The 60,948-nt window shown below is 45.5% G+C and overlaps 1 protein-coding gene across 1 annotated transcript; it reads left to right on the plus strand.

The window, feature by feature from the left end:
• The first annotated feature begins 15,247 nt into the window (after positions 1 to 15,247).
• On the plus strand, positions 15,248 to 60,493 carry MARCHF10 (membrane associated ring-CH-type finger 10). Its single transcript, XM_083147498.1, has 11 exons — positions 15,248 to 15,399; positions 17,776 to 17,881; positions 33,209 to 33,364; positions 38,131 to 38,284; positions 40,407 to 40,553; positions 41,461 to 42,350; positions 45,246 to 45,402; positions 47,768 to 47,877; positions 50,543 to 50,647; positions 58,003 to 58,045; positions 60,361 to 60,493. The coding sequence occupies exons 2-11, from the start codon at positions 17,792 to 17,794 to the stop codon at positions 60,387 to 60,389; spliced, it is 1,881 nt and encodes a 626-aa protein (XP_083003624.1). The 5' UTR covers positions 15,248 to 15,399; positions 17,776 to 17,791; the 3' UTR covers positions 60,390 to 60,493.
• Positions 60,494 to 60,948: the final 455 nt, after the last annotated feature.

Below are 60,948 nucleotides of genomic sequence, written 5' to 3' on the forward strand. Positions count from 1 at the left end.
GTGTTGTGCCATGTACCAAGACCTAGCTGACGAGCTGAATAACTTCTATTGCAGGTTTGAAAAAGGAGTCCACTGTGAACCAAACCATACCCTCTGTGCTGCCCCAAATGTCGACAGCCAACTCCAGTCACTCCAGGTCACCCAAGTAGAGGTGCAGGAGATGTTCAAGAGGGCCAAACCAAGGAAAGCACCAGGTCCTGATGGGGTGTCACCATCTGCCCTGAGAGTATGCACAGGTCAACTTGCCCCCATATTCACCAGGATCTTCAACAAATCACTGTAGCTACGCAAGGTTCCCTCCTGCCTCAAAAGCGCCACTATTGTTCCGATCCCCAAGAAATCAACTATTACAAATCTAAATGACTACCGGCCAATAGCTCTGACCTCTGTGATCATGAAAACATTTGAGCGCCTGGTACGGAACCAACTGAAAGCTGTGACTGGCCACCAGCTAGACCCCCTCCAGTTCGTCTACCGATCTAATTGTTGCGTTGAGGACGCAGTCGACCTGGACCTGCACTACATTCTGCAGCTCCTGGATATGCCTGGTATCTATGCAAGGGTCCTGCTTGTCGACTTCAACTCGACTTTCAACACAATCATCCTCCACCCCAAACTACTCCGCCTAGGAGTCCCTGAAGCTATGTGATCTTGGATTGTGGACTTTCTGACTGATAGAAAATAAGTTGTGAAAAGCGGGGGAATTCACCTCCCAAGTGCAGTTCATCAGCACAGGAGCCCCCCAGGGCTGTGCACGCTCACCCCTGCTCACCAACGACTGCACCTCAGAGGCGCAATCAGTAAAGATAATCAAATTTGCAGAGGACACTACCGTTATTATCCTTATCAAGGACGGGGATGAATCGGCCTAAAGACAAGAAGTGGACCGATTGGCCCGGTGTTGCAACCATCTAGAGCTCAACCCACTCAAAACCGTTGAGATGGTAGTGGATTTTAAGAAGGAGGCTGTTGGTGTTCCTCCACTAACAATTGCTGACAGTGTGGTGTCGCTAGTGGACTCCTTCAAGTTCCTAGGAACCACAATCTCTCAGGACCTTAAATGGGGGCACAACACTGATACTATTGTTGGAAAAGAGCAGCAGAGGCTATTCTTCCTTAGGCAACTGAGGAAGTTCAACATCCCACAGAAGCTTCTGCTCCTCTTCTACTCCGCAATTGTAGAGTCTGTACTGTGCTCCTCAATATTGGTCTGGTATGGCTCCGCCAGCGAGAGACAAATGAAGACTCCAAAAGGTAGTCAGAACTGCGGAGAAGATAAAATCGGGACAGACCTTACTGTACCTCTGTCCTGGACCTGTACCTGTCCAGATCGAAAAAGCGGGCAACGAAGATTGTCAAGGACCAACTACATCCTGGCCATGGCTTGTTTAACCTGCTGCCATCATGCAGACGCTACAGGGCTATTCCCACCAGGTCCACCAGAAGCCTAAAAAGTTTCTTTCCTCAAGCGGTTCACCTGCTGACACGTAAACTCATGAACACCTCACTGTCTATAGTGTTCATTCTAGCACCCGCCATATTTGAAAACCCATGCAGTTCCTGTTCCCTGCCTGGGGTGTCGCGGTCTGCTGTGGTGCTTCTAGCACAGGTATGGTTTGCATATCAGTGCTGATATACAGACCACACTGTGCTAGAAGCACTACAGCAGACTGTGACACCCCAGGCAGGGAAGACCAACTGCATGGGTTTTCAAATATGGCGGGTGCTAGAATGAACACTAGTCTAGTCGCCATAACCCTTTGCACAAAATCTAACATGGTGTCCCCTCTGAAGAACTTTCTATAGGACTGTAAATGTTCCCCCACCTGTTTATGTTATTTATACTGTATGCTGTTTACTTGTTACCCACCTGGCACAGCAAACCAAAAACAAATTCCAGTATACCTGGCCAATAAAGTAGATTCTGATAAAAGCTAAACAATACAAGTCATTATGATGAATAAATATGTTTGCTTGCCAAGTTTCTGACCAATTTTGTCAAATTCACTTGGCACTGAAACGGGGGTATTCAGTGTCAGGGGTACGGCTGTTGAGCAAGCTCGACAGCCGTGCCCCTGTCCCGTTCTCGCTTTGCTCGACGTGAGCTCAGCGGCGAGAAGGGGGCGTGGCCGCGAGCTGAGGACGGAAATAGACGAGCTCCAGCCGAGGGTTCCGGCTTTTCTCGGCAGAACGAGCCCGACAGCTTGTGATGTCGGGCTCGTTCTGCGGAGAACCCCTGTTCAATGCTGTCGGGGAAGACAGCATTGAATAGGGCCCCGCAGCCATCTCCCCCATCGGGAGATGGCTGCGGGAGGTCGACCATAATTGAATACCCCCAAAGAGTTAAGTATGCAGTGGCTCTCTCACGAGGGATAGAAGTAATATGTAAATGCTAATGTAAGGTTTCTATTTGTGTGATGGAGAGTATGAGCCCAGAGACTCCGTGGTCTGTGCAATTGTGAGGGAGATTGGAAACACTCCAACAATGATAATGCAATGGTCACATCAATATTTGCAGTAGACCAAGGTCTACTTTAGCCACTCTACACAAATCAAACTAAATATGGCCTCTGAAGCATTGTTATTAGCGACTGGGAACGCAGCAGTATTAACAGAAAAACCCATGACACTTTTAGAACACGCCCATGAAATGGACCCTGCTTAAACACTAACTTTAGGCCACCTCCCATTCACCACCATGAAACACTCAGGGACTGCAAAACCCTTCCCAAGTGTTAGCGATGCTGTAAGCAATGGTGAATGGCATCAGGCACTTCAGTTTGCACATGAAATAATGGTTTCCAGACTTTTTGCACAAGCGCAGTAACTAGGAAATTACTGAACTGCAGGAACATTGGCACTGAGTCGGTCTCTGAATCAGGCCTATAATCATGATGACTTTTCCTCTTTTTTCACTGTGGATTTATCAGCTATCATAGTCTATTTTTCTCTGTAATTTTGGCCTCTGAGCACAGGCAGCATTACACAGCCTAAACTTGCAACCACATGAGTGGCAGTTGCTAAGTAACTGGATAAGAGATGCTGTTTTGGAAAGGATTCACAAGTGATACAGGTATCCCATCTCTTCGGTGGTTACTATGGTGATCAGGGCAATAGAGACCATGGATGCACAACCTTTTTTTTTTTTTTACTATTTTTACGGCATGTGGAGGATGGATATTACTGCAACAAATATGGGAGTATATGTAGTACAGCAGACAGACAGGAGATCGTTGTTCAGAAGATGGGGGAAATCAAAAGGGTGGGTGTGGATTAACAGATCGACAGTAGAATAGTCTGCTAGGTTGTTGACAGTCAAAAGGTCGACGGTGTCAAAAGGTCGCCATGCAAATTGACACTTTTTTTGTGTTGTTTAGGCCAGTATTCAATGGGCGGTATTCAATGAGCCGGATTCGCCATGTTTTTATGGCGAATTTGTGCTGTTTGGCAAATTTTTGACAAAAACGGTGAATCACCCTATTCAATGACCACATGGCGAATACATTTGAAGGTTTTTTTCGCCATGATTCACCGAGTAGGAATCGCTATCTTTTTATGGAGAAGTGGAATGTGAACTTTTAAAATAAAGTGTTTTGTTTTTTACATTTGGTGTCAAAAAATCAGGAATTTTATTCTGAGGAGGGGCATGCTACTTTTATTCATGTGCTGTAAGCACATGAATATATATTTAATTTAAAAAAAAATATTAATTTTTTTTTTTTTTACACAGCAGCCAGCAGGGGGCGCCGGAGCCGAGCCGCTCATTACATATTCATATATTCACTGCACCCGATCGTTACGATCGTGTGTAGTGAATATACGCTCCCCTGCTGGCACCCCCGGGGGGCAGCCTGTGCTGCCTGGCACCCGGGGAGCCCACCTGCCCCCCACAAACGTTCAGGGGCAGGCAGAGAGTCTTCCATCTCTCTGCCTGGCACCCTCCTCAGGCTCCCTGCGGCATTCGCCGCAGGAGCTCATATTCGCCTGTCAGGGGCAGCGAGCCCCTGACACGTTGAATACCGGAGCCCGCTGGCTCCGGAACGTGGCGAATGTGCAGCGAATCCTAAAAAGGATTCGCTGCACCTCGCAGGTATTCACATTGAATACCGCCCAATGCCTCAGATTCGCTGTTTTTTTTCAGTGAATCTGGCAATTCGCTGGGTTAACGGCGAATTTTCTGTTAGAAAAAACAATTCGCCATATTCAATGGAGGCAATTCGCCACAAATGAACAGCGAATGTCTGCCGATTCGCCGAAAATGATTCTCCACAATTCGCCTGTGATTTTCAATGGGGTTTTTAGTGGAATTCGCCGACAGTGTATTCAATGCTCAAATGGAGAACTGCTTTCTCCATTGATTTTCGCCATGATTCTCCGTTTAGCATTCGTCATCTTTTTTAGGTGAACTGTAATGTGATCTTTTAAAATAAAGGCTTTTTTAATTTTTTTTTTATGTAAAAAAATCAGTCATTTAATTATTTGAAGAGTCTTGCTATTTCTTTTACTGGACAAGTATCACATAAATATATTTTGAATTTTTTTTTTATTTTTTTTTAACGTACCATACGGCGGGGGGGGGGGGGGGGGGGGGCTGCGTCAGGGAGGCTGCAATTCCTCAGACACACTGCGTGGAGACCCCAATTCCTATGTTACTATGTTCATTCATCCAACAATGATTATTACATTCTAGAATAGGGTGACTGTGGTAGGAGCTGGCGGTGGTGACCGTGTGTGACCTGGGGCGTTCCTCCGCCATCTCCCCTGTAGGAATGCCAGGCAGTTAGACGTCGCACATACCCCCTCCTCCTCCTCCGCGACCCTGCACCCAGAGCTGGTGCTAGTGTGCCCCGTCCCGCTGGCACACACACTAGGGTAGTTAGAGAGCTGTCCCCCCCCCCCCCCTCCTCCTCCGGGCAGGGACAGGGCGGTGCTCAGGTGGTAGGAGTGCTGCTGCCGCTGTTGCTGCCTGGGCGCACCCCGTGCTGTAATTATACCTCTTTCCTTCTTTTCATAAACTCCCTCATGCTCATATGTGAAGGTGACGGCTGCTGGGGCAATGAAGGGGGAGCGGGCGATAGAGAGCTGCGTGTCCCTGCAGGCTGAGTAGATGCCAGTAGTCCCGGCAGGGGGATGTGACGACTGGTGTCCTGGCGGGGGAGCGCTCTGATGTCGCAGGGAGCGCTGCCAGGCTGAGGACGGGGACGGCTCCAGCAGCAGCAGACCTTTGGCTCCGACAGCCACAGCGCGGTGACAGCAGATGTCAGTGCTGGGACTGCTGGAGCCGGAGGTCTGCTGCTGCTGGACCCGTCCCTGTCCTCAGGCTGTGCGGGGCTCCTGGCAGCATCAGCGCGCTCCCCCGCTCAATCCCCTGGCCGCAGTAGCAGGGGAGAAAGCCAGGGAGAGAGCCGACTGCCATTCGCCGCAGGGGGTAATTATCGCCGTCAGGGGCTGAGAGCCCCTGACGCGTTGAATACAGGGGACGGGCGGCTGCCGGCGAATCTCCCAGCAGGGAGAATCCAACGCGAAAGGGCAGCGAATCCTACACAGGATTCGCTGCCGCCCACGACCCCCGGCCATTGAATACTGGCCTAAACCTAACTCTGCCCCTAGTGCCTAACCATTTTCTTTTGCAGCCTAACCCTCACCCAAGTGCCTAACCTAGCCTTACCCTATAAAAAATTTGTATATAGATGTCATTTGCCCACCAACCTAGTAAAACTTGTTGACCTTTTGACCCTGCTCAACGCAAGTTCATGTCGCTCATTTAATGGTTATCCTTTTGACCCTCGTTATCCTATTGACTGTTTACTGTGTATCATCCACCTAGACACCTAAAAGGATGAGGACATAGAGAGGCAGAAAAAACTGGAGCTGTATTAGAGCCCTGGCACCGATATGACTGATCTCCTATTGCTCACAACCAGCATACATGCTTGTGTCTCTACATACTGAGCAGCTGAATAGATTGCCAGGAGTCTGTGCTGATTTTACCAGATCCTCTCTCCATGTGGCTGGACCTGCCCCTTAGACCATAGGCCCTTCTACAATTTGGCAGAAGTGCCAAAATGGCCAGCCTGGCCCTGTAGAACCACTAGTGCAGAGATGGTACGTTTGCAGATGGATCCATAGACATATTTATTATATGGGTGCTGGTTATGTTGTGCTCCCATACATTATCATACCTCCAACCATCTCGATTGGCATGGCCCCACCAGTGGTCTGCAGGTTGAGGGACTGTGTCACCGATTTTCTAGCAAGGAATATTAATTTAAATGTGTGGAAGTAAAACAAAATTATGTTTATTCTTAGGGATACATTTACTAACATGAGAGTTCTATTGAAGATTGGTCAATGCCCATAGAAACAAATCATATTCTATCGATTATCTTTTAAAAGGGGCTAAATCAATAGGTAGAATCTGATTGGTGGCTATGGGAAACATCCCACTGACCATCAATTAATATTACATAAACATAGTTACTGTTTAGTGTAGGCATTGTTAAATAATTGCTTACAGGCTACACGCTGGAGTCGTTGTCCCTGGAAATTTTTTTATTTTTGCTAAAATGGGCAAAAATGTATCAGTGTGTATGCAGTGAGCGATTTTCAGCCCAGTGATTTCGCCCAATATTGCTGTGCATACACGCTTTAGTTTAAAAGAGCATAATATCAGGTAGAGCTAATTGGTTGCTCTCCACCCAATTTCACACACACACACACACACACACACACACACACACACACACACACACACACACACACACACACACACACACTGAATTATTAATGTGCCAGGGTGCCTTTCTTGTTTGCAAAATAATGTAGCTTGCATTTTTTGTCGAATGGGGACTGTGGTATACAGTACTCCAGTTTATTAATCTATGAAATGCTTGATTGGTAACCCAAAAGCTAATGCCATCACGGCCACTGATAGGGGGTTGCTGTGGGTACAGCTGTCCCGGGCCCCGGCCTCTGGAAGGGCCCAGCCAGCTCATTTTGCTCACTGCAACCCCAGACTGCCTCCTCTGTGCTGCCTGCGCTGCGCTCGGTGCATTGAACGAAGCAGAGGCTTCTTCAATGCAGGAAGCCGGTGGCCAATTAAAATGCTGCACAGGCTTTTGAGCCTATCAGACCTCGTGTACCATTAGCCAATCAGAGCGACTGCTGGTACACAAGCTCTGATTGACTTACCAGCCGGTGCAGGATTTTAATTGGCCGCCGGCATCCTGCATTGAAAAAGCCTGTGCTTTGGGACTTGCTGCGTTCAGCAGTAGGGGATGAGGGAGCAGGAGTTGGGCGGTAAGTGAAGGGAGAGGGGTGGGGATCAGACTGGAAATCAGTCCCAGTGGCAGCCCAGAATGCCATTGTAACCTATCAGCAATAAACAATTTCTATAGAGGAATCTTCAGATCCCGCTCTGCTACAGTATGCCTGATGATGCATGTGCATACAACTGGAACTTGTGCCTGCAGTGTTAGATTGGCGGTAAGGTACATTTTTCCGCAGTCTTGAATTCATAAATAGGTGAGTGAGTAAAGCATTCCAAATCGCTGCAATTTGTTCTCTGCGGTGCAACACAAAAGGTCTATAACAGACCCCTACTGTCATTTGGAAGGTCTTTCCTTTCATGGAGTTGTGTCAAGCTTGTCTTGTGGTCCGCAGGTCATATCCTCTGTGCAAAGGGCTGAATGAGTGAAATGGTCTACTGGCAGCTCTGCCAATCTCCAAGTAAGAACATCTATTGCTTTATTTATAATGTCATAATTGATTAACTGTAAATATACATCACAAAAGGTATCAACAAGAAGGACTGAGTGAACCCTGAGTGTGCAGAGCATGACAGCCAATGATTTCACACTAATTTCATGCTCATCATCTCCTATTGTCAGAATAAATGAGATTGGGAGTTTAACAGCTCTGTGAACCCTGAATCCCTTCACTCAAAGGCAGTGGCGGCTCCAGGAGAGGGGCTGCAGCACAGTTCATACTGTAATTCAAATAGTGGAGCCTCACAAACTGCCAGTGAGTGAGTTTGGAGTAGCAGTTGGTGTGGCTCCCCTATTTGAATTTTGAACTGTGCTGCATCCTCGCCTCTGGAGCTTCCCCTGCTTAAAAGTCATATTTGTGAAGCATGTTTTGCAAACATACTAAAAAAAAACTGCACTACGGACCTGTTCATGTTTGTATGCAAATGGTATTGGAATTTTCTCAGCTATGGAACTGCTAGAGTCATCGGAGCCATCTCAAACTCATTTGCTATTGCATAAACATTTGCAGCCTAGGTGCAAAAACAAGGAACAAGGAGCTAAGGTTTGATCTATAGCTATGCATTGCAGACTGGACATGGCAATAGCGGGATAGGTACCATGTTTTAGCACATATGATCTCACAATTCATTGCAGATTCATGCTCCTAGAACAACAAAGACATGTCTGAGTTTTGCCAACCACCCCCTGTAAACTCCCAGTTGACACCTCTAAATTGTCACTTCCTATCTAGATCACTTTGCAATGTACACCTCATTGTGAGTGAGATTGCAGCAACAAGGGGGTGACCAAGTGGAGAGGCGGCATTACTAAGGGGAAAGGACCATGACCAAGTACAAAGGCTCGGAGAGCCGGAGGAATCACTGAGCAGGGGGAGGCGGGCCCGCTGAGTCCCCCTGGGAGATATAGCCTTGGCCAGACACTCCCCCTCATGCTCCCCAAAGAGCAGCCGGTGGTGTAACAGTAATAGGAAACTACAACTCCCAGTTTCGGAGGAGCTGCCTATGAAAAACCGGTACAATCGGTACAATCGGTACAGTAAGATTTAGCCGGTACAGACCATTAAAAAAAACGGTACTGCATCGGCTAAATCGGTGCAGTTGAAGGGTATGCAAACATTAATGAGGCTCTAATTATGTGTCCCAAGCCGGGTCGGATCCAGGATTTACACTGCGGTGCCCATCCGCAGTGTAGACGGAGGCGGCGCTTGCAGATGACATCTCCAAACACCGGGACCGCTGATCGCCATGCTGGGGGCAGCCCCCAACCCCCGTGAACCCCCCATCCGTCGTCTGGGAGGTGAGTGGATGCCGCACACAGGCATCCATTCACCTCCTCCACTGGCGCCACTGCTGTTTGCAGAGGATAGCAGACAGCAGCGCAGGCTGTTTGTGCCCCCCCCCTGTCCAACCTGCGGATGCTGCGGTCCGCAGGTTGCACGTTCCCCATTGCTGTAAATGGGAGCCGGGTCGGATGACCCAGCGTACCCATTTACACCGCCCTCTACCCAGGTCCCAGCCGTGTTCTACCCAGGTCAGGACATGGGTAGAAGTCCCGTGTAAAGGGAGACGGCATGTCCCATTTACACCGCCGCTGACCCGGGTCTGACCCACTGAAGAGCCTGGGGTTTTGCAGCGGCGTAATAGGGGTATTAGTTTGCAAAGGCAATCCCCATAGGTCTCGGATGGCTGGCTGTGTGGAAGCAGTGTAGATGCCACCCCATAAGAGATGCATTGTGATATTCCCAGGATCGATAACTGGTGGCAACTGCCAAATACTGGCAGTACGACATGCCGAAGTGGTACATATATTAGAGACACACTCCCTTGGTTTACCACAGTGGCCAGCTGGCTCTAGGACTTGGCATATCTCTCCATGCAGGAGCAACCTCTGTCATGCCCAGTGTCTTTTCCTCTGGCGTCCAGCACTTATGAACTTGCCCCCAGGGCTGGCAATAGGTATGCCGGGCCCCAGTAAAATTTTTGGGGCATGGCCTAATCCCGGGAGGCTGTCAGGGAGATGCTCATGCTGAGCCTGCTATCAGCACAGCATATGCTGTAGGTGTGTGCAGCTGCTGCCACCGCCCGGGAGGGACGGAGGGGGAAGGGTCAAACCAGGGCAACCGCCAGGCCCCTCCAACAAGCTTGGGCAATTACAAACCCCCCCCCCCCCTCAGCGGCGCTGCTTGTCCCCTTGTATTTTTCTTGTGTGGTAGAAGCCACAGTGAGAAATCCGCACTAAATGACCACTGCTGTGTGCATATTATACATAAACCCTGCTGCGATCAGATTATCGTAACAGTATAGCTCACCGCAACATCTAGCATAGTCCAAATGCTTCTGACTGCAACTGGGATATTCCTGTCAACTTGCTGTTAATCCGGTTTTACCTGTTCACGTTTCTACCTTGGTAATAAATCTGGTGAAATGATCTGCAGCATGGGCTGATCTCAGTTTGCCCACTGCTGCCTCCTACTAGCATAGTGCCCATGGCCGGTGCAAGGTTTTTCGGCACCCAAGGCAAAACTTGAGAACACTGCTCCTACCTCCACCTACACACCAATACCAACTATCCAGGACCTCAGGTGTAAGTATGGAGATGGTGTCTTAGAAGTTCAGTTTGCAAATGCTATTTGTACTAAGTTCAACAAGTATGCCTCACTCCGTTATCCTAAAATTTATGATAGTCAGACTCAAGTACATCCCCCAGATTCTGGAGCCCCTAGGCAACTGCCTTTAGCTGCCTAATGGTAGAGCCAGCCCTTATAGTGCCTGGCAATAAAATAAACCAACTTCTGTCCAGGGTAGCTCTGGACACATCTTCTGGGCCATGATATCCTGGATGTCACACAGCCATGCGCCACACAGTGCACTGCAGTGCAGACTGCACATTTACTGACTTGCTTAGGCTTCTGCAGCTGAGCCACCACTGCAAACTCTGCAATGTCTGTCATGACAACTCTGACTGTCTTAATATAAGGTCAATCATCTATGGGGGCAATTAAATTGTTTGTTTTGTTATTCTATGCGGGCCAGCGTGTGTGTTATTATTTTCTGTGGCCCAATGTGTTTTTTTTTCTTTAGTTTTTTTTTTGTCTGTGGGGACAATGGCCCTTGTCTACTTCCGGTGGGGCAAGGGATGGTTGCATACAGGAGAGCTCCGGTGTTACATCCACGGAGCTCCCATCCCCGGCCCATGGAGAAGGCACGGGTGGCGGCGGGGGGACGGGGGATATTGAAAGCGTGGAGGAGCGCTGAGCCCCCCCGGCCGCTGCCTGTGCTATCCACGCTACCCACGCTGGCTCTCCCTACAGGAGGATGGCCTAGTGAGGCCTTCAAGATGGCGCCGCAAATGGCTGCCTAGGAACTGTGCACTCAGCAATATGTATCCCGTGTCTCCTGTGTGATAACTGTACTGTCCCTGCTACAACTGTGCTGTCTTTGCTCATACAGTTACCTACCCGGCTGCTGCAACGGTCAGTGGTGCCGCTGATGGCTGTCTAGGCATTGTGCAGCTCGGCGGGTATGTGTTCCCAGTGTGATAAATGTACTGTCCCTGCTTATATTGCTACCTACCTGGCTGCTGCAACGACCAGTGGCGCCGCTGATGGCTGCCTAGGCGTTATGCAGCTCGGTGGGCATGTGATCCCCGCAACTAATGTCTTAATGCTCTCAATGTAATGTGTATAAATGTCTCAATGGAATGTATGGAATGTCTCTCGTCCCACCACTCCCCCCACCCATTTCATCCCTGCTTGATTCTGCACTATAATCCACAAAAAATTCCTAGTGTGCGCAAGCATACAAGGCCAATAAAGTTGATTCGATTCTATATTCTATTCAATTTTGGTTTACTCGCAAAGACAAATTCCTTCTAAAATGGACGAAACCAGGTACACTGCAGATGTAACATGTGCAGAGTATTAGAATTGGATGGGGTTTTACTTCAAAGTGAGATCTATATTGCAGTGTAAAAAAGAAGTCAATATTTTCCCTGCACAGAAGAAAAAAAAAAAAAAAAAAAAACTTTCACAAATCTAAATCTCTGCACAAGTTACATCTGCCCACCCTGCAGTGCACATGGTTTTGTCCATTTGAGAAGGAACTTGCTTTTGCGTGTGAACCAGAATAAAGGCCAATGTGGGGCTGATTCTTTATGCATTGCAGTTACAAAGCCCTTCCCTGGTATACATCAGTATGTATAAATGTGCAGGGTCACCGCCTGTCAGTGTATGTTGATGCTGAATGAAATATCGATGTTTCATCTTTAGATGAACCATAGTTTGTACTATTAAACTTGCATCACCCCTACGTCAGTTTCTCAGTCAGTATATGGTCTCCATGTGATTCCTATGCGAGTCACTTTCACTGTCTACAACACTCACATAACATGCCTACAGTATAAGATGGACCTTCTCCGAGCGTGTGCTAAGACATCTCCCAATAACTGCCAAGAAATCTCCGTTACATTTCGGATAACGTACGTCTCCATCTCAATAGGCATATGTGCGGACGCTCTGTGTAAAGCATGTGCCATGGGAAACTTTAAGGGTTTTTTTTGTGAACATGCAGAAATCAAAAAAATAATTTCTCAACTATAGGAATGCTGGCATAACATGCACTCTGAATCAGGCACTGTATGTAGGGCAGAATGAGAAGGTACCCTACCTTCAATATCACATTTAGACAGCAAAACAGTTTCAGCACTGTACATTTTATAGTTGGGGGGGATTGATCATTTTTCACTTGTTGCACTTTTCCCGTTGTGCCCATTGGTTTAGCCGGGTTTTGTGGCTAAATCCTGTCAAATTGGGTGTGTTAATTAAAGTGTACCCAAAACAGCTGAATTGCGGCAGTGGGTGCCCATTAATTGTCATAGCTTTAAAACCACACAATTGATTCACCCCATAGAGTGTAGTGCATGTACCCCTTTGTATGTTTGCGTGGGGTGTAGTCATTTGTGCAGGTGGCTTTTGTATGGTAGGTAATTAATTATGCTGTAAACTAAGTTAAAATTAGCAATATAATTATAAAATCAATATAATCTTGATAGTGGTTTTAACATACAATAGTACAGTATACCAGGAAATGGTGAAAAAAGCCAATCACTAGTGTCAATTACATACCTCCCAACTGTCACGATTACAGCGGGACAGTCCCAATTTTCGGGTCCTGTCCCGCTGTCCCACCCGCGGCAGGCATTGTCCCGCTGCAGGGAGTGGCAGTTGGGAGACCCCCCCAATCTAATAGAATAGACGCTGTGCGCATGCGCACAGCGTCTATTCTCGTATGAAAATGAGGCCACGGCTAATTAGCATAAGCCGTGCCCTCATTTGCATATGCCCCGCCCCTTTCCGGACGCTCCCTATTTCATCAGCACAGAAGTTGAGAGGTATGCAATTATACTCTATAATACAGTTATGCAGATGGTGGCGCATGTAGATGTACACACTGATAAACATCAAGCACAGGACTGATCAGTATACATATAAATATAGAACATAAAACATTTACAGTTATGATGTATGGCCCAAATACTCACCGGTTCTAGTGGTGCCACTTCCACTAATCTGCTAGAGAACCAGATAGGAAGTGGTCATTGCTGACATCAAAAACCCACCCAAAATTCACATGGGGTAGGTCTGCGTTTTTACAAACACACCCAGAAAAAGTCATGTTTCCACCCCTAAACTCTGGCTTCCTGCAACTTCCATGCCCCTGCTATGTGTAGTTATTAATTCGCCAATTGCACCGGCGCAATATGAGTGCATCACACGTGCAGCTATTCAATATTCAGACTGCTAATTCTCGTAATAGCGATCCATGCTGAATTAGGCCCAATGCGCATTGTGGTGAACAGGGATATAGGGATATCTCTTTCACCCCCCACATTCGTGCTCTCTCACAGTCTTGCCGCTTTTACCTACGCAACAGCTCACGCATCAGACCATTCCTCTCCACTGACGCGACCAAAATTCTCATTCACTCTCTTGTCATCTCCCGCCTTGACTACTGCAACATCCTTCTCTCTGGGCTACCTCTCACCCGCCTCGCACCTCTCCAAATCATTCTTAACGCTGCCGCTAGGCTCATCTTCCTCTCCCGCCGCTCTATCTCCGCCTCCCCCCTCTGTCTATCTCTTCACTGGCTCCCCGTTCCTTTCCGAGTTCTCTTTAAACTCCTCACCACCACCTACAAGGCTCTCTCCTCCTCCACCGCTCCTTACCTCTCTTCACTGATCTCTATCCACACTCCCTCCCGTACTCTTCGCTCCATCGCTGACCGCCGACTGACCTCTCACCTAATCACCTCCTCCCACTCCCGTGTCCAAGACTTCTCTCGCGCTGCCCCCCTGCACTGGAACAACCTCCCGCCACCCATCAGGCTTTCTGATTCCCTTACCTCCTTTAAGCGCTCCCTCAAAACCCACTTTTTTCGACTAGCCTATCCCTCCTCCTAACCTCTTTTGATCCTCCTATCCTGCCTCCGTTCCTACTTATCCTGTTGTTTTTTGTTCGTCCACCCACCTATTTTTAGTATGTTAACTCTTATGAGTAGGCTCCTACTGCCTCACGTACTCACCCTACCTTTTTACCTCACCTGTCCTCCTGTCCTGTTCTTCCCTTCCTCTACTTCTTCTTCAGTCTCCTTGACAATTTTGACACCTACTTCTGAACTGATGCTGATTTTATTTCTACCAGCTATACCCCTATTATACTGTATTTTTCAACACACCCTGTACGTTACCTTGTCATTTGTTTTTTTGTTTGCTATGTACGGCGCTGCGGACACTTTGCGGCGCCTTATAAATAAACGTACTACTACTACTACTACTACTACAGGTATGGTTGTCACCTCATCCCTTTAATCCTGGAGACATATTAATTACACAGGTTCTGTGGCTGGCTCACTTCAAGACTCAATTTCAACTGTTTTTTTTTTTTAAACAGCCATCAGACTTCATTCCAACTGTGTTTTTTTAATCCTGTGTAATTAATGTCTCCAGGATTAAAGTGATGAGGTGGCAACCCTAGATATAGGGCAATATGAAGTTACTAACATTTGAAAATAGAATATGAGCTATAAAATGCACCACTGAAGTACTGTATTGCACAAACTAACTACAGTACTTCATGAACAGCTCCTCTCCTCTCAGTTATAATATTGATCATGTTTTACTTTTAACCAGTTTGAAGTTCAGATTGCATCAGAAACTGGAAACAAATAGACGTAGTGTAAAAAGGAGTAAATAACACATTAATGTCTGATATATGTATTTTATATACAGCCTACCATTTGTCTACATGCAAATTACAACAAACATAACCATAACATACAGAGTAGACTGCAGAGAGAATGGCCCTGACAGTGCACTTTGCAGCAGGCTGTCTGTGTGAATGTTTCTGGCCAGGCCCCAGTTGCTATGGACACCATAGTTCCTGTCATTCTCCTCCTAGCTCCTCCTAGCTCCCCCTACAATTACCATGGACACCCAGGGACGCTTTTCTCTACAGCAGTCTCAGTCTGCTCACCAAAACATCTCTGGGATTCCTGAAGCATAACCTCCAACTCCAGAAAAGGAAAGTGGTCTTTTGAAGTGGACACACAGTTGACAGTGTACGCATCAGCCTGTGGTGGGTCTAGTCTTTTCTCAATATTATTTTTAATGATAATGTGTTGTTTACATTATATTGATGTACCAAAAAAAAAAAACATATTAAGTCTTATTATAATATTTTGTGTTGATGGTGTACAAAATATGCCATTATCCTGCAGGGTATATTCCCAACGTAAGGTGCCCATACATGGTGCGAGGGTGCCGTGCGATGCGTGCTCCGTAGGAATTCCATCGCACAGCACATAAAGTCTGTGCAGCCCGCGCTTTTTGAACTAGCTTCGGATCGCATCACATGCAAATCGCATGCGATGCAATCTAGTTCATAACACACGGAAATATTGTACCGTGTATGGGCACCTTTAAAGAGTGACTGTATTTACTAAATTCACCTCCAACCCGTTTCTTGGTGGGTTGGAGGTGATGCCCTGTATCATCTGATTTGAATGTAGAAAGACTGCATTCGCTGATATTGAATAGATAATCGTCAGCTGCAGATTTGGCCCATGTGTACACACACCTTAAGTGACAGTTTTGTTTTGCTTACTTGTTTATGAATTGAGTAAATAAGTGCTGTGGTCCGTGGGAGCAAATGATGCGAATCACATCTTTGTAGCCCTGCTGTGCAGTGCCTGAAATACTAGCATTGCACGGCGGGGGGCGTGGCCACGAGGACGCAATCATGCTGGCCACTTCCCCACTCCGGATGATCCACCAGCCACCCTGGCCCCGCCCCTGCCTCACTGAACTGGCTGCCCTCTCCTGGAGGGGGCAGTCATAAAGTAAACAAATCTGTAATAAACCATTATAACATCCACTGGATGAATATGGAATGTTACCTCATTTCAAGCAAGGTAGTGGGATGGACCCAAATGTTTAGCAGGAATATCAGTTGGTAGACTGCTATATGCGCTGGTCTGGGGATCCGCTAAACCTCTGGGCTCTATATCAATGACACCCCTGTGCTCACTATAGCTACAGCCATGACTACTATTAAAAAACAAATATTATTTAAGGAGTGGAGCCTCTTTTCACCTTCAACCTTACATACTAGCAAGTATATTATTTTTAACAAAGCATGCTTTTTTCTACTAGAATACACGTAAAAATATAGTAAGGATAAAATGATTGGTTTTGCCGTGACCTGTATAGAGTTTGTATGTTCTCCCATGGGAAATTTGAGGAAGAATTACTTCACAGAAAGGGTAGTGGATAAGTGGAATAGCCTTCCATCAGAGGTGATAAAGGCAAATACAGTTTAAACATGCTTGGGATAGGCATATTGATATCCTTACAAAGAAATAAGGATCAAATATGGTTCGAGGTAATATGTTTAAAAAAGGGGCAGACTAGATTGCCGTCAAATTCTATGTTTCTATGTTATGTTTCCCTGGGCTTATTCCAGGTTCTTTCACAATCCAAAATTAGATAGATAGTTTATTGTGGTAGATCATTTATAGCTCTAAATGGGCAGAAACTGGATGATGTATACATTCCCTGTACAGTTATGTTTATGTATGAAGCTGGAAGGCTGATCCCAGAGAAATGCGTTGAGCTTGAGCCATCAGTTGCACCATATGCCACGGAGAAGGAAACTTATGGACTTTTTGGACCCTGTTATCCCACCATTATCCAGAGGGTACTATAGAACTGCATGTTCACCCTTTACATGTATATGTGAATTTGCTGGTCCTTCGCCATATAATCCACCAGTCCTTATTAGTACAATGCTGGCTACCTGGCAACAACTTAAAGCTCATTTGGTACAGGAGAAGTCCTCGTCCATCAATACTCATTTTAGATGTAGTGGTAATGTGCCTTACTTGAGTTTTTATATATATATATATATATATATATATATATATATATATATATATATATATATATATATATATATATATATATATATATATATATATATATATATATATATATATATATACATATACACACACACACACACATACATACATACACACACACATACACTCATATTTAATTTAATTATGGAATTCCATATGTTTTAATAATTTGTACAGTTTAATTAAAACGGTTTACTTTAGAAGAAACTGTTACATTTTTTATGTTATAGTATACAGTCAGTGCTGGTACACTCCTTGGTTTTCCGTTCTGTATTATATGTTGTTGCTTTATAAAGAATATTGTTAAAAAAAAAAACCAACAGATAAAACCCAAAACACAACAACAATCTAATCTAATCTATAAAATGTGTGTGCATGGGTGACATGACAGAACTGGGAATGGAGAGCTGGCCACTGGGAAAGAGGTAAGTATGGGGGGCTGTGAAGGGGGGAGGGGTGAAGAAACGGGGCAGAGTGGAAACAGAAGTAACCAGAGACCAATAAACTAGTAAAATTGATAATTATTATTGCAGGTTGGAGACAGAGCCAATGATGGAGAAAGACTGGGACAGATATAAGTCAATTGTCAATGGACATCACATGAGGGACATGCAGCACAAAATGGCTTCTGAATATCAGGTATACAGTATAAGCTTTAAAAAAAAAAATAAAAAAAAAAAGAGAGAGAACAAAAAAAAACACATCCCTGCTTTGCAGTTGCCATGATTTGCTTCCTATGGGCAATTGTCTACATACAATGCAGACATAAATTTGATGAGGTATGAGAGGGGGAATGGATCATAGGATAGAGAAGCATTAGATCTACAAACATTAGGTTGACCATTGAGGGTTGTCATGGTCATTAGGTCGACAGTCAAACGGTCTACATGGGGTTTTCCACTTTTTTTGACCCGTACACAGTTCTGACATCTGCAGCTATCGATTTTAACAGCAGAAAGTGTCTTTGCCCATACACTGCAGAAGGGGTATGGATCATACAGAGTCAACAGAACTAAAGGTGCCCATACACGCACCGAACCCGGCAACCGTCCTGGGCTAAAATAGCATTGCCTCACATTGCATGCCTTGTGCATGCAATGCGATGAAAAGCAAGTACAAAAAGTATGTGCAGCACATACTTTTTGTACTGTGCGATGAGGTACCGCAGGAGCGCGCACCTCAAAGCACCGATCGCACCGCTGGGATCGGTGCGTTTATGGGCACCTTAGGTCGATATGCACCGGGTCGACCATTGAAGGTCAACATGCATCAATGACAACACACCTGAAGGTTAACATGGGCTAGGTCCACAGTCAAAATGTCAACATGGGTTTTTCAACGTTTTTTTTTTTTAATCTCAAATGTTGGCAGTGTCAACATGGACACTAAAAAAAGTGTAGTGCTGCGCTCCCCATGCACCACGTCTGCTCAAAAATTTGTGAAAAACAACATGTCAACCTTTTGACTGTAGACCTAGCCCATGTCGACCTAATGAATGTATCGACCTAACCCCATGTCGACCTTCAGGTGTCAACCTTGATGCATGTCGACCTACAGTGGTTGACCCAATGCATGTCGACCTTCCCCTTATCGACCAAGTGACCGTATTTACTGCAGAAGTGGCTGTATTCCCTGTGAAGGCATGGCCGGTGCCAAGCTGTCGGCACCCCCCTGCAAAACTAGTGTGCCTCTGGTGCAAAAAAGGGAGTGGTCTCACAAGGAAAGGCATATGTCCATATAATAATAGTACCTCCAATTCAAGATATTCCACAATGTAGAAAAAAAAATTTTTTTTACTTTAAAGTGCACATAGTCCCCCCCCTCCTATTCATATTACACCTCATATGTTACACCACACAGTAGCAATATTTGGAGAAGGAAATTAAGAGATCCATTAAGGATTATACCCGCCCTGGGATACCAGTACTGTGTTTAGTACCACTATTGCTATAACATGAGAATACTCAGTATATAAACCATATATTATAAGACTGCTACTATTAACAGCTTACATTTATTGCTACTATGAGGTTTTCTAAATGGCAACCTAGATGTATCTGAAATTGACATTGAACTGTTACTATTGTTTCATTTTATTTTCAATCACAAACAAGAGTCTGGATAGCTATAGATTATTATTAGGGCTACCTGCAATATAGGTCTGTCATTACCTTTTTATTTTGAGACAACGGGTGGAATGAGATGGCGTCAAAGGTCAGCAGCAATGCGGGGTGCCGGCTAAATGCTGACTTTTTTTATTATCAAACGGGCGCTTACAAGGTTTGGTTTTGCCTTGTAAGAGATTGTCCCTAATATATATTTTTAAATTCTAGATATGTTATTGGGACTTGTTTTCATATACATAAAGGAGCCCATACACGCTCCGTTTTGCAGCGGCTCCGTTCTGCACTATGCAATGCGCGCTCCCGCGCATCACATAGTACAGTACAAAAAGTATGTGCTGCACATACTTTTTGTACTACCTAAACATCGCATCGGATCGCATTGCATGCACACTGCATGAACAAGGCATGCGATGCGATGTGTACTATTTAAGTCCCAAACGGATCCGTTAAACGGACCGTGTATGGGCAGCTTAATGCATATTTTTAAAGTCTTGTTTACACCCCTCAATACAGATCAATTCCATCTCCAGAATATCTATTGTACTCTGTGCGCTTGTTTGTTTTTTTTTCCCTCAAATTTAAAGTAGAGTAGAATATATGTAAATGTATGCCAGAGCTTTGTAATAGAGAAGCGATTGCCAAGTGAGGTGTTTATTAAGAGGCTTATTTAGTATCCACCTCTCCTCAGTCTGGTCACTAATAATGTAAAATAATAGTTTGCACTAGGTTACATAGCAAATACATTCTGACAATTTATGGATACTGGTATATCGGGCAATGTAATAAGCACATGCAAGCACATAGAACAATAGAGACGGAATAGGACATTAGGCATGCACAGGGTAATAGGCACAGGACAATACATTAGGCCAGTGGTTCCTAAACTGTGTGCTGTGGGCCTGTGGCACCCTGGGGTGCCATGAGACACTTACAGAAGTGCCTCGGGTTGGTGGTCCAGGAGTAATTAAAAAACTAAAATTAGTCAGTGTAATAGGCAAAGCAAGTGCTTGTGACTTCACAACATAACATATGTGGACTAATACCCCTTTCAGACAGACCACCCAGGAATTAAACCCGGTACAATCCCACGTTTTTAAAAATCTCAGGTCAATTGCAGGTACGCAATTCCGGGAATAGCCTTTCAGACATAGGCTAGTCCTGTATGCTGATGTGCGTGTACGTGAACAATCCCAGGATATTTGCATATGTCTCAAAGGGGTATAACAGAAATGAATCCAGTCTCTCACCAGTGAACCTAAGGATTACATAAAAACAATTTTCTTAATTTAATATTTTTCTCTATAAACTTTTGGTTTAGGAGTCCCTTGAAAACAATTCTAATACTCTAGGGCACCATATTTCTATTTTTTGGGGGAATCACTGCATTAGGCATTAGCACAGGATGGATTCACTTGCATATGACATTAACCAGACCATGCTAGCTTTGCCGGCTCATATTCTTCAGGGAGCAGGAGGTGCGGATTGCCGACTGCTTGTACTGTACAGCTTCTTCTTGTGGGTGTATGGTGGGGTGGAGAGTGAATTTGAATGAGATCGATACCATTGGCTGGCTGAAGGGGGCAGACACTGGCCTCTTTCTCCAGCAGTTACAGGTGGGGTTACAGGGCTTGCTGCTCTTCAAGCTGCTGATACAGCTGCCTGTCATACAGTATGACAAGCAGGGACAGCAGCAGCCACACTGCATACCTTGCAGATAGGAGGTGCAGTGCTGATGCTGGGGGAGAGGAGTGGATGTGCAGCGCTGGCTACTGGGAGGGGTGTGGGTTGCTGGAGAGGAGGCATCAGGTAGTTCCATGCGCCAGTGCAGGAAACAGAAGTGGCGGGATCAAGTGTACTTGGAAAAAAAACAAAACAAAAAAAACATCAGGAGAGGGCAGGGGACAGTCTGCTGGCTTGGGCACCCTCAAGTCTCTGGGCCCTATAGCAGCTGCATCCCATGCACCCTCTGTAGTTACGCCACTGGGTGGATCAATAAACTTGCTACGCCGGTGAATTAGTCAGCTATTGTAGTGGTGCTGGAGAATATTTTATTTATTATTTATTGACAGTTTCTTATATAGCGCATACATATTCCACAGCACTTTACAGAGTATAGTTGAACATTCACATCAGTCCCTGCCCCAGTAGAGTTTACAATCTATATTGCCTACCACATGCACACAGACATTATAGGGTTAATTTTGTTGGGAGCCAATTAACCTACCAGTATATTTTGGGATTGTGAGAGGAAACCGGAGTACCCAGAGGAAACCCATGCAAGTACGGGGAGAATATACAAACCCCGCACAGTTAGAGACATAGTGGGAATAGAACCCATGACCTCAGTGCTGTGAGGCAGTAATGCTAACCATTACACCATCCGTACTATCTGAAGATGGTAAAACAATAATATAATACTTAAATTATTATCTTCATATAACTGAATATCTGTATATGGTGAGAAAACCAACCCAAGAGAAAGCTATTTTTTCACATTTAGTAAACTAGGTCAGTAAAGAGGATTCACAAAACAGCTTTGAATTATATCTAAATTACCAGATAATTTGCAGTTAATAACTCACACTCATAACTGAGGGCCTCAGTTTTGATATTTATTAAAAACTTAACACTTAAATCATAAGAAAAGCAACAGAAATTGAAAAAACGTATCTGTAATAGTAGTATATGTATGCCTGCTCCTTCTGACAAATAAATACAATGTCATAAAGTACATATCACAAGCTATCATCATGGCATGATGAGCAGCATCTCCAGGGAGGTCAATGGCTGTAGAGGAGCTACCTAGTGTCAGAGCCATAATACACATACACACACACACACACACACACACACACATACATGTCTACATATATGAAGTCAACGGTTTATCTGGGTGGTGGGTATTATACAAAAGGGTACAACAATATTGTTTATATATTTTACACACACACACACTCTCTATTGGGGATTCCGGCATCGGCACCCCCAGTGTTGCAGGTGATCCGGCACCAGTCTTGTGGGCGTGAGTTAGGATTCCAGTGTCATCATTGCAGGGGGCGGGATACCGTTCCTCAAAATATTAACTGCATCCCACATGGGTATGGGTTGGCAGGCAACTTTTAGACTGGGGGGCGAATGCATTTAAGAGGCCCCGGTTTTTGTACTTGCGCACAGTAACTTCACAATTCCGCACTTCATACATACATATACATATATACACATATACATACATACATACATATATATAGATCATTTGCACTTGTTTTCATACTACACCTTGAAACGTCAGTTTTGCAATTGTTTGTGTGACCAATACAGTTTGTTTTGCAGTTTTCTTCCTATTACAGAGAGAGAAGCAATGCACAGATCTGACTGCTCTGTGTGATGCTACAGGGTCGTCCCTATTTGGCGGTCGGTAATCTCAGCAGCCAAATACCAATGACTTCAGCATTGGGAAATACGAATCCTGTAAACGAGTCAGCTTGGTAAATGTGATGAGTTCTCAAGGTTTAAAATACAGCCAATCAATGCAAAAGCTGTTCGTACAGAAGCTTGGCCATGATTAGCAGGATTTGTAAATTTCCACTGCACCGATATACATTGGGAAATGTCTGTGTCCAAACGGGTTATTAGGTTTATCTAGGGTTAGGCTACAAGGGGGTGGGTTAGGAACTTAAAATGGTGGGCTGGGAAATGGGGGGCTAGAGGGTTGACCGCAATAAATTTAAACCTTCTGGTTGGACAGCGGTGGGCATGCAGCTAGCTGTGCGGCGTGTGTCTAATGTCATGGCACTGAGCCCTTGGTGGCCACTCAGGATGCCAGGGAGTCTCCAGATGGGTCTAGAGCAGCGGTCTTTAAACTCTAAAACAGAATGGGCCACGTTAAAAGATTAAACAAAGCCTGAGGGCAACTATGCAATTAGACATTATTTAGACTCAAAAAAGATAATTTTATTATATTAATGAAGGAAAAATGGTCTTTTTACTTTATATATCTCAACCTTCCACCCACAGTAGTGACATTAGCATATTGAGCCCCCACTTTCCATGTGTCTCTGCCTCATGCCCTCACCTTGTCATAGCAGTGTTGTCAGCACCCACAACCACGTCTCCCCCCCCCCCCCCCACCCAGGACAGTGTCACACCCCCTGGGCCCCCATACCAGTATCATTAGCTCTTTGCCCCCCCATTCCTCATTGGTATCCCCACCCCTCCTAGCCATTAGTTAGTCTTATTCCTCCTACTCCCCATGCCCCTCATCCAGCACAAATTGACACAAATTCAGTGTAAACTTTGCAAATACACTATAATGATAATAACAATAAGTGCATGAGTAATGATGCAAGGAATCCATGCTGCAGCAGGGGAGAAGTCAGGGACCCAACAAACTGATGGTTCTCATTCCCCCAGGCAAGTTAACTCTGCCGTTATTATAGCAGCCATGACAGGGTTTAATAAGACTGATCAAAATGGATATGTGTGTACAAATAGAGCGATAGGGCACTTAGAGTCTGCAAAGAAATATACTGCACTACAAGGGGGACAAGGTGGGGGCTATCAGTCAAAGTTAGACCGCACAGTCCAAAAAAAAAAAAAAAGGGGGGGGGGGGGGGGGCATGGCAAAACATTCGAAAGTATGCAGGACAAACTTGCAGGGATATTTACCAGGCAATGGGTTCTATTCATATAGCAGTAAAGAATACTTTATACGTGATAATACAGCTTTTCACTGATTTTACCAGTTCACGGAAAGGGTTGTTAGCGGTTCCCCAGCAGTTCCGTGTCAGGATCACTTGACTAGACACTAGTATGGGGAGAGCGATTCCCTTCTCTGCTGCCAACCAATCAGCAGGAGTCCAGGAAGTGGATTGATGTGCAATAACACTGGGCCATGTAGTTTCCCACACCTGCTGCCTGGTGTAAATACAGGGCCGGATTAAGGTCTGTGGGGACCCTGGACAACAAAAATCCCCTAACCCCCCATCTCTCCTCTCACCCCCCCCTCCCCGCAGCACTTACCGGAATAGTTATTCTCGCTGCCCATCAGAGTTGGAGCTGCTGCACGGGCTCTGCCTCTTAATGGTCCGAAGACAGCGTGACGAGATCAGGGCAGCGGGCAGATGCGGAGCTGGCAGGTGAGTGGGAGAACACAGCATCTATCCCTCAGCACTGCTGCAATGCTTCCCAGAGGCGTAACTAGATATTCGTAGGCCCCATAGCAAAAGTTTGTAAGGGCCCCCTATTTAGCAACTGATGGTGATAAATGTATGCAAAACATATTAGTTTGACAGCAAAGATGGGCCCCCTTCAGCTCTGGGCCCCATAGCAGCTGCACCCCCTGCTCCTATGGTAGTTACGCCCCTGCTTCCCACGCTGCGGCAGATGGGCAGTGTTGGGGTCTCTGTGGCGGATGAAAATTAGTTCTGATCCACCGTAGGGACCCCCTGTCCGCCCAGCGCTGCCTGGACCCCAGGGAAGCACTGCCCGGACCTCACTGCCTGCCACCCACCTGGAGTGTGGGGGCTTCTGATGTGTGGGGGCTCCGGGGCGACCGCCCTTAGTCGCCCCTTGGTAGATCCGCCACTGTGTAAATAGAAAATCTTGATTAGAGATACAGGGGAAGCCCACAATCCAGCTGCACCGTCCTATAACCATCCTTCTGGAAACACCTTCTGCCCGTGGTTGCTATCGCCCACAGTGACTCCGGGCATTTCACCCTTCAGGTCAGGACACTGATCTCTGTACTGTCTCCCAACAGGTTTTCAGACACCTATTTTTCACTGCCGCCCCCTCTCCCCAATATTACCACCCATTTAGCATAGCATAGGGATGGACATCACATAGTGTTGTTTCTTAATTCAATTTGATAGTATTACTTTTACCATGCAAAGGTAACATTCCCATATTTGCCGCTAGTCCCATCCCCAGCTAGCCACAATGCAGTGGTTCTGCACATGCGTATCCATGCTGAAGTTCTTATCCATGTCTAGTATAGCACCCTGTAACTTGAATGAAGGAGGCTGTGCCCAAGGACCTGCTGCTGGCTGGGTTGACCGTCATTGCATACACAGTCAAGTCCTACAAGATATTTCTGTGGACCGTACTTCTACCTTAGATTGCTATGTCAGATAGGCAAGTATTAGTGAATTTTTACTTAGAAGAGCCATGACTGACGTAATGGGGACAAGGGCAATGTCTCTATGGGAGGGTTGCCATCATCCATGTGCAGTACCTAATTTTCTCTTTCAATGGTCCTGGTGACACAGCTCAACACTGGGATGTAGGAGGGTCCGAAGGAGCCAGGCACCTATCCTAAAGCTTTAGAGGGTAGGCTCCTCCCCTACTGCATCCCTGGACTCTTCAGTTCGTGTTAGGTGCCCACTGGAGTGGGTGCTATTCTAAAGGGCTGCGGGAGCAGCCGAAGAAATAGAGTAGTTAGGGGATTTTTTATTATTTTATTAACTATTACCCTAGCTAGGTAGGCACAGTGTGAGGATTCTCATAGTGAATCCTCACACTGCTAGCGCAGCAGGAGCTGACAGAAGCGCGTCCTGTCAGCTCTCTGTGCACAGGGTAGACGCTGTCTGGCCTCCCTGTGCAGCGCTTTTAGCCTCTTTTATGAGGCTGCCTGGGCTCCGGAGCATCCTGAAACCGGCTCCACAGTTAGGTGGGGATCATGGGGGACAGGCGCTCCGTGATGGCGGCGGCCATTTTATGCGGAGCTTACACGCTGAGCTCCTGACTGAGAGGACAGCAGCGCTGTGACAGGCATGTTCCAAGTGGTCCCCATTTGAGGGGGAGACACTGGAACAAGGAAATCCTACCTAAGGAGCGGCTAGCTGGGGGTGGTTGGCGCCAAAAGGTCACGGACCCCGCAGCAGCAGGGACTTTTGGTCTCTTCCTTCACTCTGACTTTGGCGCCTTTCAGAACGCTTGCAGCGGAGCTGAGCTGGCTAATTGATCCTGGCAGAGTGACTTGGATTTCCTGGGCATCGCTTCCCCGCAGTTGAAACCTACAGACAGCTAAGTGACTGGGTGCATTGACTTTGTATAAGCGCTTGTACAATTGTTTGCACTGTGTATATTGAGATATATATATTTTTCACTTGCATCATGTCTGAGCATCAGGCTGTGGTTTTGGGGGAGGGAGCCCTTAGTGCACTGAGCGCGTGCAATGTTTGCACACAAAAGTTTGTCCCTGAGCAGATGGCCAAGGGGGGCTTATGTATTACTTGCGCTGATGTGAGACCCATGGGCAGTGAACACCATAGGGCAGAGCAGAGTGAACCTGCGTGGGCCAGTGCCCTAGGCAGGTCTGTAAACGCTTTGGTGCAGCTTCTGGACAGGCAGAGTGATGTGCTGGTAGAATCACAGAGACCTATGCCATCATCTCAGCAGTCGTCTGGCTCCTTGCCTCTTACCCAGGCAGATCCTGCGCTTATTCAGGTGATGCAGGATACTGCTAAGGGGATCAACAGATTCAGTGAAATACTGGACAAAATGGATGATGTTGCAGGGACCCCTAAAAGGTCTTATGCTATGCCTAATGTGGTAGAGGAGGAGGAAGGAGAGTATACTGACACACCCTGGGACCAGGGTGATGATTTTGAAGAGACCTCTGCTGCTGGTATAGAGGATCTCATTGTAGCTGTAAAACAGGCGTTAAAACTGTCTGTTGAGGATAAGACCCCTGTTAAGGGTGTTTTTAAGCGACAGCGGAAGGAGGCTGTTACTTTTCCCTCAGATGAGGGGTTACAGGAACTATTGGAAGGGGCTTGGAAAACCCCAGATAAGAGGCTACAGATGCCTAAGAGATTCCTTAGTCTGTACCCCATGCCGGAGTCTCATTCTGAACTCTGGGAAAAGGTGCCTGTTGTGGATGCTTCAGTGGCACGTTTATCAAAAGCTACGGTATTGCCTGTACAGGGTGGTGCAGCTTTTAAGGATTCTGTGGATAAAAAGCTCGAGGGAAACCTCAAAGCTATTTTTGAAGGGGTGGGGTTTACCCTGCGTCCCCTTATTGCTTCAGCCTGGGTCTCTAAGGCCATTATAGAGTGGGCTGGTGAGTTATGCACCATGCTGCAGGCTGACCCTGGTGCTTTGCTGGTAGCAGAAAAGATTAAGGCCGCTGCAGAATATGCGGTGGAAGCAGAAGAGGAAGCTCTTAAAATGGCTACCAGAGTGTCCACAGTCTCTATTAATGCCAGGAGAGTGCTCTGGCTTAAGGCCTGGGAAGCGGACAATGAGTCCAAAAAGGCCCTAGAATTGTTAGCTTTCAAGGGAAAGTTACTTTTTGGTTCTGAGCTTGAGGAGATTATAAAACAAGCCACAGGCGGCAAGAGTACTTTTCTGCCGGCCTCCTCAACAAAGCAGTCATCCAGATTCGCTGCTTTTAGGCCGTCCTTTCGGCCCTCCCCTAGAGGTGGTGCGTCCTTTCGGGGACAATCGTTCAGGGGAAAGTTTCAGACCTTCAGGGGCAAATCTCAAAGGTCCAAGTTTGGCTCTTTCCATAAGAAGCCTGCCTCTAAAGGAGAGGATAAACCCTCCGCATGACTGCCTGGGGATAAGCCCGGCAGGGATAAAGGTGGGGGGGCGTCTCACACACTTCAGGGACGCTTGGGCTTCTCTAGACCAGGATTCCTGGGTCTTAGAGATCATTACCCAGGGTTACAAAATCCCTTTCAGAGGGCGGCCTCCGAAGAGGTTCATCCCCACACCCATACCAAAGCAGGCGCTCCTGCGCACAGCTCTGATGAGAGCGGCTCATTCCCTTTTGGAAAAAGGGGTGGTAATTCCGGTTCCCAGGGCAGAGTGGAAGAAAGGATTCTATTCCACGCTGTTCCTGGTGCCCAAACCAGACGGGTCTTTCAGACCAATACTAAATTTGAAGTCCTTAAATGTTCACCTATGGGTAGACCATTTCAAAATGGAGTCTTTGAGGTCTGTTCTCCTGAGTCTGGACCAGGGAGAATTTCTGGCGTCCATGGATGTCCAAGACGCATATCTGCATGTTCCCATTCACCCGGAACATCAGACGCTGTTGAGATTTGCCATAGGAGACCTGCATTTACAGTTCCGGGCGTTACCCTTTGGGCTAGCAACCGCGCCAAGGGTATTTACAAAGATAATGTCAGTGATGGCGGCAGTGCTGAGGCTCAGGGGAATCACAGTAATACCCTATTTGGACGATCTCCTGTTCTAGGCAGAGTCAGCAACCCTGCTTCAAAGTCACTTGATAGAGGCCATCAATTTTTTGCAGGCTCACGGCTGGATTTTAAACTTACAAAAATCTCAGTTGGTACCATCACAGAGGATCCAGTTCTTGGGAGTCATACTGGATACCCATCTCCATCGGGTATTTCTCCCGGAGATAAAGGCCAGGGACCTGGTCACTCTAGTTCAGGAGATTCTCAGAGCTCCGAGCTTGTCAGTGTGGAGGTGCCTCAAACTCCTGGGGAAAATGGTGGCGTCATTCGAAACGCTTCAATTTGCCAGGTTCCACTCACGAGTATTCCAATGGAACATTTTGTCAGCCTGGTCAGGAAACACTTTGACCATGAAGACGGAGTTGATAGTGCTGTCCACGGACACTCGGGACTCCTTGAAATGGTGGACAGAGGTAGATTCCCTTCAGTGGGGTCGGTCATTACAGACCTGGGACTGGTTGGTAGTAACTACCGATGCCAGTCTCAGGGGCTGGGGGGCAGTAGCCCTGGATCTCAGGCTGCAGGGCCTGTGGACGGCAGACGAATCAGTGTTACCAATCAACATCTTGGAGCTGAGAGCTGTCTGGAAAGTGATTTCCTTGGCGGGAGACAGGTTAAGGAACCTCCCCTTGAGGATTCAGACCGACAATGCCACAGCTGTGGCGTATCTGAATCATCAGGGAGGTACACGCAGCAGATTGGCCATGTGGGAGGTGTCCAGAATCTTCCTATGGGCGGAACAGAATGTTCCTGCCGTATCGGCTATATTCATCCCAGGAGTGGAGAATATAGAAGCAGACTTCCTGAGCAGGGAGGAGCTCAAGGAAGGAGAATGGAGCCTACATCCTCAGGTGTTTCACCAGATCACGGCAAGGTGGGGAACTCCGGATTTGAACCTAATGGCATCCAGGTTCAACCATCAGGTGCCCAGGTTCTATGCCAGAACGAGAGATCCACTAGCAGAGGCAGTGGATGCCATGACTACTCATTGGCAGGGAGACCTTCTTTATGCATTCCCTCCATTTCCAATGTTAGCGAGACTGTTGAAAAGGGTACAGGACCAGAAGGTTCCGGTGATCCTTGTGGCCCCAGATTGGCCAAGGAGGTCTTGGTACTCGAGGCTTCAGAGGTTATCAGTGGATTCATGGCGTCTACCTCTGAGACCAGACCTGTTAAGACAAGGCCCATTCAATCACCTGGATTCCGATCGATTGATTTTGACGGCTTGGTTATTGAAACCGCCATTTTAAAAAAATAAAGGATTTTCTGATGCAGTAGTGCAGACTATGATAAAAGCCAGAAAAGCTGTTTCTTCGGCAAATTATTATAGAGTCTGGAAGACTTATATTAGATGGTGTGAGAGGCAAAAAGCTCACACATCTCACTTCAAATTATCAAAAATGTTAGATTTTCTACAAGATGGATTTTCTTCGGGCCTAAGCCTTCAGTCGTTGAAGGTGCAGATTTCGGCCTTGTCCATCTATTTTCAAAAAAGAATTGCCATTTTACCGGAGATTCAAACCTTTTTACAAGGGGTATCCAGACTGAAACCCCCTTACAAGCAACCAGTAGCACCTTGGGATCTGTCACTGGTTTTGGATTGCCTTCAGAAGGCACCTTTTGAGCCTTTAAGGTCGGCTGACTTTAAGTTTCTCACGTGGAAGCTAGTGTTTTTGTTAGCAGTAGCATCTGCTAAAAGGGTGTCAGAGCTGGGAGCTTTGTCATGCAAATCTCCCTTCTTAATTTTTCACGATGACAGGGCTGTTCTGAGAACAGTGCCGCAATTTTTACCGAAGGTAGTCTCTGCCTTCCATTTAAATCAGGAGATAGTTCTACCTGTGTTTCAACCCCCAGAGGGTTCCAAGAAAAGGGACAAGTTGAAGACTTTGGATGTTGTGCGTGCCTTACGCATATATGTGGACAGAGTGAAGAGTGTTAGGAAAACTGACACTTTATTGGTACTGTATGACGTACATAAAATTGGTTGGCCTGCATCTAAGCAGACCATTGCTAGGTGGTTGCGTTCTGTGATAGCCTTTGCATACACCAAAGTGGGTAGGCCTGTACCGGCTAGAATAAATGCGCATACCACCAGGTCAGTTGCCACCTCTTGGGCGGTCCGACATGGGGCCACAGCTGAGCAGGTTTGCAGAGCTGCCACTTGGTCATCTGTTCACACATTTGCCAAATTCTATAGATTCCATGAGTTCGCGTCGGAGGACGCATCATTCGGGCGAGCAGTGCTGAGAGCTGCAGACCTGAGCGTACCCTCCCAAAGGACCGGCTCTGGAACGTCCCAGTGTTGAGCTGTGTCACCAGGACCATTGAAAGAGAAAAAGGGATTTTTGTAAGAACTTACCGTTCGAATCCCTTTCTCTGATATGGTCCTGGTGACACAGCGATCCCTCCCTTACGCTCAGTAAGTATGCCAGAAGTTTCATGATGTTCATGTTAAAATGGTTAAAAGTTAACAGTTTCTGTTATAAAATGTGCATATAATATGTGCAGGCGTTTGTACTGAGTTAATGTATTCCAGTGGCTTTGAAAGATTGAACTGAAGAGTCCAGGGATGCAGTAGGGGAGGAGCCTACCCTCTAAAGCTTTAGGATAGGTGCCTGGCTCCTTCGGACCCTCCTACATCCCAGTGTTGAGCTGTGTCACCAGGACCATATCAGAGAAAGGGATTCGAACGGTAAGTTCTTACAAAAATCCCTTTTTTGTACTAGATCTCATCGCAAAACTGAGATGCAATGAGATGTGATATTGTATACAATAATTGTAACATGTATGGGCACCTTAAGAACTGCAGCACAAGAGAAGTGCCACAACCGCTGGTGAAACATCTAGTTGTCCAAGAGGACCAGAGCATCAGGTGGTCACAGGATAATGGGGAAGAAACAGTAGGGTGGCACTATGTTTTCGCCAGTAGGCTGCAGCGATTTAGGCACACTCCTGGCTTCCATCTTTAATGTAAACATTTATGATTTTCTACACTAGTGAAATCTCATGGTAGGAACATCAATCTCAAAAAAGGCTACAGTTACACCCCCCTATTTTCCCGAACAATCATCTGGGGCTGAAAACTCCAAGACTACTTAATTTACATGCTTGCGCAACTTTGTACTGAATAGATTATGCTGAGGGTTCCGATTTTTTTATGGGGATAACTTGTAAAATATCAGAGTAATAACATTTTAAATAAAAATGAGTGTACGAAGCAATGAAGATTCTGCAAATGAATCCTGGGCAGGTGTATGGTTTAAAGGGAGAAGGTTTAAAAGGAACAGATACATTTACCAGGCTGGTTTGCTCTTTCTGGGCCTTATTCTGGTTGGAGCGGCCGGGCCGTACGCGTACGTCCCGGGATTTTTTATGATCTGCGCATGCGTACATTCGCTAATGCGCAGGCGCGAACGCTCCAAAACGCTTACGGACGGGCCTCTACGTGCGAAAAAACCTATACGCATTGGGGGCGGCATAGGGGCGTGAAGAGGGGAGCGGCCGAAATAATGAGGGAAAATGGGCGTAAATATGGGCGTACACGGGGGTGTGCACCAAAAATGAGCGGTGCTACAACCGCACGATCGACTAAGGCACCGTTCATTTCGGACACAAAACAGGCGGCCGCCAACCGCCATCTCAAACCACCCCTACAGATACCGCATGCCAGCGTGCGCCTGGATTTGCTAATTTACGCTGATTACTACCAAACACATACACCTGAATGTAATAACCAATGCTGCAGTCTATTAAGTCCAAACCATGATTTCACTACCTGCAAGCCTACACACAGCACTCAAACACATTGAAAGCTTATCTTTCGAAACTTCTCTACATTTAAAGGTTTGTTTAATTTAAGGTAAGAATCTTTGTAAGACCTGCTTATATATGCTAAGGTAGGTATTTGTTAAACAGTTATACACATTCACTACGTGCTTTCATAGACTTTACACAGTAGCACACTCAATCTACACAAGTCGACATGTGTCAACGTGTTCACTCTAATACAAACATAGGTTTTGTATTTAGGATACAATAACATAAACCACATCTAACACCTACAAAGGATGTTTCAGCAATGTTTTAAGCCCATGGCCACTATTTTGCACATTAATTAATTCAATCAATTAATTAATTTTCATAATTATAGTTGAAAGGCAAGATTTGCAGGTCCATATATGTGAAGGGTATGTCAGCGTACACGGACGTACGCTCACTCTCACGAGCGGTGACATAAGCTGACTTTTCCATTGAAAACAATAGGGACCCGTCCGTGCAAGCTGGCGTACGCTCGGATAGCCGCAAGAAGTCGGTGGGAAGACGGACGAGAGACGTCCGTAAACGGTGGTGTACGCTCAATTGTACGCCAGTTGTCGGAGTGTAAGGGCCGGCCCGTCCGTGTACGTTGGCGTACGCACATTTGTACGCCACTCCCCTTCGACGTTGTTTCTGGCCGTACGTATGCGGCAGAGTTGTGGGTGGACTTAACCCCAACGGCCGCGTACGGATAGCGTACGTTGTTTTGGAACGTACGCACGTTTGGCCGCTACGATCAGAATAAGGCCCTCTGTTCTCTATATAGTATACCTGGTATGCAGCAGCTATTTACTAACAAAATCACACTTTTTTTGCAGGCTGATTTACACCAGCAACAGAGGGTAAGAGAGCAGGCTGAGCGTGTGAGAGAGAGACAAGCGGAAACTCAAAGTAGCCAACATCCCCACTCCACTTTTTACTCCAGTCGTAGTTACAGTAAGCCATGGCAGAATGGGATGACCACAAAGTCACAGGTAATAGTTGACAGTATGATATGGTGAACAACAGACGTCTATTGCAAAAGAAAAAAATTGGTACTTGTTTCCTAGCACGGCCACAAATCTTATGGATCGTGTACCTTTAGTTAAGGTACACGATCCATAAGATGGACCCGATTTCCTTTGAAATCAGGTCCATTTGGCCGGCTAGGATAAAATATCGGGGGCATCGCGTCGGTCGGGACCGTTAACAATGGTCCCGACGCGACCGACGCGATGCCCGCGATTTCCCCATAGGCTTCAATGTTAAAAAATATTTTAACATTGAAATCGTGTCGGGAAAGGTAAAATATCGGGGGCATCGCGTCGGTCGGGACCATTAACAATGGTCACGACGCGATGCCCCCGATTTTTCCATCGGGTTCAATGTTAAAATATTTTTTGACATTGAAATAGTGAAAAAATGTGAAAAATGTGAAATGGGCCAATATGACCCATTTCACATTATAGATGTCCCCGTCGTCACCCCACGATAGACGCCAACCTGAAGCGTGGCGAGCGCAGCGAGCCCGCGAGGGGCGGCGGTGCACGTCCTCCGACCTTTTCATTCCCCTACTATCCACGTCGGCGTGGAGTTGAGAATAGAATAGTGTGGCGAGCGCAGCGAGCCACCGAGCCCGAAGCGTGGCGAGCGCAGCGAGCCCCGCGAGGGGACGCGGATACCTTCACAGTTATACGCGTCCCCTCGCGGGCTTCACAGGTGTCCGTGGCGACGCGGACACCTGTGAAGTCCGCGAAGGGACGCGTTTACCTGTGAAGGTATCCGCGTCCGCTCGCCACGCTTCGGGCTCGGTGGCTCGCTGCGCTCGCCACACTATTCTATTCTCAACTCCACGCCGACGTGGATAGTAGGGGAATGAAAAGGTCGGAGGACGCGCACCGCCGCCCCTCGCGGGCTCGCTGCGCTCGCCACGCTTCGGGTTGGCGTCTATCGTGGGGTGCGGTGTACGCCGTTAAATTTGGGGGGGTTGGGAATATTTTTACATTGAATACAATGTAAAATCGGGTCCCAGGGACCCGATTTACATTTCATTAAAAAAAAAAAACGGGTCCAAAATCGGTCGGTCGCGACGATCGCATCGCATGCGACCAAATCGCATGCGATGCGATCGACCCGATTTTTCCGACACGACCACCCCGATGTAAATCGGGGTGGCCGTGCTAGGAAACAAGTACCAAAAAATTCAATCTGTAAAAAGATGTACTCAAAAAAAAAAAAAAAAAAAAGGAGTTACCAAAAGTTCAAGAACATTGAATAAAATCTTGAACATCATTTAATTAGATAAAACAGAAATCTATGATTTTTATTAACTAGTAGAATACATCTGTGCATTATGTATATGGAGATTAGTATACAGCAAAAGCATGGTAGTGACATCAAACATTTATATCTACTTCAAACAATTATTCTGTCCAGTGTGCCTAACAGAAAGGAGAACCTTAGTAATCCAACTAATACCCCTTTTACCAGGCACCCGCAGCGGGTCCACAGCGTGCAGTGCTGGGGAAGCTGTGCCCAGCTGCTGCGGGAGAAGGGGGGTCCCTGCGGCTGCTGAGGGGAGGGGGGGGGGGGGTACCTGTCAGCCTGACAGGTACCTAAAGCTGGCCATACATCAGAAAGATCGATTGCACTCATGATTGTGTAAAAATTTCCCTTGAAATCCCCGGCAGTCCTTGGTGGTTTTTGGACACACACAATCTACTCACAATCCATCATACAATCGGTCATACAATCCATCTGCTGCATGATTGTGTACACAAGATGTGCACACAATCTGCATACAATCCATCATACAATCAGTTATACAATCCATCTGCTGATTGATTGTATGATTTGTGTACACAAGATGTGCACACAATCCATCTTACATTGTATGATTGGGTACAATATCTTTCTGATGTATGGCCACCTTAAGAGTGTAAGGAGCAACCACTTTGCTTGTTACATTTATTATTACTGTTATTTCTGGGATGCTGGGGCACATACCCCGAATCCCTTACAATCTTAGTAAATCTGGGACACACCACCCCAGCAATAGCCTTTGCCTTAACACCCCTAACCCCCATCCATAACCCCTATTTCTAATACCCCAAAACAAACTACGAAATCAAGCATAATACACTATCCCTAATACTCTACCCTAAACTAACCCTAATACCCTACACAGGGCAGACTTATCAGCCATCAAATTCTATGTTTCTGTGTTACTATATATAACCCATATATATAACCCAAGAAATTAAATAAAAACCATCAAAAGTTTCCATGAGGTATTGTACCATTGTCTGAATGTATTGTTTCACCACAGACCATTTTAGAAAATAGTGTGATATCTATTATCTGCTCCAAGAGAACCTTTCACACCCTGGGAAGGTTTGTGCTGTACCGAAGTAGCAGTTATCCATTTGCTTCAATCTGGGGGCCACCAAAGTGAAGATAAACTGAAACGCTCACCTCCCACTATACTTTAAAGATATGCCAATGCGAGACGTATTTGATTAGCATAATAATGCTGTATGCTATTTCTCAATTGTGCCATTTATCTAAATGCAACAGGCTTTTTGAAACATTGTAACAGGACAGGACAAATCGTGCCTAATGCTTTCTGGTGTCAACATTTTTATTTGTCAACATTATGACCAGGTCATTTGTGAATGTTGCTGTTTTACATTTAATGTCCATGTCAACATTCTGGCTGGATACCAGTTGCTAATGTGGAGGACACTAACATGTTACCATAAACAGACCATCTTTATGATCATATAGGTTAATATTGCTGTTTGAAATATTGCTGGCTTCAGGGGGGCAGTAAGCAAATGTTGGGTACCCTTGTAGGTAGAATGGAGCAAGGATGAGCGGGATAGAATCTCCGAGATCTGAGTCCCCTCGAACTTTACGATCTGAGGTGCTGCCGGTCTGACAAATAATGTTATGCTGCCACTTTCTGAGTGTAAAATGAAGGATAAAGATTTGGAGGGAAAAATAGTGAAAGCTCAAGAACCAATTCCTAGTGCTGAAGCTGCTGCCAATAGTCATGACATTGACAATGCAATTTGAACAACGTTGTCTGCTATTCACGACACAATGTTGCAAGGAAAAGCTAAGACCTTGACCTATGTTCTTGACTAGTGGTTCAGCCTTTAATGTGTTCCTGTGTATCCCTCATTCTAGCATTGACCATGCCTTCCAGCCCTGCTGGAGAACCTTAAAGTGTGTGCGAAGGGGGTGAGGTCTGATGTGTAAGCGGCATGTGAATAGCAGCGGTGGCTGCTTCCCCTGTACTGCAGCCCTAACCACATAATGCAGCAGGGTGGGGCACTTAGCACATATGTTCCCTCCTGAATATTGGCATGGTACAGCACACTTTACACAAATCAGCTGCAGTTCACAGAAACCCGCTAGGATGTAGACATGGATTAAGGTAAGCAATCATTACAAATTGTCCTGCATCACTATGAGGTATGAGGAAAAAGCAGCATATTTACTGGTCAGGATGTGTTTTTTTTACCAAAGCTCTCCTCGTTTCAATTTCTATAGTGAATATTTTTTTCTAGTAATGCAAAAAAAAAAAAAAAAAAAAAAAAAAAAAAAAAAAGCATAAGCCAGTCTAGTACAGACACCTTTAAAGAAAAAAAACTAACAAAAAAAATCCTGTGAAAATAAAAAACACATTCTAAACAAATTGTGATAATTATTGCATTAGACTAAAATAGATGGTGTGATTTCAGAAAATCCGCCTGCGTGCAGTGTGGGCTTTGTTTGTAAAAAGCAAAAACTTATTTGGTGATGCTGAGCTCCTTCATCGTCTATAACTGTACTATGATTTCTGCCAAAGAGTATACTGTTGTGAGATGGCATCTGCAGGGCAGAAATGAGTTGACCTTGCCCACACAGTAATGAAAACTTAGCAAAAGGAATGTTTTTTTTTTCATATAAGCTATATTTGGCAGAGATGCGCGGGGAAATTTACTAAAATTCTTAAAATAACAAAAAATTAGGTGATGTTGCCCATAGCAACCTACCAGATTCTAGCATTTTATAGGATGCAATAGAGCAGGACAGGCCAACCTGTGGCTCTCCAGATGTTGTGAAACTACAAATTCCAGCATGCCTTGCCACAGTTTTAACACTCCCTTATAGCAAAACTGTGGCAGGGCATGATGGGATTTGTAGTTTCACAACATCTGGAGAGCCACAAGAGCCTGCAATAGAGAAATGATTTACCAAATCTGATTAGTTTCTATGGGCAATGTCACCTTAAAGCTTAGGTAAGTTTACCCCGTAGTCTCATCCTATTCTTTTATGTGACACGTTTTGCCTCATCAAGTTGCTTAACAAATTTAAAGAGGATTTCAAATGTCCAAATCCAACCAAATGACCTGGTGGTGGTTGCTTGAATGACAGGCTTGCTGGATTCTTATTGATCCATTCTTCCCTGTCCTCTGCTAACTTCATATAACAACGTGCATGTCAAGCATTGCACGCGGTCCCATGTGTGGAAGACGAACAGTGAGTTCATCAATTCACTTGTTATCTTGACAAGGGTCCAAGGACAGGACCAAAACTTTGATTCGCAGTATGATATCTATTCACTGAAATATAACTTGCTATTTTCTACAAGACTGATGAGTGGAACCCCTCATTAAAATTTATTTTGGTTACTTTGCAGGGTTGGGTTGCTACCCCAGGATTATAGATAGACACATATAAATACATCATGATCATAGTCTCTTGTGTACAGGTTCCATGGGAAACAGGACAGGAGAGTATAAGGGAATGGCAGTACACCAGCACTGTGTCCAAGCTACCTGCTATAAAGAAGGATAAAAAGCCTATAAGAAAGCAAACGGCCTCCAGCACCCGTATAATGCACCAACCACAGACAGCAATAACAGGTAAAATGAGCTCTGGTGTAATTAACATGACATCAGAGGCGGAACTACCATTGGTGCAGCAGGTGCATTGCACCGGGGCCCCCTGAGGACTAAGGGGCCCACTACTGCCTAGACCAGCAGCTTGTACCTCTGTCACCCACTGTTGTGGGGCCCAAATTGTACTTTTGCACCTGGGCCCACCACTCACAAGTTCCGCCACTGCATGACATTGTAGTATCTGGGGGCCAGGAAAGGTTTTTGCGGTGTTCACCTTCTAAAATGGTCATTAATGAGAATACGGTACTTGTGTATTATCACGGCGCCCCCGATTTCCATCGCAGGGTATTGTACGATGAAAAATCGCATCACATGCGATGCGATTTCACCCAATTTCTAATTGTACAGGCACCCAGATGCCTTATTACCATGTTAAATGCCCCCCCCCCCCAGACCCGATTTTTAATTGTATACCCACCCTCATGGGTCATGACTATGTGAAATGCCCCCCCATTATTAACGCCACCCCACTATGAACGCCAACCCGAAGCGTGGCAAGCGCAGCGTGCCCGTGAGGGGCGGCGATACGCATCCTCCGACCTTTTCTACCCCCACTATCCACGTCGGCGTGGAGTTGATTTTATAAAGTGTGGCAGCGCAGCGAGCCCAGCGAGGGGCCACGTTTACCTGTGAAGTAATGCATGTCCGCTCGCCACGCTTCGGGCTCGGTGGCTCGCCACACTTTATATAATCAACTCCACGCCGACGTGGATAGTGGGGGTATGAAAAGGTCGGAGGACGCGTACCGCTGCCGCTTGCCACGCTTCGGGTTGGCGTTGTTAGTGGGGGGCCGTTAATGTGGGGGCATTTTACATATTTATTACCCATCAGGGTGGGTATACAATTAAAAATCGGGTCAGGGGGTGCCATTTAACATGGGAGTCAATGGGAAATCACATTGCATCGCATGCCATTGTAATGGCATGCGATGTGACACGATTTTAAAATTGTATACTCAGCCCGGGAAAAGGCTGAAATCGGGTCCATCGCATACCTTAATTAGTGGTATGCGATGCGATGGGCGCCGTGATAATACACAAGTACCGAAAATACTTTATTTTCCTGTTTTTTTTTTTTCAAATATATTCCAATTAGAAATACATTGTTATAAATTAGATTTCTCATTCAAGATGTGTTTTGCCAAAGACAATGATGTCTGTGTCATATGGAGCAGTGAGCTTCTTCTGATTAATCTGTGTAAAGCAATACAATCAGGTGCACAATGTACGTTGTATAAACCTATTGAATTCAATTGATTGCTGTCTAAAGCATAATATCAATCTATGGCCCTCTACGCACACATTTGCTTCTCTTTCAGAGAAAATTTCTATTGTATATAGTTTGATGTGAACACTCAGTAGAGCTGGGCCATCATGAACATGGCTGAGACTGGTCAGGATAAGACTTGGTGCTAGGTGGTGGAGCTATAGGTGCTGCTCAGCACCCATGGAGGCCCCCGCTCTGCTCTACTTGGAGGACTGTTCATGCAGAGTTTTGACTTAGAATAATAAAAATAAGATTTTTTATTTTTACACACTTTCTAAACTTAAAAACTCTGGCATATACGTTAGTATGACAGGAAGTTCTGCCTCACCTACCTCACCCCACAAGACATTGAAGCAATCTGTTCTTCTGTGTATTTTATGCCTGGATACAAATGGACTTGTTTCTCCCATGTATTATCTACATATTATAGTGGAAAAATGTGTTGTGTAACCATCACTGTGAAATACTTTCCCATTTTTTTTTCTGTTCCTGGAACCGTACTTGGCGGCTTCAGATACTGTGTGCCTCTCCTCTCCCTGTTGATGTGAAATGTAAATTAGAAAATGCTATATTCAATATGACATCTATTATTTGCATGGGCTTTTGTATTATTACCAAACTCTGCTCATACAAAATGTTCAGTCAGGACATTTCTGTTACAGTCCCAACAGGCTGACTTAATATCTCATATACATTACACATTATGCATTCAAATTCTGACTTGCCTGAGGTGTAATGGGACTTTACTGCTTCAGGGATCTATCAATATAGTGACATCATAAAATCATTATTATGTTCTGTCTATTTTTCACATTACTAGTGTCTCAGCCGAGCATTGCTGTGGAAAAGAAGAGAGTACATGTGCGCCAGCTTTCTGCCAAGCTGGGTGGTACATACGGAGTAGAAACCTCAGGACGAGGCAATCTGTTACAGAGGCAATCAAAGCCTAAGAAACCAAAGGGACTATGTAAGCCTCACTCTATTTTACTTGTGTAGTCTCTATGTCAGTTAATCAATGCTCAACCAAAGTCTGTATTGTAAATATTAATTGAATGATGTAGGGGTGTATTTATTATAACTAAGAGATACAATTGTAAGAGATAAAGTACTAGCCAACTTCTGGCTTACATTTTACAGACCGTGTTTGACATATTATTGGTTGGAACTTTTTCATACAATTTTATCTTTCTCCAAGCTTTGATTAGTAGCCCCTCTAAAAAAGGTGGCCATACACTACTGCGATGTATCACAGCAGTGTATGGCCATTCGATCCCCGGCGACTCACTTGCAGAAGCAGCGCATGTGATGGTATCACATGCGAACCCTGTTCCCTGCGCCGGGAGGGGTGTCCGACCTCTGACTCAGGTTCAATGCACACGGGACCGCACGTCGGACAGGAGGGGACATCAAAGGCATCCAATTTGGCCCGATTTCTCGTCCCGATCCGTTGGGAATGGGTGAAATTGTCCAAAATTAGTGTAGTGTATGGGGGCCTTTAGAACAGAAAGATAGATAAATTCACTGTGAGCCAGGCCTCAACTAATTATTTAAGCGGCTGTCAGCGCCACTATCTGCAGCAGTTAATGAGCGGGGACCCCCCCCCCCCCGGGGCATAGAGCATGTAAACCTCCCACCAACACCACCCCTAGCAGTGGTGTAACTAGAACTTTGTGGGCCCCATGGCAAAATCTTGAAAGCGGTTTGCTTTATAAATGATTGGCACTTAAAAAAAATAAAAAGGAAGAAGGTTTGGCCGGGAACCTGCACCGCTGGCCACCTCGGACGGCATTACATTGGGCCCAATAAAAGGTAATTACATTCTCATTTTGTATATTTGCTTCTCATATGTATATTATTCTACTTTTTCTCTCCAGGTGAACACCAAAGACAAAATTTTCAGAAAAAAGAAACAGCACATAGACATCACATTGGCACGAGTTCATCTGACAGTGATCAAATTCTCACACCAGTAACAACTACAACACATGAGTTAAGGAAACAAACTCAGTGCATCTTAAGACCACCGAGTTCTAGAAGGTCTCCTTTACAAATCAGTGAAGATGTAGTCAGTGGACAACCAGTGAGTAATATCATAGATGCTACAGAAAGTCATGAAGGAGAGAATACTTTGGAGGCAGATTATGAAGTGCCTGTTTCACATAATGCAAGACATTTGCCAGGGATTGGGAGAACCCCATCTCAAAATATGCCCACCAATCAACCTAACACTGTGGAAACCAACTTTGCAGATTCATATGAGGATCATGCCTATGGCAGTGAGAACGAAGAAAATCCAAGCAGTCACAGGCAGGTCCAGGAAATCAAAACAGAGACCTTGGGTTCTACATTAAATGGTCTGAACACCACTACAATAAACAACTCTTCTTTTGGAAGATCTAATCCAGCACCCCTTATAACATCACCGACACAACCCCAAAGTCATGGTACCAATGAAAATAACATTCATATGCAGAGCCAAGAAAATACAGTTCCCCAAACAACTTCTAGAGCTTCAGTTGGGAGAGAACGGGCTATACCAAGTAGTGAATCCCCAGCGTCGTACGTAGCTCCTCTGAGGCTCAGCTTGTCTTCCACAGCACCCAGTATTACAATTTTGCGTGAGAACATGGATCTAGTCTTCCACACCCTCTCCATGGAAAGACAGTCTGCCAGAAGAAATACGGAAAATATATCCACAGCACAGAAAACAGAGGCAGCAAAACAAATAGATACAGAGAAGTTGAAAAAGCTGCAGCAAAGGGAAGTATTTTGTGTGCAAAATCACCGTATGAAGTAATGGATAGATAACCCATTCTATTAGGCACAAAATACAATAAAATCATTTTTGTGGAAATATTTCACTGACATTATGCAAAATGTTTTGCCCAAACCAGGTAAATTCCAGCAGTTTGGTTGTTGTAATCATTCTACACTAAACAATTTACATGTAATATCCTGCACTTAGTGAAGTGCAACCCAGGGCCAGAGAAAAGAAATAGCAAAAAAAACACACAGCTTTTTACACATAATAAAGGGGCAAAATATTGGATTGAGTTTGCCAAAATGATGGTAAACCTCCCAAAATTCTGATTTTAGTTCACAATTACAGGTTTGCATTTAATTACTACTCTTAAAAATTCGGTACTTATGTATTATCTGGGCTCCCATGTTAAATGCACCCCATTTTTTCATACCCCTACTATCCAACTACGCATGGAGTTGATTTTATATAGTGTGGCGAGCGCAGCGAGCCACCGTGCCCGAAGCGTGGCGAGCGCAGCGAGCCCCGCGAGGGGCCGCGGTCTCATAAGAAAAACGGGAGTCCAGATATTACATAAGTACCAAAAATTCATAGGCAGCTCTATATCAATTATGTATACTAAAAGTGGGGTATGGGTCACAGGGTCAACAGAACTTAGGTCAACAGAACGTAGGTCGACACAAAAAAGGTAGACATGGGCTTTTCATATTTTTTGGGTGTTGGTCAACTTAAGTCAACATGGACACCGTATAAGTGTACGGCTTTGCTCACCATGCTACAGACACACTATTATATACAGTATTCTCACTCTATGCCCACTCGGATAGTAAAGAATGAAAAACCACCTTTCAAAAAAACAAACAAAAGTAAAAAAACTCATGTCGACTTTATGTGTGTCAAACTATTTAATGTGTCAACCTACTGCTTGTAGACCTAGTGACTGCATCCCCTGAAAGTGTATGGCCTTCATAAGTCAGTGGTTCTAATACTTGGTCCTCAGAACCACTAACAACTCACATTTTCCAGGTCACCCGGCAGGTGCACAGGTAAAGTCATTACTCATTGACACACTTTAAAAGATCCACCGCTGAAGCTAGTATTTTCACTTACACATTTGTGATGCGACCTGTAATACATTAACTTTTTGAGGAATGAATGTTAGAACTTATGATCTCAGGTGGTTAGAATCTTAAAAGAACCGCAACATTCATTCTTAGTTATAAACAAAACCATACATATTATGGGCAGAGTTGTCATTTGGGTACTTGTTTCCTAGAACGGAGTCCACGATTTCCATCATATGGGCTCCTAAAAATCGCATGGCATCCCCCCCTGTAATATTGCGGCAGTATCCACGCCATCCCGAAGCGTGGAGAGCCCCACGAGGGGCGGCATTACGCATTCTCTGACCTTTTCATACCCCACTATCCACTTCGGCGTGGAGTTGATTTTAGATAGTGTGGCGCGCACAGCGAGCCACCGAGCCCAAAGCGTGGTGAGCTCCGTGAGGTGGCGAGCTTAAAGAGTGGCAAGCGGACACGGATTACTTTACATGTATTCCACGCCCGCTCGTCATGCTTCGGGCTCGCCACACTATCTAAAATCAACTCCACGCCGACGTGGATAGTGGGGGGGATGAAAATGTCGGAGGATGCGTAACGCTGCGCTCGCCACGCTTCGGGATGGCGTGGATACTGGGGGTTACTTCTCATTGTAAGCACCCATCACATCTCATGGCATGGGTGCTTGTACAAATAAAAATTGCATCGCATCCCATTTGCTGGCATGCGATATTTAATTGTACAAGCATCGCATCACACACCACTAAATAAAGGTACACAATGCCATGCGATGCGATGCGATGCGACCGTGCTAGGAAACAAGTACCGTCATTAGTTTTATTACAAGGTACTTAACTACTTGCCTGCATCACAGTGGCGTAAGTTCTTCCCAGTTGCCCGGAGGCAAGATGAATGTTGGTGCCCCCCCCCCCCCACACACGCAACGTTATTCAAAATATATATAGTCTGTTATGAAATATATATTATATGCTGCATGTATATACAGAAACAGAGGGAGAACACATATATATTTCAGAACTCAGCCACAGAAGCAATTTTGATGGCTTTCAATTAATGGATTTAAACTGGCAGTGGTGGAGAGGTGCCCCCTTGAGAGCAGGAGCCCAGCGGCAGATGACTCCATTGCCTCCCAAAGTTCTGCCTCTGCTGCATCATATTCAACCACACCAGGCTGAGCTTTCCCTGACATTGTGGTCTCTTAAGCTGGATACACACCTACAGATTTATCTATCCAATCTATCTGGTGGAAACAAAGATCTGGCAATGTATGGGAACATATGAGAATTGAACATTTGCTCACAAATGCTGGAAAACAGTCAATGATCATTGAAACAATTTTTTAAATCCATTTGATTGAAGACATTTAGCTAAACAACCATTTTGTCCATTTCCAGCATTTAGGAGCCAATGGCTGATGGTCATATGCTTCCACACATTACCAGATTTTTGTTTCCACCAGATGTGTATCCAGCTTTATTCCCTTCCCCACAGGTGGCTACAGAGATTAGTAGCTGCCAGAAAAATTTAATAGAGGTTGTCCTTACCTTGCCTGTGATGGTCAGTGTTCCGATTGTCAATATTTCAGCATTGATGTTTTTTTATAGAAAACTTTTTTATAATAAAATCGTGTTAGATATGTTTTAAATAGATGTTTTTAGCCTAATTCAGTCATAACCCCCCCAACAATTTCCAAGCAGCTATTGCAAAAAATATTACCAGTGAAGTGGTTAGGAGTCTTCATTATTTTACCAGCCAGCACTCCAGAATTGTTCTTATCGGACAACTTGTTCTATTTCCCACTTCCAGTTTATTAGAGGAAGACTACGAAGAGGAAGGAGATTTGTGCAGGATCTGTCTCATGGGAGGAGAGAGCTCAGACAACCATCTAATTGCACCTTGTCAGTGTGCCGGGAGCTTGGAATATGTTCACACAGAGTGCATGCAGAAATGGCTAACGGCCAAAATTAAATCAGGTGAGAGGCATACAACACTATATGTAAAGGAGAGCAAACACCTGCAATATGTTGTAATAATATCAAAAATGTAAGTGAGCTTTCTAATTGGTTTCATCCATTGTACTGTAAAACGTGACTTGTCAAATAACGTATATAACAAATATGATAGAGTTGACATTATAGAGTTAATAAAGCAAATTGCTTTTTATCCTATTAACCATCTGAAGAAGATTTCTTCTTGTGGCAGATAATTACTGTAGAGCTCCCATTAACAGCAATGCAGACAGGGAGCCCTCAAGCAAAGGCCATACTTGCCTACCTTCCCTGGTAATGTATGATTGCCATCACCTGTGGTAAAACACATTTTTTAACAATTAATCATAGTAGCTCACCACAAGTGCACCACAAAACACTTTGGGGGCAATTCAGACCTGCTCACTGAAGGTCCATATTTGCACCCTCCTCCACCTCATACTTGCCTACCTGACCCTCTCCATGCGGGAGAAAATGCTCTGCTCCTGGGACTTCCCTGGTAATGTATGATTGCCACCACCTGTGGGGAGCTAGGCAAAGGTGTTTCACCACAGGTGATGGCAATCCTACATTACCAGGAAGTCCAGGAGCAGAGCATTGTCTCCCGCATGGAGAGGGTCAGGTAGGCAAGTATGCCTCCACCTTTACAAAGATCATCAACTATTTAGGCCTCTTGGATATATAAAATGTCCCATTTTAGTGCACCTGTCTCCTAAACACTGGAAGACATTTACAGTGCATTACGGCAGCTTTCTTGACCATTGCCATGTCGACCTTTTGACCATGTCAACCTCATACATGTAGAGCAATAGTGGTCAAATCATTGACTGACTACCTTATTTCTGTCGCTCTAAAGCAGGCATTCCCAACCACGGTCCTCAAGGCACACCAACAGTGCATGTTTTAGTGATATCCAGGCTTCAGCACAGATGGTTTAATCAGAATCACTCAGGTACTAATTAAGTCACCTGTGCTCATGCCTGGATATCACTAAAACCTGCACTGTAAGGCTGTGTACACACAGGGGCAATTTTATATAATATCGCTGGAAATATGGTCGCTGAGCGACCATATTGTCCGCGATGGGAGTGTGCACCGGCGATATATCGCCGGGTGCGTGCTCCCGTTTTTGCCCCTGTGGTGATCGCTGGTCGCAGGAACATGCTCATGCGACCAGCTGATTTCCACTGCCGGGCTCCCCCAGCAGTTTCTTTTTCGTCAGCGACCATCTCTGGTCGCTGATGCAAATGGGACACTGAGCGATATATCGCTCATCGCGAGCAATATATAGCTCAGAGACATATCCCCCCGTGTGTACGGGGCTTCAGTGTGCCTTGAGGACCGTGGTTGGGAATGCCTGCTCTAAAGTCTAAATTCTTACTGTGTTGTTTCCCAAATTGTTTGCCTAAGCACCCTAGGTGTCATTAGACTCTTGCAGGGGTGCATCGGGATGGTGGCCCAGGATCAAATAAAACTATTCATGGTCAAAGTAATAGGCAGGACCAGTGCTAGTGGCTGCCAATCATGAAATTTGTGGAGAAACAGAAGCACAACTCTTCACCACCACACATTACTGAAGATAAGGATGGGAGATATGCACAGTGCAGCTATTGCAGGTTGGATCACAGATGTGATCCAAACCGCATTATGCCCGATGGGAGGGGGTTTGCACATGAGCAGGACGGATCCTGTGATCACAGTGCAGTACAACAAATGCCAATGCCTGTTGTTTCCAGGAATAGGGTGGGTTGCCTGTGTTTTTCCGAGAGTGACCAGGCCAAGGACTGTGATGCAAGGCGCAGTTTCCTTGGCCTCACAAGCGGACCTGCGTTTCCCACCTGAATAAGGTTAACCTTACTCAGGCTGCCATCATAAAGGGACATCATGACCGATTGTCGCAGTGGTTCTCTATACTGCGATGCAATTGCAGATTTAAGCAGTCACACATACATACAGGAGTTGCTTTGAAGGTCCTCCTGCATTTGTATTGCTTAAGGATCGCATATGCTAAGCTGCTGCAATCCAGGCTGAATTAAGCCCAATGTGCTTACTTTAATTTTTTTTTTTACATTTATCAATTATGTACTTATCCTAGGGGTGCCGTCAAAGGAATGCTGATTTTTTAGGGTGCTGTGATTCAAGATAGTTTGAAAACCACAGATTAATACTACTCCCTTTTACGGTATATTTCCGATTGGTAACTCCTATTACTGCCTAGCACAGCATTCCATGAGAGTGAGAGCCCGAGTTCAAGCAAACTGCTGTGAAACTAAAGATTTCTATCCTGTTTTCATTAAATGATCAGTCAGCGATTGGAAATGTCTCAATCCATAAACCATTTACATTCCAGGAGCTGAGCTGAGCGTAGTGAGAACGTGTGAGATGTGCAAACAGAAGTTGCAGTGTGATATTAAAGGATTCGATCTGGATGAGCAGTACAAAAAACATCAGCAAACTAAGGTGATATGGGCCTGCTGGGATCCCTGTAGATATCAGGAGGTATTCAGGAAAATAGTTTATATTAGCACACTAAGGGCGGTATTTAATCTGGGATTCAGACTGTTGGAACGTCCCGACAGTCGGAATCCCAGGCCATTTTCCTACAGCTTAATAGGTATTAGACATGCAGAATTCAATATTCCGCCTGCCGAAAAGAGGGCGTGTTGTTGAAAAAACGGCCTTGTATTCGACAATCTACGGCCGTTTCTGACAAAACAGATCAGACTGGTTTACAAGTCAAATTCTGCCTTCAATGCTGTCGGAAATGGCATAGATAGGAGGCGCTATTTCCCCTGTTGGAAATATCGACTGGGATTGAAAACCCCCCATAAGGAGCTAAAGGAAATCAGCCACTTACAGTGGAAATGGTAACAAATTCCAGAAAAGAAACCAAGTGAGTTACTTGGTGTCTCCATCTGCAAAATGTTACTTTCTGTTTACTAAATTGAGCAGAATCTATTATGCCAATGGTATGAAATAGTTTTTCTATCTGGGAACATCCCATGCTATGTGCGAAATTTGACACAGATAGTGGTAAATGATCATCAACAATTTGCTTACAAATGGCAGAAAACAGATGCAAAAAAACAAGTTGGTTAAATATATTTGATTGAATGCGTGGTTTTGTCCATTTTCTGGGGTTTGGGAGCAAATTGCAACCCCTGTGTACTGCCCCTGATTGGGACAGTATGGATGGTGTAATGGCAAGCATTACTGCCTCAAAGCACAGAGATCATGGGTTTGAATTCCACCATGCCCTAACAGTGTGGAGTTTGTATATTCTCCCTGTTCATTCATGAGTTTTCTCCAGGCAATGGTTGGACAAAAGTTGGTCTGGTTCTTGGCCAGCTTAAGGACGGGATGTTCTAAAACAGAAATGCGGTAAAAACACTGTTAACTGTCAAGAATCCCTCTCAGCATGCCCCGCGGTCGGAACGTCACTCTGCGTATGCACAGAGGGAATCCCGGTTCTCAGACCCGGAAGTCTGGCGCCGCATCGCAAGGGACAGCTCTTATCAGAAGAGCTGTCCTTTGCATTAATAATCGCATATGTTAGAGCATTTGCGATTATTAAGATTGCGGTACCCGGCGGAGGGGGGCGATGTAGGGTGGTGGATGTTAGAACATCCCGCCACAAGTGATTTTTTGGTACTTGTTTCCTAGCACGGCCACAATCGCGGGCATCGTGTGTCATTTTTAGTGGCATACGACGCGACCGATGCGATGCCCCCGATTTTCCCATTGAAATGCATTGAAAATAGTCAAAATCGCGTTGGTCGCGTCGTATGCGGCTAAAAAAGCCTTAAATGGTCCAAACGCGATGCCCACGATTTCCCCATAGGAAACAATGTTAAATGGCTCAATGTACCCGCGATGCCCCCGATGCCCCCGATTTGTCATAGGGAACAATGTTAAATACCTCAATTTCACCAAATCATCATAGGGAACAATGGTAAATGGGCCAGAAAGCCCCAAAAACACCCCAGAACAGTGAAATGTCCCACCAAAAGTACTTTGGCGAGCGCAGCAGTACGCGTCCTCCGACCTTTTCATACCCCCACTATCCACGTCGGCGTGGAGTTGAGAATAGAATTGTGTGGCGAGCGTAGCGAGCCACCAAGCCCGAAGCGTGGCGAGCGGACGCGGATACCTTCACAGGTAAACGCGTCCCTTCGCGGGCTTCACAGGTATCCGCGTCCCCTCGCGGGGCTCGCTGCGCTCGCCACGCTTCGGGCTCGGTGGCTCGCTGCCCTCGCCACACTATTCTATTCTCAACTCCACGCCGACGTGGATAGTGGGGGTATGAAAAGGTCAGAGGACGCGTACCGCCGCCCCTCGCGGGCTCGCTGCGCTCGCCACGCTTCGGGTTCGCGTTGATCGTGGGTTGGCGTAAAATACTTTTGGGGGGACATTTCACTGTTCAGGGGTGTTTTGGGGGTTTATGGCCCATTTAACATTGTTCCCTATGATGATTTGGGTAAATTGACCCATTTAACATTGTTTCCTATGGGAAATCGGGGGCATCGCGGCTAAATTGAGGCATTTAACATTGTTCCCTATGGGGAAATCGCGGGCATCGCGTCGCGACCATCGCACCCGATTTTTTAGTGCTTGCGATGGCCGCGATGCCCCCGATTTTTCCTCACGATGCCCACGATCATGATCGTTGTGGCCGTGCTAGGAAACAAGTACCGATTTTTTTTTTTAATGTAAATACTACTTCTCTTCATATTATTAATTAGTAGTATAGGAGTTGCCATAAAACTTGTTCTGTGCAGCTAATATTCTAGAAGTACCAAATAATTACATTATATTCTAAACATAGTAGTGTACTGTACTTATTTTACCTCATGAAGAACAATATAAATGGTTGTAGAAATCATTGTGGGGTTTTTGTTTGGAGGGGGATTGTTATTTTATAATGAACATGCTGAAAATATTGCACATGATGTAAAATTAAATTACTAGTATTAGGTATCATTAGTCTAAAGGCAAATAAAACTAGAAGTATAATTACTTACTGTAATTTACAACAATTATTGTTATTAACACCAATGTTGTAAAGTGTATGCATGAATCAATGAGATTATAATTATAACATTACATTTTATCTTCATGTATCCAGGCCACACTAAATCCCAGTCTCTACCTGGTGCTACTGCTTCATTTATATCAGCAGAGGTACGAGGAACTGTTGCGATTGTCAAATACACGAGAACGGGTATCTGAGGTAGGTGTAAAATATTGGTAGTTTTATTAAGTTTGGTTCTATACAAATACATACTTAAGCATTTAAAAGTACTACGCAATCAAGAGTGTATGGATTCACTGGTAGCAGGGCTGTAACAACGGGGACTATGTAAAAACCCGACCATACCCCAGACCGCCGTACCGGACATCACAATCTGCAGTCCGGAGCTTGTAGTGTCTGGTCTGGGGGTTGTCCCATCCAGGGGATCTCTTGTTCGGGGAAGGGGGGGGGGGGGGCTGTGATAGCTATCACCATGGACATGGGGAAGGGGAGATTACAGCCTCCCCGTGTGGTCCGGACCGTCCGTTTTTTTGCTTCATGCCCGAACCATACAGGGAGGCTTTATTCTCCCCCTCCTCCTCTCCCTGGTGACATGGCACCTCCCACACTTAGGCCAGGCCCCAAAATGTTTAGAGGAGGGTGAAAGAAATCTCTAAAAACTGTAATCTCAGCAGCAGCACACACCTACAGCATGTGCTGTGCTGACAGCAGGCTCAGCATGACCTCTCACGCTGTCAGTGAGACACTCATGCTGAGCCTGCTGTCAGCACACATGCTGTAGAAGTGTGTGCTGCTGTTGCTACCCGGGAGGGACAGAGGGGGAAGGGAGGGGTCGGACCAGGGACCCTGCGGGGCCCCTCCAGCAAGCCTGGGCTCGGGTAATTAGTACCCGCTCCTCCCCCCTCTCGGCTGCCCTGGTCACAGGCAGCCCCCGAGACAGGACACCCCCCGGTCTGGGGGTCTTGTCCTGGTCCAGTTTTTACCCATACCCTTAGCTACATTTGTGCCAGCGATGCGTTGCACACAGCACATCTGCACTGTCGTCAGCGCATCTGCTGGCTAAACACACAGTGATGGTGCATGCTCTGGTAGGCAGAGCTAATGATTCATAAATGGAACACATGGGGAGAAACTGATGAATCATTAACTGCCGACAAGCATCGGTGACACACAACAGCTACCTTTGCTGCAGAAGAAAGCGGCCAGACATAGGGGCAGATTTATTAAGCTTGGAGAAGAGATAAACTGGAGATAAAGCGGAGAAAAGGTAAAAGGAGATAAAGCACCAGCCAATCAGCTATGTTTGAAAAAGACAGTTGGGAGTTGATTGGCTAGTGCTTTATCTCCTTTTACCTTTTCTCCGCTTTATCTCCAGTTTATCTCTTCTCCAAGCTTAATAAATCTGCCCCACTCTCACTGATCTTACCTGCTGGAGCTGGGGCCACGCAACAGATATAAGATTGAAGAGGAGCTAGAGGCCTGCAGGGAGTATTATTGGAATAGCCACTGCTTGAGTCACTCCCCAAACCTCCCTATTGGAACCAGAGGGATCTGATGGACATGGTTGTGGTATATGGTTCCGACAGTCATTAGCCCGACGTCGGGATCCTGACAGTCATTAGCCCGACGTCGGGATCCTGACTGTCCGGACTCAGGGTGATGCTGTGTTGCTCCATGGGAAGGGGTGCAATGCTGATGCTGCCAAGTCACTCCACGGAGTGGGGGGTGGGTGGGTGATGCAAATTAAGGGGGGTGGTTTCCTGCTCACAATTGCCGCCCTCCAGTGGCCGGCACCCTAGGCAAATGCCTAAAGCTGCCTAGTGGTGGCACCGGCCCTGCAATCACCCTCGGCTTACATGAACTTACAGCCTTAACTATGTAGGAGTATGAAAGTAATGTTTGCCTTGCGTCCTAATTGGATCATAAAGATGTTGTTTCTAAGGATCAGGGTGACCTTGACACACTGGTGTCTGGAGGATGTAACATCAAAGAAGATTCTCTCCCAACTAATGGGCCAGACAGTTTTCATCTAAAATGATTTCCTAGTAGACTTAATTCATGTTTTTTTTATAAAAATAAGTTGCAGCCATTGACATAGTCCATAGTCCCCTTTTATATCACTCCGCAACATTCTTCCGCTCAGTAAATTAAATGCAGCTCTTCAAAAAAAAATCCAAGTTGTTTTTAGTCTTTTCCTAGACAATGCAACGTATAATTGTGTGCAGGGATCCAGACTTTGGGTTGACATGCATTCGAGTCACTAGGTCGGCCACTATTGGAGGACATACATTAGGTCAAAATGGACAATAGGTAGACATAAGCAAAATGTAGGCACAGTAATGGTTGATGCATCAAATGGTTGACACAAAAAATGTTATGTTACGTTTATATACCATCCATGTGGAACAGTAAAGTGTGCCAATTGACTAAGGGGGTGATACTATAAAGATCGGACAGGACCGAATTCGGCGGACACCAAACAAAATATGTCAGTTCAGACTGACTTTTATTTTCAAATTCAGGAGAAATCATTCGATGGTTTGCAACCATCAAATGATTTCTCCTGCTGGCCGATGCCTGCGAGATGCATGGTACCGAGTGAATCTACATCTGAGAACTGTTTGCAAAGTCTGACCTTCACTAAACATAGACCATTATTGTATATTTCTAAAATGTACACATAAAAAGAGTTGATTTTAAAACAATAATGTTTCTTTGTTATTTAATAGAGGCTCTGTACAATATGCTGTGCAATCAGTTCTGAGCACTCTACTATACCACACATTAAATTGGACCTCATGCCTCTGTATAGTAAAGGCAGCTTCAATATTCATTAGAATGCTGCCTATTAATTTTCTTGGAACAATAGCTTACAACACAACTACAGCGAGATAGCCCCTTTAATTGGACACTGTCCTGCTGTCCCAACCGATGGAAGCAGCCTGTGATGTATCAATGCAGGGAGGAGAGACGGGGCTTCCCAGCTGCTGGCTGAGCACTGGGCATGCCCCCAAAATGATGAAACTTGTTTGGCACTGCCCCCTCAACCAAAGGTCCTCCCCCTCAACTTAATGCCCCTTCCCCATTTCAGATGCCGCAAATCCCATATATTAGAGGAGCAAAGTTTGGAGGTATGCTATAGACATCCGTGAGGCACACAGCATACAAGACTGAGACTTGGGTACCTTCCAACACTCCTGGTGAAGTTGAGACATGTATGAATTGCTACACATTTTGGCAGTATGACCCCCAATACCAGCATGCTGGACCACCCCTTGTCCCGTTCCCTTACTATTTAAAGAAACATATCAATTAAATGTGCATCTGTACCTATTAGGAGGTACTGATTTACAACCATAGGCGTACACAGCACATTTTATAAGGGGGTGCACTGTCAAAGCGGTGTGCCTAGCACCACCTATTGGGCATGTCTAACACCGCCATTGTGTCTGTCTAACACCGCCAATCAGGCGTGCACTCACTACAATATAAAACGTCTCTCAGCCGCACCATTATATCCTGCCTATTTCAGTTCAAACATCCGCAGCCCAGCTCCGCCCCCCTTCACCGCTCATCTTATACATAATTATCGCATATGCTCTAACATATGCGATAATTATGGCAAAGGACAGCTCTTGCGTTAAGAGCTGTCCTTTGCGGTGACAGTCAGCTGGTCCCACCAGGACCCGGCGTCTTTCCCCTCCCTCCCTGCACCCAGAAGAGGAGCATAGTGCAGGGAGGAGGTCACAGGTTCGGGCAGCACAGCTCTGGGAACACAGGTGAGGGGGGGTTGGTGTGGAGCGGCGGTGGGTCAGTGCGGGGCGGTGGTGGGTCGCGTTAGAAGACCATAGGCTTCTATGGGGCATAGGCTTCCCAGCGGGGGATGCTTAGAGCATCCCAAAATGCGGTAAAAACACAGATAACGGGGTTTTTACCGCATTTTTAGTTTAGAGAATCTCCCCCTTAATCTTCTAATTACTCTGTGTAACAGTATGTGCAAATAAAGTCAAAATCATATCTGGATGACACAGATATGTAGTGATATCATAAAAGGTATTGCTGGTACTAGCAGCAATAAGTGTGGGGAGGGGGGCACAGCATTAGGGGGTGCCTGTGTACCCTTAACACTCAATGTGCGCCTGCCTATGTTTACAACTAGCAAACAGAAAGGTACTTGTGTAGTTTCACGGCGCCAGCAACTATCTAAAATAAACTAACTTAACTCCATGCCAACATGGATAGTTCATACCCCCACTATCCATGTTGGCATGGAGTTAATTTTAGATAGCGTGGCGAGCGTAGCGAGCCACCGAGCCCGCAGCGTGGGCGAGCAAAGCGAGCCCCGCAAGGGGACTCAGACGCACGGCGCCATGATGGCGCCGTGAAACTACACAAGTACCAACAGAAATTTATCAGACATTTGTAAAATTAGAAAGATAAAAAGCAGTAAATTAGTTAGCTGTATAATAAAGTACTGCTTAGGTTCGGCTCCCCCCGGACTGCCCCTCCCTCCTCCTCAGCATACGGAGGTGACGGGGAAACCGTGGGTGTACTACCACTCATTTGTTGGGAGCCGATCCCGTACGCCACAGGTATTCTTAGCCCTACGCCACAGGTTCATGTTAAAGATTAATGCAAACGCTAAGATAAACTTACAGTATATTTGTTAGATGATATAGTGAACAGCTTGGAGCAGATAGCTGACATGTACTGTAGGAGTGATGCACAGTGAGCTAGGACTGGGAGATAACAAGATAGGTATACTTACCATTACCCTGCCCTCCCCTAACCCTCCCTTCCCCCAATCCTTCCTTCCAGTTGCCTGACCCTCTCCCCATCATCGTAAACCCTAACCCACCATGCCACTACTCACCAAGCTTCAGGTTCGTCCGCCGCACCACCACGCTTCCGTCTGCTAGCTGGTGATGTCAACCAACAGCGGCCGCAGCCTGGTCACAAAATGCAGCATAGCCCAAAACAAATATGTCCGCCGCATATGTGCATATAATCTATGCATATATGCGGTGGGCATATTTGTTTTGGGCTATGCTGCTGTTTGTGATCAGGCTGTGGCCGCTTGCATATATAGGATGATGCCAGCCCTGGAAGCATGGTCGGCGGCCCAGCCAGAGGGAAATCTGCACCGGCCCACCAGGAAATGGCCTGGTTTCCCGGTGGGCCAATCCACCTCTGCTAAAACTGACGATGGTACAACTCAGCGATGATCCGCTGTACTACTTTGTATTGTTACATGCTGCATGTACCAAAGCCGTGTTGGCCATGCAATCAACCCATTGGACGTGCAGCACATGCAATGAGACAATGGGATCATTTGAGGGTATACACTGTATGATGGATCGCAATTTTTATCCAATATTTCAAATAGTGCGTACCCAGCTTAGAATTTTGTTTCATATTCATTTGTGTTTATGATGGTTATAACATCAATATTTATAAGAAAATTAAGTAATACAAAGGGTTTTATATATATATATAGGTCATATAACACATTGCTGGTAGAACAGACTTAAAACACTGTCACTAGCACCTAAATCATTCTCACACTGTTAGTACAAGATAATCATCATTAAAGCTGCTCTGCAGACTTCTCAGTGTAATGCTGTGTTTGGCAGTAGTATATACAGCCTGCATCGCACATTTTATATAATAGTTCTAAACAAATGCATTTCTAATATCCAGTGTCTTCACCACAAGCTCCAATTTCAGTTATTTATTTTAGATATAAACTTAGTGTTTTCTAGGTTTTTGTTGTTATTTCTACACGTTTCAAGCAAAGCAATATAGTCATTAACCAGACAAGGAATGTTAGCTGAATAGCAGGGGATTGAGATTCCCCTTCAGCGTGTCAATAATGTTATGAAAATAGGAATCACATGCCAATATTTAAATATGTGTTTAGGACTACTTAAAGAATGGGTTGGGTACAAAATCCGGGGAGTCAGAATCGCATTAGTCAGGGGGAAATTTACTAAGATGGGAGTTCTGTTTCATATAGGATGTTGCTATGGGAAACCTTCTAGAAAAGTGTCTGGGAACTTTTTTACCTTTTACCCCCAAAATATATTTAGATACGGAGACATCACCCCCTTGATTTGAAATCATATATATTGTAATGCACACTGTACCCTCAGAAACTGAGTACGGTACACAGCCTGGCAGCCATGAATGATGATGATTACCATGTAAGGATGTGTGTGCTACAAAATATGTATCACACACAGCCATACATGATAATCATCATCATCATCATCAATGGCTGCCAGGCTGTGTGTTGTATAGCCATTGATAATTTGATGTCCAGACCAATTTTCTTCCCTAGACTAGAGATGGATATAACTGGACAGGAGCCTATAACCAGGCAAAGAAACAGACTGCGCACTGCTGAAATGGCACAGTAACTAGTCAACTCTACTGAAGAAACGGGAGAACTTGGAGGCGGGGCCCGGGGCATCACACAGGGAAGCGTGTTATACACAAGGGCCTGATGCACTGCACTGCATCAGGTCCTTGCACACTACAGTACTGTAACACACACAGCCGGGCATGCATATAGAATCTACAGTATATATAGATTCTATATGCAATGAAATCAAATTCTTGGGGTTAAGGTACAGTCGCATTGCCGACACTCAGCCAGGCATGTATATAGATTCATATGCATGCCCGGCTGTGTCTCGGCAGTTTGACCGTCCATTACCCTCAGGAATTACATTTTTATCCTATTTGGGGTAATTTACCCTGTTCCCTGACCACTGTTCTAGAAGATAATAGATAGTATCTGATTGGTTGCCCATAGCAACATCCCATCTTCAATAGAACTCCCATCTAGTTGGTGGCTGGTATTTTCATCCTAAACCTATCCCACACATCCCACTGCTGAACCATTCCCACTCCAGCAGCCTAACCATCACCACCTGCAGCCTAAGACATCCCCCTAATGCCAACCCTAATCCCAACCCCAGTATTTACGGGATCCATCAGGATTCTGACCATTCCCCCTCATTCCAACCCTTACCCCAACCATAGCACGTCCTTCTGGGATCAATCCGAAGAACACTGTCAGGATAGCGACTCCCTTTTTTTTTGACCGCATCCCTAAATAATTGTACAGAGTGTGAAAGGCCAGGATAAACATTGCATTAAAAACAATACTAAGAAGTATTAAATACTGAAATCACAACAGCTATAGGAAGCTATATAGCAGTGGTTATAAATTGGTGATTAGAGGGATGACATTAAGTGTGGGCAGGGCTAAAAGTGGTCCTAGAGAGGTGGGGGAGCTGCTTTCCATCGGCTACCTAATTACCCCACTAGGCAGAGCCAGGGAAGTGACAGGATTTTTGGTACCCCCATTCAAACTATAATGCTTACTGTGCCAGGGCCAAGACAGAGCTGAACTATTTCCATCTCACCCCATTCCCCCGTACTTTAACCCCTGAGTGTGAGTCTGCTCCTATAAAAGAAATTCACTTGTTATAAAAATCTTTTTTTTTTTGTCTCTAACTCTCTGTTGTAAATAATTGCCTTTGTAGATATCAAGACATTTTTCACACCTGAGTTCAGGAAGCAATGAAGGTTGGTTAATTATTTTACTTATCTATTAACATAGATTTATTTTGCTTTGATAGGAGATTGTGCACCTTACATTGTTTATTTGGGTCTAACCAGAATTTTGTTGGCCTCATAGCCAGGGCCGGTGCAAGGGTGTTCGGTGCCCTCCTGCAAACTATACATTTGCACCTTCCCTCCTATACATAATCAAGGGACAGTGCATGCCGAAGGTGCACACTGCAGAAAACTAATCAAATATGCCACACAGAAGTACAATCTTATTGCACCGCATGTAGTTCCCGATTCATATTACACCACATAGCAGTTTCCCTTATTCACACACCGTAGTACCACTTATTCACATTATGACACACAGTATTGTCCCTTATTCACAATACGAAACAAAGTAATATCCCTAATTCACAATTTGATATACATAAGTTCCTCTTATTCATGTTAAGACACACAGGCCCCCATAGAGGCCCCAGAAAGGCGCCCATACACCTAAAAGACATTGTACCCAATGTTGAAGTATTGAATCTCTGATCAGACGGGTGCCGGACGGGTTCCCGACAGTCGGGATCCGACAGTCATTTACCCAACGTCGGGATCCCGACTGTCAAAACGCTGACAGCCGGGTGCCCGACGGCCACCCGCTATTTTCACTCATGGGGGTCCACGACCCCCATAGAGGGAGAATAGAATAGGTGGCTCACGTAGCGAGCCACCGGGCCCGCAAGGGGCTTTGTTGCGCTCGCCATGCTGTCTGACTCCGGGCAGTCGGGATAATGACTGTCGGGATCCCGACTGTCGGAGTCCCATATCACACCCAATCAGACGTGCTGCACATCCAATCAGTTGGGATTGTGAGCAGATTGCATGTGCCTTTAAGCAGATGCAATCTGTCATTAGATAGCTCATACAACCGGGGTCATTTGACACTGCCTCCCTGACTAGCAGGCAGCCCGCGGCAGTGAAGATGCTGGGAGCTGCAGAAATTTCCAAGCGGCAGAGGGGTGGGCGGCTAAAGAGAGCGGTGGACGTCCTATTGCTCAGTTCTGTCTCTATTCTGAAAACAGTTTTCAGACAAATGCTGCATGAGGGCTATTTAATAATGGAGTAGCGCAGCAGATGAGAGAAGATTTGTAGTTGCTGGCAACCTGTAAATGAAAAAAAAAATGATTTTTGGTACTCCTATCCTTTTGATTTTAGTATTTAAAGTAATATCCTTTATTCACAATAAGAAACAAAGTAATGTCCCTTATTCACAATAAGATATACAGTAGATCCTCTTATTCAGACAAAGACACACAGTAGATATACACATGATGCCCACAGTAGAAGTGCCCCTTACACACATAACTTCTGTAGTAATGTCTCTGGTACTTGTGTAGTTTCACGGTGCCAGCATGGTGCCGTGCTAATTCCGGGTGTACGCTCGCCACGAAATATGTCCAAAAAAGTAACTTAACTACATGCCAACATGGATAGTTCATACCTCCACTATCCATGTTGGCATGGAGTTGATTTTAAATAGCGTAGCGAGTCACCGAGCCCGCAGCGTGGGCGAGCGAAGCTACACAAGTACAAGAAACTACACAAGTACCATGTCTCTTATACACATAATGCCTACAGTAGTGTCTCTTATGCACATACCGTCTGTAGTAGTGCCTATTACACACATGATGGCTACAGTAATAGGGCAACATACACATAATGCCCACAGGAGGGGAGAGAGGGTGGGGACTGAACACTGAAGAGTTTTCAGTAACTTTCAGTTGACTAGCCTCCCACTGCTGCCTGTCATACAGATTGACAGGTGCAGATCGCTCTCCTTCTTGGTGTTTGTTAGAGAAATGTGTTAAAAAAATAAAAGTTTAATGCTGGGCCAAAAGAAAAGGAATTGGTATGATTCAAATGTAATGTATTTCTCTGGAACGTAAGAGGCCGTTTCACTGAAAATGCATCCAATGTGAACTCCCAGTCTTCATATATTAAATGAGTGCCAAGTTTGGCCCTCCTGGAAGTCAGTTTCAACACCGTTTTAGTAAAAAGATGTATGTATATTTTTATTCCCTCAAAAAACTAGCACGTTATGATAAGTCCTATAAACAGAATGATTTTTCTGCACATATACAGAACAAACATGAATATGTTATATGGATTCCCTAGTGACATCACCTCAATATCAGGCATTTGGCCTTGCATTACCCTAGGGATACGCTGGGAAATACAGAATATTATGTTGCCTTATGATCTGTACTGTAGGTGTGTCCATCATACATTACTTAATGTTGTGTGATGTAACAATCTCACATTCACTCTCTCTCTCTCTGTAGATTCAAGAGATAATGAACAGGATTTCTAATTACCGATTTAAATCAGCAAAGTTTCTACCATCTGAGGCTGAACCTGGAATATTTTTGTTACACAGGGACCTCAGTTACAGTGGCGTAACTACCTAATTTTCATCCCCCCCACTGCAAATTTTTCGGCGCCCAATCCCCCCCCCCCCCCATGCCCGTACCTGCCCAGCCGCATCTGCGGTCATGGTCCCATCTCTCCCGGCGCCGGCTCCTGCTGCTATAATGAAAACTGACTCTTAGAAAATGGCTGCCCCCATACTGCACACAGAAAACTGTCTGCAGTATGGGGGCAGCCATTTTCTAAGTGTCAGTTTTCTTTATAGCAGCAGGAGCCGGCGCTGGGAGAGACGGGACCGTGACGGCAGGCCACCAGACAGCAGCGGGTAAGTGGTATCTATAGCCCCGCAGACCCCCGGCGCCCACATGTTCTCTGCGCCTCCCCGCCACCGCGGGGGCTGCGGAGCTATAGCTACGCCACTGCTCAGTTAGTACGTCATTCTACAGACATCTACCTGTTCCCATGTGCCACATACCCCAAAATGTAAATTAAAGATTTTTCAT

The sequence above is a fragment of the Crinia signifera genome, chromosome 6 (genome assembly GCF_055691185.1).
Source record: "Crinia signifera chromosome 6, ASM5569118v1, whole genome shotgun sequence".
NCBI lineage: Eukaryota > Metazoa > Chordata > Amphibia > Anura > Myobatrachidae > Crinia > Crinia signifera.

Excerpts from the sequence above, each read along its gene's own strand:
- MARCHF10 (XM_083147498.1), top strand. The coding sequence starts at position 17,792 with ATGATGGAGAAAGACTGGGACAGATATAAGTCAATTGTCAATGGACAT. Across the intron at positions 45,403-47,767 it reads AACGGCCAAAATTAAATCAG|GAGCTGAGCTGAGCGTAGTG; the intron begins GTGAGAGGCATA and ends TTTACATTCCAG. Across the intron at positions 58,046-60,360 it reads GAGTTCAGGAAGCAATGAAG|ATTCAAGAGATAATGAACAG; the intron begins GTTGGTTAATTA and ends CTCTCTCTGTAG.